This window comes from Antennarius striatus, chromosome 5, assembly GCF_040054535.1.
Source record: "Antennarius striatus isolate MH-2024 chromosome 5, ASM4005453v1, whole genome shotgun sequence".
NCBI lineage: Eukaryota > Metazoa > Chordata > Actinopteri > Lophiiformes > Antennariidae > Antennarius > Antennarius striatus.
In genome coordinates this window covers 13,144,664-13,196,830 of record NC_090780.1, presented here as the reverse complement: position 1 = coordinate 13,196,830, position 52,167 = coordinate 13,144,664, and the positions used below count along the sequence as shown (strand labels likewise).

The 52,167-nt window shown below is 40.8% G+C and overlaps 3 protein-coding genes and 1 long non-coding RNA gene across 5 annotated transcripts; 2 read left to right on the top strand and 2 right to left on the bottom strand.

Moving 5' to 3' along the window:
* Positions 1–11,028: 11,028 nt before the first annotated feature.
* Positions 11,029–25,886, top strand: LOC137595861 (sodium-dependent neutral amino acid transporter SLC6A17-like). The gene is made up of 12 exons (XM_068316215.1): positions 11,029–11,166; positions 13,480–13,912; positions 16,803–16,960; positions 17,646–17,772; positions 18,614–18,795; positions 18,890–19,000; positions 19,085–19,326; positions 19,719–19,911; positions 19,993–20,185; positions 20,392–20,551; positions 20,665–20,827; positions 22,799–25,886. The coding sequence occupies exons 2-12, from the start codon at positions 13,630–13,632 to the stop codon at positions 23,198–23,200; spliced, it is 2,214 nt and encodes a 737-aa protein (XP_068172316.1). The 5' UTR covers positions 11,029–11,166; positions 13,480–13,629; the 3' UTR covers positions 23,201–25,886.
* A 2,740-nt stretch (positions 25,887–28,626) lies between these two features.
* Positions 28,627–36,264, bottom strand: strip1 (striatin interacting protein 1). 2 transcript variants are annotated; one of them, XM_068314441.1, is made up of 20 exons: positions 36,091–36,264; positions 35,052–35,133; positions 34,881–34,955; positions 34,664–34,798; positions 34,412–34,532; positions 34,019–34,194; positions 33,799–33,926; positions 33,525–33,707; positions 32,928–33,148; positions 32,735–32,800; positions 32,575–32,638; positions 32,392–32,463; positions 31,994–32,068; positions 31,635–31,732; positions 31,017–31,143; positions 30,764–30,864; positions 30,600–30,666; positions 30,404–30,508; positions 30,102–30,306; positions 28,627–29,866 (listed from the first exon to the last, which is right to left on the bottom strand). In XM_068314441.1, the coding sequence occupies exons 1-20, from the start codon at positions 36,262–36,264 to the stop codon at positions 29,619–29,621; spliced, it is 2,523 nt and encodes an 840-aa protein (XP_068170542.1). In that variant the 3' UTR covers positions 28,627–29,618. The 2 variants fall into 2 exon arrangements, with proteins under 2 accessions (XP_068170542.1, XP_068170543.1); XM_068314442.1 differs by having other exon boundaries at positions 35,052–35,121.
* Positions 36,145–42,904, top strand: LOC137594866 (uncharacterized). Its single transcript, XR_011035358.1, has 3 exons — positions 36,145–36,283; positions 41,293–41,360; positions 42,640–42,904. It is a non-coding gene; the product is annotated as an uncharacterized lncRNA (long non-coding RNA).
* Positions 37,285–48,928, bottom strand: LOC137594865 (S-adenosylhomocysteine hydrolase-like protein 1). The gene is made up of 17 exons (XM_068314443.1): positions 48,452–48,928; positions 45,851–45,962; positions 45,496–45,639; positions 45,140–45,240; positions 44,707–44,809; positions 43,956–44,050; positions 43,640–43,746; positions 43,419–43,535; positions 42,296–42,359; positions 42,002–42,090; positions 41,690–41,760; positions 41,510–41,604; positions 41,288–41,386; positions 40,784–40,852; positions 40,523–40,601; positions 40,284–40,404; positions 37,285–40,019 (listed from the first exon to the last, which is right to left on the bottom strand). The coding sequence occupies exons 1-17, from the start codon at positions 48,629–48,631 to the stop codon at positions 40,013–40,015; spliced, it is 1,653 nt and encodes a 550-aa protein (XP_068170544.1). The 5' UTR covers positions 48,632–48,928; the 3' UTR covers positions 37,285–40,012.
* Between the last annotated feature and the right edge of the window lie 3,239 nt (positions 48,929–52,167).

Here is a 52,167-nt window from a genome sequence, read left to right as displayed (position 1 = left end):
TGACAAACACATTTTTGCGCCTCTGGCGCATTTGATTATATCTCATCAAGTTTCAGAGATGTGTATCTTACAGTGCACCGTCGTTCCTCGCAGTTCATGCTTTTGAGGAACCACACACAATTAACAAATTCCGCGATAGAGCGACAAATTATTCATCTTATAATTTACGGTAATTTAAACATTAATGAACCCTCCCCATATTGATATTAAACCACCTTCAATCTGTATTACCTTTTCCCACACTCTTATCGACTGTTGAAAGCACTTTTGTGTCTAACGAAGGTCCAATTTAGCCAAAACAGGGCACAAGCCACCGTCTTTTTGTGCAGAGGGTTGTGTCAGGAAGGGCATCCGACGTAAAACTTTTGCTAAATCAAACATGCGAATCAAATCTATGACTTCCATACCGAATCGGTCGAGGCCCGGGTTAACAAGGACTGCCATCGGTGCTGTTCACCTACAGGGTGCCGTTGGAAACTGGACTACTGTTGGTCGAAAAAGGAGAGGAGGAAAGTGTGTTCGTAGGAAGAGAAAGAAGAGGAACACCAAGGGTACAGGACTGAGAATAGGGACGTTGAATGTGACAGGAAGGGGTAGAGAGTTGGTTGACATGATGCAGAGGAGGAAGGTAGACATACTGTGTGTCTAGGAGACCAGGTGGAAAGGTAGCAAGGTTAAAAGTTTAGGAGCAGGGCTCAAGTTGTTCTATCATGGTGTAGATAGGAAGAGAAATGGAGTAGGAGTTATCTCGAAGGGAGAGTTTGTTAGAAATGTCCTGGAGGTGAAAAGAGTGTCAGATAGAGTGATGAGTCTGATGCTAGAAATCGAAGGTGTGATGTTCAATGTTGTTAGCGGGTATGTTCCACAGGTAGGATGTGAGCTGGAGGGGAAGGAGAAAATCTGGTTGGACTTTGATGAAGTGATGCAGAGCATACCTAGAAGTGAGAGAGTTGTCATTGGTGCAGACTTCAATGGACATGTTGGTGCAGGAAACAGGTGATAAGGAGGTGATGGACAGGTTTGGTATCCAGGAGAGGAACACAGAAGGACAGATGGTGGTTGACTTTGCAAAAAGAATGGAAATAGCTATAGTGTGTACTTTCTTCCAGAAGAGGCAGGAACATAGACTGACTTGTAAGAGTGGAGGTAGGAGCACACAGGTAGACTACATCTTGTGTAGACTGTGTAATCTGAAGGAGATCAGTGACTGCAAAGTAGTGATATGTGAGAGTACAGTGTGCCCTTGCACGATCGCGCATCAACGATTGCAACTCCACCTCATCGCAAATTTTTGGTTAACAGTCATGTTATACCGTACACGCATTCTATTGGCTGATGGCATCCGGAAGTACACTCGTTCTATCAGTCTTGGATTTTTGTGAGTATGGTTTCATGCCAAAAAAGACTATTACAGATGCAGTATTTTCTTTGAGGATGTTGATAGAGAAGTACAGAAAAGGCCAGAGGGAGCTGCATTGTGTTTTTGTAGATCTGGACAAAGCTTATGACAGGGTGCCCAGAGAGGAACTGTGGTATTGTATGAGGAAGTCTGGAGTGGCAGAGAAGTATTTTAGATCGGTGCAGGACATGTAGGAGGACTGTAAGACAGTGGTGAGGTGTGCTGTAGGTGTGACAGCGGAGTTCAAGGTGGAGGTGGAACTGCATCAGGGATCAGCTCTGAGCCCCTTCTTGTTCGCTATGGTATTGGACAGGCTGACAGACGAGGTTAGACATGAATCTCCATGGACTATGATGTTTGCAGATGACATTGTGATTTGTAGTGAGAGCAGGGAACAGATGGGGTAGAAGCTAGAGAGGTGGAGGTTTGTCCTGGAAAGGAGAGGAAAAAAGGTTAGTCACAGTAAGACAGAGTACATGTGTGTGAATGAGAGGGACCCAAGTGGAAGAGTGAGGTTACAGGGAGTAGATATAAAGAAGGTGAAGGATTTTAAACACTTGGGGTCAACAGTCCAGAGCAATGGAGAGTGTTGAAAAGAAGTGAAGAAGCGTGTACAGGTAGGATGGAACGCGTGGAGAAAAGTGTCAGTGTGATGTGTGACAGAAGAGTTTCAGCTAAAATGGAAGGTGTACAAAACTGTGGTGAGACCAGCGATGTTGTTTGGTCTAGAGACAGTGTCACTGAGGAAAAGACAGGAGACAGAGCTGGAGGTAGCACAGATGAAGATGCTGAGGTTCTCTTTGAGAGTGACCAGGATGGATAGGATCAGGAACGAGTACATCAGAGGGACAGCACACATTAGAGGTTTTGGAGACAAAGTCAGAGAGGCCAGACTGAGATGGTTTGGACATGTCCAGAGGATAGATAGTGAATATATTGGTAGAAGGATGCTGAGTTTTGAACTGCCAGGCAGGAGGCCTAGAGGAAGACCAAAGAGGAGGTTTATGGATGTATTGAAAGAGGACATGAAGGTAGTTGGTGTGAGAGAAGAGGATGCAGAAGACAGGGTTAGATGGAGGCAACTGATTTGCTGTGGCACCCCGTGAAGGCAAAATTCGAAAGTAGAAAAAGAAGTGTGTCACGGAAATCCGAGATTCACAGAAAGTAGCGCACTTCCGGATGCCGTCAGCCAATACAATGTGCGTACGGTGTCATGTGACTGACTTCCAAAAATCCACAATGAGTACAAAAGTTGAAATTTGACCTTGACCTAGTTTTCTCAAGGTCAAGGTCATTATCTCATTTTCTTATTCCTTTTGCCGCTCGAGTAATGTACTTTTTCTGTCATCTTTCTATCTGAAATGGTTGTAAAGATATTTGGTGGATGAACAGATAGATAGACGGATGGGTAGAGGGACAAACACACTACCACTGACAATTACAATACATCACCACTTCCTGGGATGTAACAAGGAGGTGACCCACATAACACCTGATGCCGGGGGGGATCCACCCTTAACATGCGCAGTTCCGCCTCGGCGGATCACTGCTTTCGGGGAGGCGCACAGGAAACAGAGCGGTTGCGGGCAGCGCACCGTCATACGGCGGGTTCGGTACGGAGGCCGGGTGGATCCGCTAAGCTGATGCCTTGCGAATCTGCATGTCTCAGTCGTTTCAGGGACTAGCACAGGAGCCGAGCTGGTTGCGTGCAGCGTCACCGGGCAGTTGCCGTTGCGTGCAGTGTTGTGGTTTACACACAAGGTGGTGCACTACCGACTTCCTCATCGAAGGAACACAGGTAATTTAGGGAAGGTGCTGTTGATAAGCAGCAGGTGTGTGTTGATCGTATGCGTGAAAATTATCCCACATAGCACACACTGGGGCAGATCTGCCCTTAAAATGGGCAGTTCCGCCTCGGCGGCTCACTCATTCGGGGAAGCGCACAGGAAACGGCCCGGTTGCGGGCAGCACACCGTCATACAGCGGACTCGGTACGGATGCCAGGCGGATCCGCAGAGCGGATGCCCCTACCAAGATAGCACCTGATACCGATGATGATGAGCTGATCGATGATGAGCTCCAACACACCTGATCCTCATTCAAACGATCAGGTGTATTGGAGCAGGGAGACGTCGTCACAGGGTGTGCCCCTGTGACGACAACCGGCTATTTTCTGACGTACAATGGCTCTACGTCGAAGAGGCGTTTATGCTTGACAGTTATAAAGTTTATAAATGTATTATTCATTCACGTTCCTCACCCAAGACGCCGACGCCAGTTCTGTGTCGGACGGGGACATGCAGGGGTTCCGTGATTTGTCAATACATTACAAGCCTGGATGACCACATTACGTACGCACCTTTCTCCCCCACAGACTTCGGATGAGGATGATGCTGAACAAGGTACATTCTGTAAGTATATGACACTCAAATATATCTAATATGTACTTTTGTCTTACTGGCAAAATTATATTCATCATAGATGTTGAGCATAAGTATGTGACGCTCTTATTTTAGTACTTCCTGTTGTGAACGGAAGTAGTTCTGTTGTATGTGTATGTAAATGTGATGGGCTTGACAGGTCTAGTGCGGCATGATTACTGTGCGAGTGTTCAGGTGACGTAGCAGATACATGTCCAATAAAGAAAATATATACTCTGCTCCGTTTATTATTCCTCATGCGCAAGTTGGATATCATAACGATAAAGGCCACCTGTTTCGTTGTTTTCGAAATGTTCAATTATGGTAAATTAGGCTTGCTAACGGTACAGAGCTAGCATCAACGTTAGCTTAAGAGATTCTCAAACTTATTAAGGTAACTAGCTTAAGTTAACTTTGAAATTTTGGAAGATGTTTTTATGTCTGGGAGGTGGGGAGAACTGAACATTAGCTACATGCGTTGTTCAGCGAGTTGAATTCAGTCCTGAAGGACCACATTAGAATAAATTCAGTTCAGGGGCGTGTGGAGCTGTCATGTCAGGATGAGTAAAAGAATTGTAGAAGTCATCCATGAGTTTAGACCAATTTGCAGGTGCATTGATGGTGAGTGTGTTGGTATTGGCTTGTGGCGGGAGGAGTGGCACTATGGGTGTGTCTTCAGAAATTAATAATTAATGCCACTCACCTGAACCCTTTGGACGTACGGTAATGTGAATGCATTTGACATTTTGGTGATCTGTATTATTGTCTCTATTTTAAGGGCACTCATATATGACTAAGTGTCAATTGGTGTGCAGCGATACAATGTTTAGCCCGCGCTGCAGCGGCTGTTTCGTCATTTGGTCATTCATCAGCTGCAACAAGAGAGAATTTGAATAACATGTTTTCAGCGTTTACACTGAGTTAAACCAACAAGTATCTGGTCTGGCCATAGATTTAAATTCCCTCTTCAAACATGAGATTTGCTGAGTTTTGTCAACAATGCAAATGGGGGCTAATGTCAGGCAGCAAAATGTCACTTGATAAGCCAATGGTTATACACATCTTTTTAAAACATTACAACTGGTGTCCGAGTTCATGGAATTTTGTATGAAAATTTGTGTGATTTCAGATGCTGTAAAAGAGACACAGCTGTGTTGGGACTGAAGGAGACTTAATCAGACCTACGGTTTGCTGGTTCAACCTCGCAGCTGACAGGGGGAACTCCAGAGGCGTCCTGGTACTTCAGATGAGGACCCACCAGTTCAAAGTTAAAGCAATATTGTCATGTTTGGTTTTCATGTCTTCCTATCATGATTATCAATCATATTCTTTTGTAATTGATTTCCCAGAGACGTGCCAGTAAAATGCTTTGGATACAATTCATGGATGCGTTTCATTTTTCCATTTACAGTGTTAATAAGGGCAGACAGGTTAAGGGAAGTATTCAAGCTTTTTCAGAACAATGTTGATGTTGGATATTTCTGTTGCTAGTAATGACCAAATGAGCCATTTTGAATAAAGGATGTGGGCCAGATGATTCGCTTCATGAACGGTTCCGGACCAGGGCATCACCAGGTCAACCTCTTCATGAATGGTCCCGGACTGGGTCCGCACCGGGTCAGCCACATCATGAACGGGTCTGCACCCGATCTGGTTTGGGTCTGTGGACCTTGCCCACTCCGGGTCCGTCGCGTTGTGCAAGTGGACTCCGTTCTGGGCCTGGTTCACAGATCCGTGATGGAGCCAGTGGTGGATCTGTGGCGGTTCCGGGGCGGAGTGAAAAGGCTATCTGGGGAAGCATTAGTTTACTGCTGTGTGATCTACTGAGATACATCTCCATTCTGATTCCTATCTGTTTGCTCAGTGACTGTGAATGAAACTGTTCACAAACATCCAGTCATTGTCCCGTCTCTCATTTCAACATTAAAAGTCTATTTCTTCATTCTAGACTTTCATATTTTCATGTGAACTTAGTGATATTCCTTAAAACTAAAAATACACTAGTGATAAAATACTATTTTCCCAGAGTATCCCATAATTCTAGAAAATAATAACCAGCATATATATATATATATATATATATATATATATAGTATGTATATTATTGTTGTTGTTGTTATTATTCATCCATCCATTTTCTTGAAGACGACATGACTGCAATCATCTTGTCTCAACCACTTTAGTGTCTCGAAGGTCACAGGTGTTGCTGGCGCTTATCCCAGTTGGCTACTGGCGAGAGGCAGGGTACACCCCAAATGCATGGCTAGCACATTGAAGGGCCACACAAAAGACGAACAACTACTCATGCACAAATTCATCCTACGACAGTTAAGACTGACCAATTCCCCTAAACTGCATGTTTTAGGTGATGGGAGGAAGTCAAAGAACCTGGAGAAAACCCACACAGACACAGGGAGAACATACGAAACACAAAGAAATTAATCGAACCTGTAAGCTACTGCTGACATTTTCAGCTTCATTTAATTATAAATCCTTCATTAAACATTGTAGTTTCGAGTGAAGTCATTCATTTTCAGTCTCTCCATCATTTTGAATCAGTTTTTTTCTGTTTAACCTACATTCATACATGACTGAAAACAATAATGATGAAACCTTCTTTCATAGACTATTTTAAAAGGATTGTCCCTGAAATGGGACAGAAGCTTTGCCCTCAACCCTCAGAGAGTGACTGGCCCCTCTTTGAGCGACCATCTGGTGAAGTTCCTCTTTATGCTCTCACATGACCAGGAAGGCACTCTGCCACAAAATGGGATTAAAAGTCCATCTATAATAAAAAAACAGCATCAGGGGGGGAATTTGTCCCTGTTTTAAATCTCTTTCCAATATCCAGGTCAGTTGTTTTTCCTTCTCAAATGGAGCAACCAAGCATTCCCCAGGCAGTGAAGTATGTCATCGCAAATGTGTTTTAAATAGAATGCTGGAAAATGTATTGAAAAGAATTATCGTTTTTGTTTTTAAAGCCTTGTTTAAAGGAGTGCAAAGGAGAAAAATGAAGAGGGGTCTGGGTTTGTATCCCACCCTGGGCCCATCTGTGTCTTCCTGTGTGCCCTTGCGCTATATCTTCCCCAAATGTCAAAAAGCAGGTGATACAGATAAATTGGAGATTCCAGGTTGCCTGCTGATGTGAATGTGACCATGAATGGTTGTTTGTCTTTGTATGTGTCAGTAGCCCATCTCCTGTCCAATGGCAGCTGATATACACTCCAAACTCCTGGATTCAGGGATTCAGTGACATATGAAGCCTAGATATACTACAACTTTTGTCAATGAGCTGCAGCGTGTCCAAAAACATCACCTCCCAGTTTCTCGGAATACTTGCAAAACAAAAATGCATACAGTGATGCATTGTGGGAAAGCCAGAGGTGTTAAAATACTATGAGTATTCAAAGTAGTACCTAGAAACAGTTGCATGTGTTTTCACATTTGAAATAAAACAAAAGAAGCATGAATCAAACCTCGCTGTTAATTTAATCATCTGGAATTAAGGGCTGAAGTTCCCAAACAGTTTTGTGTGATTTTTTTCATAATGCAACTTTGTGAAAAAATTATCTTTCCTGAGAAAACAGAAAATTGGAATTCAAACTTTAAACTTTAGTTTGCATTATCAATTTATTCGGTTTCATGCACAGATAGGAAAAGCATAGACATCCATTGTTTATCTCATCCATTCACATCTGTCAACAGTGATCACAATCACCTCCTTTGAGCAGGAATTACTGCGTAAATGTAATTACATTTATTCAAGTGCTTCTAGTGAGAGTGATGGACTAGATAAGCAATGCCACACAGCCCAGTGCAGGCTGAGGCTTTTTTTAGGAGGTGAGAGTGACCCAGACAGTGGAAAACACATGGGGAGGAACAGGTGAGGGGGGGCTGGAGATGGGGAGAAAAGGGATGGGGAGGGAGGAAAATAAATGAGGCAGGAGTGAAGGAAAAGTACTGGGTGGATGTGATGGTGCTGATGCAGAATGCATGAATGCACGTGAGTGGAAGTGGGTGTGGGATAGAACAAAGAGAGCGGATGCTGCAAAGTGTCAGAGGAGAAGATGTGAAGTCAGAGGCGACTGAAGGTGAACAGCGGCAAGGAAGAGAAATATATTTTGAAAAGCTGCTGACGTCAGACACCAAAGACCACAAGATAAAACCTAAATCCCGGAAAAGGAAAGATTCCAGGGAGAAAGTCCTTGTAGACATAGAAATTCTAATCCTGACTGGAAATATTATTAAGTAGCTTTGCTGGTACTATGTTCAAGTTTATGAGATCTTTAGTCTGACTTGTCATTACCATCATCTCACAGAAAAACTCAACATTGTATATTTATGAGTGAATGCTTGGGGTGGATTTTACATTCCCATCAGCTCTGCACTTTGTAGTAACAATTATGAAGGATGACCAATACAGATGTATGGTTTTTTTTACACATTTTGATAGATAATACTGATGGAATTATGTAATTTTATATTTTTTAATCATAAAAAGGAATTCAAAACCTGTGGTTTACATACTGTACATTCAAGAAAAAAAGAGGTTAAAATATGACGGCAAAGACAAATAATTTAATATTCTGTAGCAGTAATCTTTAAAACTTGCTGCTTTTTTATCATAAGTTTTTTACTTGTCACTTCATCATTCTACACAGCCTAACTGAGCTGCTAGCATCGCTGTGTTTTTAAAAAAAACTACAAACACTGCAGTTTATTACAGTGGGATGGAAATTTTAAAACGACAAGACGTATGTATAGCAAAACCAGTTTTTAGCAAAAAAGAGCACGGGTTAAGTGAAGGCAGAACATTGCTTAAGCTCCTCCAGCCTAGATGGGCCGATTCAGTCATTTGCTAATCAGTGAGGGCAGCAGGGTTTGCGGTCCCACGGGTCTGTAGGGCTGCTGCTGCAGTCCAATGAACTTCTAACATGGCATAAGTTATCACCAACAGACACACTGCTGTGTCTTTAGCAGACTGTCTGCAGCACTGCCTCAGTCCAAAGCAGGTCTGTATGTTTTTGTGGAAGAGCGACTTTACAACTTTATTGTTGTGCTACTTGATTTAAATCTATGTTTTAGAATTCCTTTTTGTCAGACTTTATCCTCTTGTAGCCTGCTTTTGTTATCGATGAGGAAAGTTCAGAGACCATAGACCAAACCACGGGAAGAAAATATTGAGGTCATCCTTCTGTGAATTTAAAATCAATTTAGTTACACTTTAACTTCAACTTGAACAAAAAGAAGATTATCAAGGCACTAATGCAGAAAGGAGGGTGCACAGAATAAAAGAGTCTGTCATATGATCCTGAGGTTGCCACAGCAACTGCTCCCAGTCATCAGCTTGAAGAAAGTCCTTCAAAAGCCTCACTGAGCAAAGGACCAAATGTAGGAATAAGACTGGCAGCTCAGAGCCATAGTTTGAAACTGTCTCTACATACTGAAAAACATCACTTCTACATTAAATGAGATATGAGCTGTAATCCACATGTAGTAGTATAGTAGTACTACTACTAGTAGTAGTAATACAGTAGTAGTAGTCGTAGCAGTAGTATATTCTGTTAAAAGTTTACTTAGTTTTGAATAAAATTACTTGGTCAGAGACTGCAACATCCCACGACACCCCTGAACTGAAAATTTTACCTTGACCTGCTGTCATAGGTCAGGGTCATTTAATAGAGGAGCCATGATCCAACATGTAAGTGGTGCATTCTATTTGTCATTCTGCTGTCATACATTTTCAGATATTAAACAACAACCAATACAGTCAGAGACTGCAACATCCCTGAATTCAAAATTTTATCCTGACCTACTTGTGCTCTGACCTACTGTCAGATCTATGGTCTTACTCACACTGGCCTTCTCCCTCATCTTTCTATCTTATCCAGTTCCTGAGTGTACAAAAGTTAAAATTTGACCTTGACCTAGTTTTCTCAAGGTTAAGGTCATCATCTCATTTTCATCCCCTTTGCCGCCCAAGTACAGTAATGTGCTTTTTGTTTCATCTTTCTTCTAGAACGATTGTGAAGATATTTGGTGGACTAACGGACGGACGGACGGACGAACACACAAACACTGACAATTACATCACCGCTTCGCGGGATGTAATTACATTTATCATCCTTGTCAAGGTGTGTCATTAATTTTTAATTATTTCCTGTTTACTGTTCATTACTTTAGTATTTAGTATTTAAGTATTAGTGGTTTAGTGGAGATGTGTGGCAGCCGTTACCCAGGAGACAGAACTGTTTTCCTCTTACTGGGGGTGTTGTTGGTTTGATGTCCAGTCCTTGCTGTCAACATGCTCCATCACGTGTGAGTGTGTGCGTGTGTGTGTGTGTGTGTGTGTGTGTGTGTGTGTGTGTGTGTGTGTGTGTGTGTGTGTGTGTATGTGTGTGTATGTGTGTATATGTGTGTGTGTGTGAATGTCCATTTATCCTGGTGAGCAGGCAGCGGTTTGCTTTACATGGTGGCCTCTGTGTGTTCACTGGTAAACGCTGGTCTGTGCTATACAGTATGTCTGCGTATATAGCCCTTTTGCTTTTTCAGTAGTTTTATTACAGTAATTCTTCAATTATAATTAAATACAGTTTTTATGGTAAACCCAAATACATTCTATGTACGGTAAATGTATAGTATTTTAATATAATATGATTGTGAACAGTATTAAAATACAGTTGTGACACCTGAGAAATTGATGTTTGTTTTTTCTGCTGATTTTGTTCTGGCTATTTACGTTTGTTAATGGTTGAATTAAGAACATCAAAAGCTGATAAGGCATGAATACAAGTTAATTTTAAACGATAGGGGGTATAAACGACACTATCTAAATGTACAGATAAACTGAAGCGTTTTTCCAATCCCGTGGTTGTATGTGTGGCTTCTGGAATGAATAATGTCCATCCTAACACACATTCACCGTCCCGACAGGCCGGTTTTGGGTTTTTTTTTTAATCAATTCACAAAGGAGTGACGAAATCTGCGTCACACACTCACGTCCTCAGGTAGGAATGGGTAACCTTGACAGATGCAGACACATTTACCCTTATTTTCCTGTCCCTCATCCCACGTTCCGTTCACGGTGTTAGTGAAAATCGGACCCCCCCCCCAAGTAACGCGCGTCAGGTAGTGAGTAATTAGCGACGCGTCGTGCGTCACGGTGCGCCCCGGACGCTCCGGGTGTGGGCAGAGCGGCATGTGATCCTCCGTCCTCCAGTGTCCTGTGAACGCTGTCACCACCACACCGACTCACAAGTGCTGCCCATCGGACGGAATTCAAGCTTCACACATTTTATCTGAAACTAATACAACGTGGATGCTGCTGATCGCCGCTGGAGACTGACGGTGAGACGGACTTTGGTTCAAAACATCTCTCCTGGGTCTGTGGAGGGAGAATTGCGATCTGCGCTAGAATTTAGGTTTATCTTTGAAAAAAGTTCATAGACAGAAAGTAAAAAGTTGGAATCGCTCCGTTATGTGTTTTAAATGTGGCGCAAAGCTTGTCGACTGGAGTTGAGGTGAAAATTTTGCATCACGTCCGAGATGAGCTCTAGTTTCCACCAGAGGTCAGGAAACCACGCGGTATGACCTTGGATGTGACGCATCACTGGTGATGGGCAGAAACACGTGCTGTCTGTTGATCACTATCATTGATCTGTGCGAGGTGTTGATCAGTGAAGGTTTTCACCAGCTTTGCATCACCTGCAAATGTTCGGTGCCTCGTTGGTAAGATTTTATAAAGATGGGTTTTATGACATGGAGTTTTTAAAGTTACTATTACTGAAGTTTATTAAACTAAAAGCATTAGATTGTTAATGCCTCAGTGTGACACAGCTGATGAACCAACCAAACCAGCAAGAATATCCAGACTGGGTTTTAGTGTGGCTGGTCACTAATCATTTCATATTTTACACAGTACTGGTTGTACTGGTTACTACCAGCAGGGTTTGTGTTTTTACTTCCTATTAAACTGTGTTACTGATGGATCCTCACCACTTTTTGTTCCACTACAACTGTCACTGGTAACATAGTAGTTAAACTGGTCAGAATGAAACCAGTGTGACAGGTTTTACTTAAATATAATGATTAAATTATTTACTTTAAGGGACAGTAAAGTTAATTTTAAGTGACATCTACTGTATGTTATCCATCATAATATGCTGTTATTTTGAGGCATTTGTTTGTCTTGCAGTTATAGCGGAGATAATTGGTTCATCTATCCACCATCCATCCAGTCATCCATCCATCCATCTAGTCATTGCATATTTAGAGTTGCTAATTCATCTTTTATGCATATGTTGGGGGGGAACTCACACAGAAACAAGTAAAACATGAAAGGTTCCAGATCAGTTTGAACACATCTTCTAACTGAGCTACCTACTAAGTCAACCCAGCACCCATTCCTTTATATTACGTTGCTGAAAATACAGATCTTGTTCCAAAACCATGAGCTTCTCCACAGAGGAGGACTACAGGCGTGATGAAAGTCTTTTCCATGCTGTGATAAACAACTCTGGTACCAAACCGCTGCATGCAGTCAGACTCAGGTCATATGAACTGTGTGTTTTTGGATTATTGCAGACTGAGTTGACGCATTTTCATTTCTCATGATGGCTGGATGATTGATATTATGTGTCTTGTATACTGTGGGATGGGATTGGATGATAAGACAGACAAGCAGCACTGGGGGGCTTTACAGTTAATGCATGATGGATTATGTAGACTTGTGAATGACTGGATTATTGCATCATAGGCTCATCTTGACATGCACAGAGGAGGAAATCTGTTAAAGTGATGAAAAATGCAAAAGCAAGGAAAGCAAATGCAAATTCTGAGCCAGAATTTAGGCATTTTTGTGCGTCTGTGAGCACGTCGAGCGTGTCTGCAATTAGTTTATGCACTTGGTAGTGACAGAGTGAGATTTATGCTGATGTAAGGAGTGCTGTGATGAAGGCTTGTGTGTATCACTGCTATTCCAGTACACTTAAGGTCATTCTCTCTGCTGTTTTCAAACATCTTGCATTCATGGACAGGAATTTGGTGACTTTATCAGCACAGATAGTTTTTACTCATCAGGATTTTCAAAAATCCCATAAGCTTTGCAGTTTTCGGTTACAGTGGAGTTTTTGACTGGAGAGACAATTCACTCAATAATTAATGAGCCTGCACAGGGACTGGTGATGTGGATCAGAACAATATGTGGTGGCTCATCCAAAGCAGTGTGTTCATTCCCTCCATTATGTTTGGATTGAACCAACTGAACCCTTACAGAGGGGTGAGCATGGATGTTGCAGTGAGGCTTCTAAGGATTATGGGGATTTACAGGGGTGGGAAAAAAGCTTCACTAAAGTTAAGCTTTGCAGAACAGGGAAATTAAATATAACAATTTGCAGGATTGAGAATTTTATTTTGACTCAACAAATCGACACAAACAATTTTGATTGGATGGTTTCTGTTCATTCAGAGTAAAGATAGATTAGTTGACAAGCAGGTTTGATGTGTTAGATTTGTTGTCCCTCAAGAGATCATTGACAAGAACACAAATGGGATTCTTTGATTTAAATTTAAACTGATTTTCTAATTGTATTTACATTTTGATGATGTCCCATGAACACAAACATTCTATTTGACTTTTTTTTTTTTTTTTTTCTGATGCAGGACTTGGGACCAGACTAAAAATCACTCCTCAGCATCTTCCTTATAGCTGAATCCATCCTTCTTCTCTCCACTCTGTCTGAAACGCTTCCTCTTTCTACCAGTATCCGTCTCTTTCTCTTTCTCTCTCCACCCCACCCCGTCCTCACCCCGATGCCTAAGAACAGTAAAGTGACGCAGCGCGAGCAGAGCCATGAACACGTCACAGAGTCGGTGGCTGACCTGTTGGCACACGAGGAGCCGCTGGACTACAAAAGCAGTTCCCTGAATGTCAGAGGGGCCTCTGGGAAAACAATCCCGCAAATTGAAGTGCCCGAAAACGACGGACGTCCCGCCTGGAACAGCAAACTTCAGTATATCCTAGCCCAGGTGGGCTTCTCTGTGGGCCTGGGGAATGTATGGCGTTTCCCTTACCTGTGTCAGAAGAATGGAGGAGGTGAGATATTTGTCCCTGCTGCTGTGCTGCCGAAGACAATACCCAAAGAGTTCCCTCACATGATTTTAAAAATTTTAATTAATAAGTCAAGTTTATCCCAGCTGGTGTTGTCTAGGAGTATCAACAGCGTTGCTCACTGCCTCACTGTCTTGCCCTAAATTAATATTCCATAGGATGGTATAATCACATAAAAATGTCAATGAAGTATGTTTTCTAGTAAATGGAGCTTGTAATGATTCCATTTGAATTCATACACAAAACAGATTATGTGTATGAATCATCAGAAAATACAGGTGAAGCATTTAGTCATCAGCTTTTCTGTCTATATGACTCCAGACTCAAATTTGTCACCAAATATCAGATGGATTGCCACGAGAATTACCACATTATTATTCATTTGAAGTTTATCATTTTGGTTACGTCATGTTGACGTTTAATCAAACTAATGCACCTTATGTTATGCTGACTATGTAAATATAAAAGTGGATGTGTTGAACAGCATTCCTATGTCACCTGTTATTCATTTGAAATTTCCAACTAGTCTAGTTTGAATCAAGCAGGATTTATGAATAAAGTTTCATCCCAAGGTAACCACAGAATACATGACTAATTTGGTCTTTGGTTTCATTTACACCTGAAATAAAATCTCTTGAGTCAAAATACAAATCATATTGTGGTTTCTGTAACAAACCTGGTTTAATCTGTGTCAGTTTAGGGTTTGTTGGCTTGGAAAGATTTGAGAACAACAATCCTGACATCCTTTCTTTGCTACCATCAACTTTCAGGCATCATGTGTTTTGTTCGCATGTTATATTATGTTCTATGTTTTACAATGTCTCACAGCACTAGAGGGCTTTGTTCTTGAAAATTATGAGTCATAAATGCAGTCCACGTCTTTTCAATTTGTTTTTCAGGTCTGTTCCTTTTAGAGGCTTGGAAACACACGAGTCTCATAGACTGTGACATTTTCACTCAGTGCACAAGTACAGAAAGCAGCTGTAAACAGCAGGGGCTAAATATAGCTGCTCTATTGATCAGGAGTGCTGGCAGAGCGGGCCACGCTCAACCGATACTGTGGTTGAGATAAAAGGGCTTAAATATAAAAAGAATGTAGCCTCACATGATGAGGAGTTCTTTACGCATACATCTACTGTGTAAGTCTGTGTCCACGTGACGTGTGGATGCCTCTTCATCACATGCTAATAGTTTCATCACTCTTAAATCTAAACGTGTCTGATTCATAGGCAGCATTTATTGCCTATGCGGATAATTTACAGTCAGCAGACTCTTGCAGCGGTGAGTCTATGTGACCCTCTGAGCTGTCATCTATTCTTCAGTGATTTTCATTCAGCCAGTCAATTACAGACACATTGAAGGTTTATTTATCTCTGGGATTCTCTCTTTCTTTCTTGGCACGTCCCCCATCATTTCTCCCTCCATTATTTTATTGTAATTCTTGCGATCCTCTCTACTATCAGGCTCCTGTTTCAATAGGCTGTAAAGCAGTCGGTTATTGGAGGATCCTGGTAATAGCCCACTTTTCCTCACTCCATTTAACCCTGATATCCTCTCTTTTTCAACTTCTTGATTTAGCCTTTGGCCTCCTCATTTGTCTCCACCTCATTACTCCTCACTCTACCAAATGTGTGTGTTCTGCTGTACTTGATTTACTATTTTTTAACCCAGCGACCTTGAAACAATTGGGATATACATTCATGGGAACATCTGGCCAACCAACCGTCCATCCACAATAAGGAATTCTTTCTACAGAGCAAATATATTGTAAATTCTAGGTTCACCAAACATTAATCATACCTGGTGGTCTTTTATCCAGAGCATCTGTCAGGTTGTGCAGTATAGCCTCACTGACCTTCATAAATATATGGAATATTAGGAACTGAGTGCTTTGATTTTCTGAATTTTATGCTAGTTTAAAGGAAACGTGTATGACTGACATTTTTTGTCCAGTGCAGGACATGTAAACTGCTGCGTACGTTCAATCTTTATCCTAAATTTGTACCTGTGAATAAGTGTAGTTGTGTCTTTAAAAAGCGAGATTTTGTTTGTGTCAATAGAACAAACACTTTGTCCCTTTGGGGGGGGGGATGAATGTTTGCACAGAATGAAAGATTTCATCTGGGATTGTTTTTTACAGCCTTAATCAATGATAGATTCGGCGTGTTGAATTTTTTTTTTTCTCTTTATGAAAAAAGAAAAATCAAACATATTTGGTGGTTTGGCATCTTCGTGAACTTTGGTGTGATCCAAATTATTCTTTTGTATGAAATCTTAATTCATTAAGTGGACTGGTGGATCCTGGCAGAGACATTCACTATATTGAGTCAAGCTATAGTTGTATAATGCCTGGTGGGATGGGGGTTGGATGGGGGGGGCATCTTGAGCTGGATGACTTTTGTTGTGTATTAATAGTAATTCATATTTGCTGGATGATGACTCGCCCTCAACACATGAATATGCCTCTTTGGATTAATCTGCAAACGGACACATTCAGACTCCCATCAAACTGGAAAAGAAGTCCAATGAATATTCATGAGGAGCCAAGGTCACTGGATTGGAGAGCTAGGTTAAGGAGGAGGAATCATTGGATGAATAAACCTCACTGAAGCAGAAACTTTACACATTGAAACCTCAGAATTATCTATTTTCATTTATAAAAAAATATTTAAAGTATTTTCAGTGTCGTCTAGTCTGACATAAAGTAGCACAGCCGACGATGAAAACTTTAAGTAAATAAAGGTGAAGTCATCATTTACAGTGAAAATTACTCCAAATAAATCACCAATATACTACGTATATATGTCACATATTGGCCTTGACATACTACTCAAATGTGTGCAGCATAAGCGTAACAAACATCTTTGTCTTCCAGGTGCCTACTTAGTTCCCTACTTCATCCTCCTCCTCATCATCGGCATCCCACTCTTCTTCTTGGAGCTGGCTGTGGGACAGAAGATCCGACGGGGGAGCATCGGAGTCTGGAATTATGTCTGCCCCAGTCTGGGCGGGATCGGGATGTCCAGTCTGATGGTAAAAAGAAAGGCACTGATTATGTTTAATGTGATGTAATGAAGTGATTTGGGGTGCCTTTGAAATCATTTAGACGGGTGTGGTGAAGGGAAAATGGGTCTGTTCTCCATATATGGTTTATAATTATAGCACACATACTACAGCAGGATAAAGTTACACGACTATCTGGAGTCCAATCCTCATGTCGATTGTCTCCCTCTCTTATGGTATTGACGTGTTTAAGAGCAAAAGGTATCCTGTCTTTATAGGGCAGGAATTGCTATAAATAGGAGGTGGGTGTTGAAAAGAGAACACTTTAATTATGCATGTTTCCACAGCCGTATTTAGCTTGTGAATGGATGGCATGAGTCCTCAGAAGGCTGTCAGCAACCTGGGACAGGCAGGAATTATCCTGCCTCATTTAAATAGTTCCATCACTCTGTGACTGTGTGGCTAGAAGATATAACACCTGGTGTTTGTGATCCTATAATGTATGCTGGCTGTTAACGTCACATGACAGACGGACATGTCTGTTAATCAATCAATCAGTCTATCTATCTGTCTGTCTGTCTATCTATCTGTCTGTCTGTCTGTCTGTCTGTCTGTCTGTCTGTCTGTCTGTCTGTCTGTCTGTCTGTCTGTCTGTCTGTCTGTCTGTCTGTCTGTCTGTCTGTCTGTCTGTCTGTCTATCTATCTATCTATCTAGGTCTGTGGTTTCGTTGGGCTCTACTATAACGTGATCATTGGCTGGAGCATCTTCTACTTCTTCCAGTCCTTCCAGTCTCCTCTTCCATGGAGCGACTGTCCCATCAGGAAGAACGGAACACTGGCCAGTGAGTGACGAGTAGATTTACTGTCAGGTGCCTTCAGCTGGTGGATGGATGGATGGATCAATGATTTTTATTGTTTCAGTTTCACTGGGGGTAACATTGAGGCATAATTTCATGACTGTTTTAATCTGTGAAGAGCAGGAGAGTCCCATGTCGACTTTGTCTGAATTAGGATTATTCTTAGAAGAAATAAGAAATATTATTTTGGGCTTATGCTGTTTATTCCTGATCAGTGTGTCTATTTTTAAATCAGTCTGTTGACTCATTACATTTCAGTGGATAAATGTTTTAATCCAAAATCCAGAGTACCTCATATCCGGTTTTATCTTATGACTGGAGCAGCATCCATTCTTGCTGTGCTATGGTCAGTCAGTATTATTATGTAAGTGGTTCTCAGAGTTATTCCTCATTGTCCAACCTGTATCCAACCAATACTTAATTCAATTTGAGCCTGTAAAGACACACCTATAAACAGATCAGACCAACAAGTTTCAGTCACAGCTTCACAGGCTTGACCCACATCCCCTCTAGTGTACAATTAGAGGTGATAACAGCACAAACAGGGCAGCCGAGAAACACTGAGCATGAAGATGAGTCAGCCTGACTGCTGGCAGACAGACAGTCAGCAGAGATTCATCCTGTCAGACTGAAGGACAGTGAAGGACAGCAGCAGAGTGTGTGAAGCGTCTCGCTATCACCACACACACTGCATGTGTTCTCACACATCTGCGTCCAGCATGACGTGTTTCGAACCGGTCACCATATCGACTTCGTTCAAACCTTGACACTTTAGCGCTCCATCATCACTCAAAGCTCCATCTCCTTCTGTCTGTAAAACACACAGTTGTGGAGCCGGAGTGTGAGAAGAGCTCGGCCACAACCTACTTCTGGTACCGTCAGACTCTCAACACCACCAGCACCATCGCAGAGAGCGGCGGCCTGAACATCAAAATGACTCTGTCTCTGCTGGTGGCTTGGATCATCGTCTGCCTCGCTGTCATCAAAGGAATTGCTTCCTCTGGGAAGGTAGCGGACGTGGACGGAGGAGACGATGAGGGAGACGGCTGGTTTCACTTCACTTCATTTACGTTTTTATGTTTTCTGATTTCCATTCATACAGGTGATGTACTTCAGCTCTCTGTTTCCCTACGTGGTGCTGTTCTGTTTCCTGGTCAGGGGTCTAATGCTCAAGGGATCAGTGGACGGGATTGCTCACATGTTCACACCAAAGGTCAGACTGACATAACGGCGTCACACCTGTAGTGTTAATCGCACATTAAACACGCTCAGTAATCCAATTGATTCTCTGTCGCAGCTGGAGAAGATGCTGGAGCCCCAGGTGTGGAGGGAGGCAGCGACACAGGTCTTCTTTGCACTGGGTCTGGGCTTTGGAGGAGTCATAGCCTTCTCCAGCTATAATAAGATCGATAACAACTGTCACTTTGACGCCGTGCTCGTCTCCGTCATCAACTTCCTCACCTCCATTCTGGCCACACTGGTCGTATTTGCTGTGCTGGGCTTCAAGGCCAATATCATGAATGAGAAGTGTGTCATAGAGTGAGTTTGCATCCGCAAAGTTACATTTATACAGACACAATGTGTAGCTTTAAATAAAAGCACTCCACACAAATCTTCCTTAGCTTTGAAATAACACATATTTTATTAAAATCGAATAGAAATATTGTGCTTGACATGTGAATACAGTATTGTCTTGTCTTCGTGATGCTTGTGTCTGAGTGGACAGTATATCACACATATGTTCTTAGTATATGCAAATAAGCTGCCCCGAGTTACTTCAATCTTTATCCTGTCATAGTATATAGCATACACTAGTTCACATATAATCTGCCATTTATTTAGTTTAACATCCTTGTTGAGCTGCAGGTCTTAGTTAAATTTTGTGCATCCTCAACTAATGCAGTTCATCATTTTGCTCTTTATCTTTGCAGAAATGCACAGAAGATCCTGGGATACCTCAACTCCAACACCCTGAGCCACGATCTTATCCCTCCACACGTGAACTTCTCTCATCTCACCACTTCAGACTACGCTGAGATGTACGAGGTCATCAAGACGGTGAGAGAGGGGAGCTTTGCTCAGCTCGGTCTGGAGCCTTGTGTCCTGGAGGATGAGCTCAATAAGGTCAGTCTCTGGGTCAGTGCTTCCAAAGTCAGATCCTCACGTCTGTTGCCTGGTTTCACTCCTCTGACCGTCTCTCTGCAGGCGGTCCAGGGTACAGGTTTGGCCTTCATTGCCTTCACAGAAGCCATGACACATTTCCCAGCTTCTCCCTTCTGGTCGGTCATGTTCTTCTTCATGCTCATCAACCTGGGACTGGGTAGCATGATCGGAACCATGACTGGCATCACCACACCCGTCTTAGACACCTATAAGGTCCAAAAGGAGCTTTTCACAGGTAAACGTCACTTCTATGACTCAACTAATCACACAGCAGAAGGTTCTGGGAACAGGAAACATGAGAGTTGATGATTGTTCTGAAAACAAAAGAGATCACTGTAATTGAAACCATTTTATTTTTCCACTTCATCAACTGTTGTAGGACTTTTGTCATCGTTCCCCCTGAATAAGTGGTACTTGTCCTTTTGTCTGGGTGTCTTTAAGTGGGCTGCTGCATTGTGGCCTTCCTCTGTGGCCTATTGTTTGTTCAGCGCTCAGGAAATTACTTTGTCACCATGTTTGATGATTATTCTGCTGGACTGCCTCTGACCGTAGTGGTTATACTGGAAAATCTGTCTGTCGCCTGGATTTATGGCACTAAAAGGTATGACTGCAGTCTGCCGTTTACCTCGCTCAAATCTGAAATATCATAAAGCATCCATTGCACTGAAGGAGGGACTTCATCGTTATTCCTTTTTATTTTTCTTTCTCCCACAGGTTCATGCAGGATCTGGAGGACATGTTGGGGTTCCGACCTTGTAAGATCTACTTTTACCTGTGGAAGTACGTCTCCCCTCTGTGTCTCATTGTGCTCATCTCTGCCACCGTCATTGAGATGACCATCAGTCCACCGGGCTACAACGCCTGGATCCAAGAGCTGGTGAGTCTGTGTGTGTGTCTGTTGAGTAGGTTGTCTTCACTTTTGTCGGTAGGTTTGTTTTTGTGGATCCTAGTTTTTGTTCTTTGACTGAACAAAATCCAGCTGGTTTACCTTCAGTCATAATATTTCATTGACTTAATTATAAATGTGATTTTTCTTTTCCCTCACCAAGTATTGTTTTCGACATACATTATTCATGTATACTACAGTATACATGTCCTAAAATTATTGAACCTATTTTTATACCTTTTACAGGGCTCGAAATTGCGCCCATTTTGGGCGCATATGCGCCCAAATTTTTATCAGTGCGACTATTAAATATATTTGGGAGCACCGGTGCGACTAGGGGAAAAAATCTGGTGCGCCTTTTTTTGTGAGACCGCGCTCCTGCGGTCCTGCCAGGAACCAATGAGAGCGCAGCTGCGGCTGCTCTCCTGGGCGAAGGAGAGAGGAGGAATGGAGATGGACGGAGCGTCTCTATCGCTCCGTCACTGCCTTGCTTTTGGGTAGGTGCTCCTAAAGTCTTTGCGGATGCTACTAACTTCTAAATTCGGGAGCACCAGTGCTACCAAGACAAAAATTTAATTTCAAGCCCTGCTTTTAGTATCTCAACAACAACAACAAAAAAGGCAGTCAGAGACTGCAACATCCCACGACACCACTGAGTTCAAATCTTACCCTGACCTACATAATTTTGTTCCTCTGGAATCCTGAAAATGTTGCTTTTGTTTTGTGATTATATCTCATCAGGTTTCAGAGAGGTGTACCTAAAAAGGTATATGGTGCGTCATCGTTCCTGGTAGTTAATGCATTCCGGGAACCACACGTGGTTAACGAATTCCGCGATAGAGCGACAAACTATTTATCTTATTATTTACGGTAATTTAAACGTTTATGAACCCTCCCCATGCTAACATTAAACCACCTTCTATCTGTATTACCTTTTCCCACACTCTGATCGACTGTTTAAAGCACTTTTGTACTTTTGTGTCTCACGGAAGTCCGAGACTCACAGAACGTAGCGCACTTCCGGATGCCGTCAGCCAATAGAATGGGCGTCCGGTATCACGTGACTGCCTACCAAAAATCCGCAATGACTTCAAAAGTTGAAATTTGATCTTCAGATTACCGCTATATCCGCAGCAGCGGGTCACGGGGAGCCGGAGCCTGTCTCGGCGGCATAGGGCGTGAGGTGGGGGACACTCCGGGCACGACACCAGTGCACTGCGGAGCCACACACAAAGACATTAAACCGTGCACACACACACTCATTCCTCCGGGCAATTTGGAACGGCCAATCAACCTGAAGCACATTCTTTTGGAGGTGGGAGGAAGCCGGAGAACCCGGAGAGAACCCACGCAGACACGGGGAGAGCATGCAAACTTCACACAGAGCAGGACTCGAACCCGGACCTGCCATGTAATGAGGCGGCAGCGCTAACCACTGCGCCACAGTTCCACCCTGAAATTTGATCCACCCTGAAATTTGATCTTCACCTAGTATTCTCAATGTTAAGGTCATCATTTCATTTTTATCCCTTTTGCAGTACTTTTTCTTTCATTTTTCTATCTGCAACGGTTGTGAAGATATTTGTTGGACGGATGGACAGACGAATGGACAGACAGACAAACACACTAACACTGACAATTACAATACATCACCACTTCGCGGGATGTAAATAGCAGGTTTATCAGTAAAGGCTGATAAAAAAACCTGTTAATGACAATATTTTATCATGTTAACAATGTCTAACAAGCTGATTTGATTGAGCAGATACACAAAATTCCTTATTTTATAATCTTAGCTTAGCATCTCAACATGCTAATTCTTGTGACTTATCCATCTTGCGGGTCACGGGTCAACTGGACCCTATTCCAGTCGGCTACAGGCAAAATATTGTGCTCTTCTCCTTTAGGGCAACATTTTTCTATTTGAATTAAAGATAAACACCACATCCTCTGTGTCTTCAGGCTGAGGAGCAATTCCAGAGCTATCCTCCATGGGCTCTGGCCATGTGCTTTGCTCTCATCATAGTCGCCATGCTTCCTCTGCCAGTCGTCTTCATCGCTCGTCGCTTCAACCTGATATCAGATGGCTCCAACAAGTTGTCTGTGGCCTACCGTAAAACCATGATGAAGGACATGTCCAACCTGGAGGAGCAGAATGAAGCCAGATTCATTCTCGGCGGCAAGCCTGGCGAGGCTCCATCTTTGGCACATAAAGCCTACCTGACTCCAGGACGGACCAAACCTCTGGACCCCAACTCTTTGTCTCCAAATAGTTGCTATGGCACTAGCTACCAGAACGCTGCCATTAGCCCGACCACACCAACAACGCCAATCACACCAACCACACCAGAGTCTGACTCCTGACTGCTATCCAGAAAGCCTTCTGACACCCTGTCTTGTAGCACAGTTTCCCTCCCAGCCACCAGGGGGCACTGCAGCACAGAGAATCCCCACCACAGCACAAAACCGAATCCTCTGGATGTAGGCATCACAAAATAGCAACAAATCACCTACAACAGAAGGAAGAGTCCCTCTTTAACATTATGTCTTACAAACATAAGGGTGAGGTTGGTACGGATGTTCCCTGTATTTGTATAAATTCTGCAGCATTAAGCTTTCAGGTGAACATCTGTGACCTCCTTTTCTTTGCTTTAGTACAATTATCCTCAGCAGACATTGCCCTCTCACCCCACCCCTACTGCCCCAAACCCCTGGATAGTTTAATGCCCATCCTTAAGTCCAAAGTTCAGATGGCCTGAAAGAATGAATGTAGAGGCACCAGTTCGGTCCTAAACTCAGAGTTTGATTAAAGGCTGTCAGTGTTTGTGTTTCCCTTCATGTCGGTACTGTGTATGAACACGAACCAAATTATTTTCTATTAGATGTCACGCAGCGACTTTACTGATGTCAGTATTTCTGATGTGCACCTCTGTGCTAAAACTATGTGAACTATGCTTAATGCTGCTCCAAGACATCCATTAATGTTTGATCCTCCTCTATTCCCTCTGCTGTGTCGCTTCTGTAGCCAGGATTGTTCCCATTCATGTGCAGTATAGTGACATAATCTAATATTTTTGCTTTAAGACATTGTCATCTGCTACACCATAGCCACACCATTCTCGCCTATTTTATTTAAAAAGTGAACAAACACATTCTGTCAAATACAGGGAGAAAAAACAGTTTTTTTTAATTAATTTGATTTATATTCCCACAAAAGCACAAAAATTTAATGCAATCATTATGCCTAAGTGGCAAACCAACCCTGCTGGTTACAACTGTGGCTGCTGTAAAAATTTGTCATAGAAAGATTTAATAATATAATGTAATTATCAAGTCCAAACAATTCATTTTCAATATGGACCAAAAAGTTCATTATCAAAAAAAGAAAAAAGAATAATGCATTGTAATATGCACACAAGTTCAAATTATGTATTAAAAAGAAATTCAGGACACCATCATACAAATGAAATGTACAAGCACACACATCTGCTGGAACACAAACACACACACTGTGTTGTGTTTCTGAAGCTCATTGTCAACTCCTGGTTGGAGTGATGTTAAACCATCCTGTTTCATTTCATATACACTGATGTGTGTTAATGCAACACCACAAATGTGAAATGATCATTTATCATCATATTATCTACCACAATAGTCAAAGCCATAGTGCTACGAGTTAAATAGACTATATTTATATTCCTGTATATTAGTGGTGTATGTAGGTGTGACAAAGTTTTATCTTTTGAAAGTGATTATATATGATGTATATTTTCATTTTGTGTGATACTGTTTAATGTGATGCTGTGAAAAGGCTGCTGGGCGTACACACACATGTGACGTGTAACCTGTAGTTGTTTGTAGACGGCTGGTTGGTGTGTTCTTTTGACGGGTGTTAGGATCGTCACTGTGAGATGATTTTATGCTGTCACTACGTGATGCAGTGTAACGTGATGCAGTGTAACATGATGCAGTGTAATATGATGCACAGACATGAGTGAACAGTTGTTTCTCTGTCCATTGGTCTATCTATGATCAGGGTTTACCCTTTTGCCTCATGTCAGCTGGGATGGGCTCCAGTCTCTCTAACACACCTCCGAGGATGACAGGATGGGCCTGCATCACCTGATTGTAGCCACACTAGCACAACTTAACCCTGCATCCAGGATGAATCCCTTAACCTGTTATTTGAGCACACCTGCTGCTCCAATCTCCTCTTGTCCTGCACTTACAATAGTTCCTTTCTCAGCTGTAATTGAGAGGAGTATGCTAATCCCTAATCATAAACTTAAACCTAACCCTAACCCAAACCCTAACCTTAAACCTGTCCCTAACCTAACCGCTAGCCCCTAAACCCTAACTCAACCCCTAAAGCCTAAGCTAAACCTTAACCTCTGACCTTAACCCCTAACCCCTGACTCTAACCCTAAACTCTGACCCTAACCCTCAAACAACGGTTTAACATAAAATAAACCCATCTCTTGCTTTGATAGGTCTAAAAGAGAGGAAATCAAATCATTTTTCCTCCATTCAACATGTTGTTTCTTGCAGGACTGCTGGTGTGTGTGTGATCCAGGCACCACTGCATCATGTAGATGTACCTTTGAACATATTACTGTTGTCCAGTTCTCCTTTAGATAGATTTTAGCCTGTCAGTGTCTTAGACGTAAGTTTTACCTGTAAACATTATATTAATAATAATGAATGTGATTAATGCACTTTTTCACTGGGACACGAAAATGTTAGCCTTTGTTTTACTGACTTCATAGAAGTAATTTTAAGACGTATATGAAAGCAATATTACATTATTAAATTTAAGAGCAACGTAGGCTTAGGGAAGCTTCTCATGTTGGTGTAAATAACAAATACAGGAACCCTGTGTATGCACGTGTGTGTGTGTGTGTGCGTGTGTGTGTGTGTGTGTGTGTGTGTGTGTGTGTGTGTGTGTGTGTGTACTATATGTGCAGGGCCATAGCTCGTTTTCTACAGGAGACACATGTACACATGTCCCTTTACAACTTCTCTCTGTTCCCTCGTCCATATTATGATTGTATGTTGCTGACAAAGTGTTGTCAAAATTATGAACATTAATAAAATCTTAATTAATAGTGAACAGGCTGATGTCAGATTTCTGGATTTCTTTTCTGCATAAAAACTGGGGGAAAAAATTCCATTGTAAAAACTTTCATGTTCACAGTAGGTGTACATTGTGTAGAAATGTGATTATAAAATACAGTTGGACGCAAATTAATTAAATTCTCTTTGTACTAGCGGGAACCTGTGGAAATTCCACAATAAAACAATAATATCAGACTTGATACCAAACATATGAAAACAAATGTATTGGTATTGTAAACCAATACATTTGACTACACACCCAGTGTAGTCAAAAATCAACTTGGCGACGTAACGACTTTGTGTTGGCAAATCATTGATTGCGCTGGGCGGGCATTGAGAAGCCATAGATGAATGTTGGCAGGCTAACTGGACAAAGAAAGATAACTAAAGGAGCTAAGGTTAAAGGAAAAGACACCTGTCAAAAGAGCAAGTGGAAAAAAATTTTAGAGAAGTGATAGTTCTGTTAGCTGACTACATGAACAGGACTGTATGTAGTCACTTAAAGAGCGTTTTTTTCAGATGCCCGAGGAGCATTTTGGATACTACATCGATTGTCCCATTCCAAACGGAAACCATAGCTGGACAAACTGTTGGTGTTAGCCAGCTGGTTTCACGCAGAATTCATTGCCGTTCTCTGTGTCGTTCCTGCTGTTTGGACTTTCTGCTCAAAAACATGAAAATTATTGGAACAGATACGACAGTCTAAAATTATAACTGGGAAGTCCATGTATAGTTAGTGATGGGCAGATGAAGCCCCATGAAGCATTGAAGCTTTTCATCCAAATCGGTTGTGTGTGTGTGTGTGTATGATGATGAGTAATGCTTAAAAAATACACCCACTCAAATGATGATGCATGTTGCCCACCAACCTGGTCTGTTGTTTTACTGCTGAGACAAAGAAATACTGTACTGATAAAAAAAAAAGTGATTTATAAAATCACCAGTTATAGTCTGTAGCTGTGGCCGACATGACCACTTTTTCCACATTCCACCTGACACTTGATAATACTTATGTTTGGGATTAAGAGTAATAATTATGTATGTAAATATTAATAATAAAATTTGCAGGTAGTTTGGTAGTTTCGCTCTCTTTTCCTTCAATCTGGGATTATTATTATTATTCTCCTCTCAAGATTTATATCATAGGGCCCACTTGTAGCTTATTTTCCTTGCTACATGTTGAAAATATATCTTTGGCATTAATTAGTAAATCACTTAGCTTCAATGAAGAATTTCTCCCCTGACGATGAAAATATTCAGGGTGTTTTGCAAGGTGATAGAACTGCTTTAATCCACAGATGGGGTTGACAACTCTAAACAAGAGTAGAGAGAGTAGAGTAGGACTTTAGAGTAGAGTAGGACTATTCGTCCCTTCAGGAGGTTCCATCAGGGAAATTAATTTCTCCGTCACACTGCACACAGAACAGTGAGAACACAAAAAGAAAATACACACAGAAAGTAATGCCAACACCAAATAGAGTAATAAATAACCCACCAAATAAAAAGAATATACAAATACAGAGACATAAATGGGTTTAGGAATAAGAGGGCATGAATAAATAAACCTGGATAGGCATGGGTAGTGTGTATATTGTTAACATTGTTTGGTGCATTGTTTGTGTCATCCCTCTGCTCTCGCGTGGACTCTTTTTCTTCATCTCCCCCAGAGAGGAGGTGAGCAGTTTAATCGCTCGGTGGAGCGAGGTATAACTACAAGGTATACCTACTAACTTCACGTCTGTTTAGTAGTGATTTCACATCCCTGCAGCATGCTGTCCTCCTCTGTCTCTGCTTCTGACTACTAATGCTCCATCAGCTGCATTGAATAAATCATGGTTTCCTTCATCTTAAAAGCAACTGTATAATTTTCAGAAGCAAACAGACATGGACACATTAAGTGATTGGTTTCATTTCCTGTTCTAATAGTTGAACAGTCTTGAGTTTGCTGTAAGTGGTTTCCTGACAGAGCATCATTTCAAAAGAGGGTAAGAAAAGTTGACGGCAGGAGTGTGTGCTTTGGAACATAATGTCAATTATACCTGTATTTTCCTATATCTTAGTAAAGATGTGTGTTCTTTTTGATCTTCAATTGACTCAGCTGGCTCTATTGTCAGTCTTCATACTCCTGCCAGGATCTGATGACGTCAGAAATCTCTTGAAGGTGTTAATCTGGGCCACAGACCAGAGAAATATTTCTCTGGTTTGAAGCTGTGTATTTCGTCAGTCCTGTCTCTTTACCTGCCTCCTTTGCTACTGGCTGTCGTTTGGTTTTTTATTTTAGGATTTAGCCGTTTTATCACATCAGAATTATATCAGAACAAGGCAGTCAGAGACTGTAACATCCCGTGACACCCCTGAATTTAAAATCTTACCCTGACCTACACATTTTTGCGCGTCTGGCTTCCTGAAAATGTTGCGTTTTGTTTTGCGATCGTATCTCAACAGGTTTCAGAGACGTGTACCTAAAAAGGTATAAAAGTGAAAATGTGACCTTGACCTAGTTTTCTCAAGGTCATCATCTCATTTTCAACCCTGACAATTACATCACCCCTTCGCGGGATGTAATGAGTGATTACAACCACGACACTAATTTAAGAGACTGGACATCTTCCAATTCTCTTGTGTGTTTGCTACAACTGAGCAAAGCTTGATTTCAGAAAAACAGTACAACATGCCAACATTATAATCTTTATTCCAGTATCTGAGTCAACATTAAACAAATACTAAGTCGATAAATAAAATTCCCAATTTACATGTATTCTTATTTCCTTAAATCTCTTTCTATTTTAAAGTAGAAAAAGAAATATGATGGTTCTTTAACTGGCAATTAAATTATGAGCTTTAGCTCAGCTGTGATGAGGAACCACTGACCTCTTCCACATCATTAAACCACATTCAGCAAAGCCAAAACGATACTAATGCCTTTTTTAAGTTAAAAAAAAAAGGCTGCTCTTTTCTTCGACTCGGTCAGATTTGGTCTGAATGGTTTCCTCCTTGGTCCCAGAGCAACAGTTTGTGGGCAGTATCTGGATGCTAAACACATTAATACAAATAATCCCTAAATCATCTGAAAAAGTATCAGAAGAACAGAGGGTGTGTCAGCTGAGCAGACGTTTATCCCCCTCAGATGACTATTAACAGGTAACAGTGTAAATTAGACATAAGTCTCCACAAAAGAAGACGTTTCTGGATTGTTCATGAACACTGTGGGAATGCTGAGCATTTCCTCAACAAAAAACAAAGATCAACTAATGAATAAAACTTATTCCTAATAATTTTTGTAAAGTCTAAGTGAACATACTGTCATGTAGTGCTGCAGGGTCAAACCCACTGACCTTCTGTAGCAAGTTAGAGGCACCATACTAGAACATGTATATGTAAGTTCATGTGTAAGGACCTTCACTAATGAAATCCCTAGTGGATATTTAAAAACAAAAAAAACTTAGGATAGTATTAGTGCAGGAAAGCTCTCAAAAGCTCATCACAAAAAGCATTTGGTTGGTTTAATGAGTGAGAGTTTATACTGGATGACTTTTGAGATTTAAATCCATCAGTCTGCATGGAATATGTAACCATGTATTGATCTGTGATCGATCAGTGATAGCGCTGTTGAACTCCTGATTGGAACCTTTATGTCACATGAGAACATGATGGCCACTGTTGATTATCATTGGAGCAGTTCTTCCCACGAAATTGGTTTGGAGAAAACCTCCCGCTCTAGCCAGAGGTCATAGTTCATTTGGAAATCCTCGGGCAGGTCCACACGCTGTCCCAGAACGCTTTGCAGGCAGTTGTCCACAGGCAGGAAGTCCGGGTTACTGTGGCTTTTGTCGTAGCGGCGACTGTTGAAGCGTTCAATGTTGGCCCGCAGGGCACACTCCTCAGCCTGGAAATCCCAGGGGCGAGCGTCCAGATCTGCTCCGGGAAAAAACAGGAGGTATATAAAATGTATATATGCTAGATAAAAGATGGCCAACCTTCAGAATCACCTTAAAATCTTCTTTTCATGGACAATCAGGACGAAAGACACTTCAGTGAAAACAACTAGACATCACTGATGAATGTATACAGTAAATATCGTAAACTGTATATATGAGCTAATTATTCATCAGACAATATACAAACGCTGCTCGTGTGTGTTTCTGCTCACCGTTTCCGTACGCCCAGTCATCATTGAGCCGATGTCGGACCTTTTGGTAGATGGCAGACATGGTCTTCATGTTGCTCTTCCTCCACTGCCGTCCCAAGTATTTGGTCTGCACTTTGAGCAGCTTCAGGACGTACAGCTGCATCATGGCTTGCTTGACCTTCAGCGCCCTCTTCAGGATGGGAGCAGACTTAAAAACCACAAGCATCTAGTGGGGAAATGGCAGGATAAGGACTCAAACATAATCCCTGAGTCATAACTCATTGGTGATTTGTCACAGTGAACACTGCTTTATGAGATCTCACCATTGTTCTGGAGTGCTTCCACTTGGTCAGTTTGTTGAGGATCCTCAGCAGATTAATACAAGAAAACAAATTCCTCCAGCAAAACTGATTGTTGTCTCCTGCTTCCTGTAAATGATAAAATATAATGTTCAAAACAACATCGGAACAGTGCTGTAAGCAAACCTAATACACAACTTTAAATCTCCACAGCACTCACCAAACTCTCGGCTGTTAACTCAGGAAGCTCGTTCACCACACAATAAGGAAAATCGAGGACTGAGATGCTGTTAGGAAGGAACACAAGACAAAAGATCAAGTTCACTGATATTTACTGGAAATAGGAGCCAAGATTTAAACTATTCAAAGAGGAGCATACCGTACCTGTTTTTAGCTGTGATGTAGGACATTATGTTCTGGTTAAAGAACTTCAAAATAAGTGGGATGCAGTTGGCAAACACCAGATGTTGGGCCATGTATTCAAACTATAAGGACAATAATAAGATATTAGCTTTAATTTAACCATTTCCTTCATTTGAAGAAATGTAAATAAAAGTGCAATAATACACTAAAGTATTTATACAAAAATTAAATGAATTCACATTTTATCCTGGTGTGAGGTGTGTGACAATCATACTTGATAGATGTGGTTAAGCTTGAAGTGTTTCAGCAGGAGCAGCAGGATGGCAGAGATGGCCTTCACGATGATCTCCTTGTGTCGATTGACATCGACACCGAGTTTCATGCTTTGCAGCACTGTGGTCCTGCAGAGTCAGACATGATCAATCAATCACCCATCAGAGGTCAGTTATAACTACCACACATCTACTGCAGGGGCTCCCAAAATTTGCGCCCCAAGCATGGTATCCCTATCCTTGACTATACAATCTTTAATTGCTCCTTGATTAAGTTGAAAAACACAATAAGAGTAGAATATGTGGATTTGTGTGTGCAGTTTGCAAAATATACTCCAGACAAAAAAACTGATTATCAACTGAGAGACATAGTGATGACTCATTTTATGGTGGGCAGAAAAAAATATAGAAAATAGTAAAGCAACCAAAACGCTCGTGTTTGAAGAACACTCCAGTAATGATACACAAATTAATACATTTTAAAATAAAGTAGTTGCCAGTAATTATTTTCTACTTCAGTCATAAATCTATTGTGAAGTTTTTTTTCTGTAATTAAAGTTGTGATATTTTCCCTGTTCAGATAAACACAACGATGCACCGGAAACATCATCATCACTTACGGCATCTCCTCTGGCAGCACATCTGCCAGGATGTTGATGGAGTCCGTTTTGGCTTTGGATGTGGGAGCAGCAGCCAACAGGATTTTCAGCAGAGCAATCTGATATTCAATTAAACACAAACCAAAGTTTGTCTGCTGCTGAACGGCTGCTTGAGCAGTCAGATGAACAGAGATGACTGATGTTTGGGCTGAACAGATACGATCAACAAAGAATTCAAAAGAAGGCTACGTTACAGAGAAAACTTGGATAATACCTCTAATATTTAGCTAGAAAAAGCATAAAATGTATAAATAATGAATGCTGTAAATGCTGTGTCTATAGCACCAAAGTGTGGACTAAATGTAAAATGAGTAACTAACCATATATTGAGGCAAACTGGGCAGAATTCCCTGGTAGAGCAGCTCAGTGGAGGACATCTCCACCTCTTCTTCACCCTGATGAAGAGGCGAGAAAACAACAAACATAAAATAACTTTGTCTTTGTGTTTATAAAAATATATCAATACATCAACTCCTCTGAATTGATCAGGTGTTGTTGTTTAAGTAGCTGATGTGTAAAGTCATTAAAAAATCATGCATCATAAGCCTTGGTATTTAATTTATACAGCAGTAACTATATATAAGCTAAATTTTAGCCTAGGACTTGAAGGAAAATATTTCTTTTAGCTGTTTAATTCCATTCACTCAGAGCAAGGAAGGGATATAAAACCAATTAAAAAGCTCCTATATGTGATTAATTCATATAAACAGTTACTAACCCCAGACAGAGGTGTTTTCTGGAACTCCTCCTCCTTTGCAATCTGTATCTCAGCGATGGAGATGTACTTGTGCTGCAAAAAAGATGAAAATTTATGTGAAATCTATTAGTACCAGTTTAGAGTTCATAATGCTGTTTCAATAATAACAGATTGAATGATAAACAGTTAACAGCAACACGGTACCTGCTTTAGTGTCTTTATGCTCTCATGAATTGGCCTGGGCAAGCCAACCACTGTATCTGTATCACTGCAAAACATGAATAACAATGATTTACTGCATGTGCGATATTGTATTTAAATCAATACAATCAAAAAGTCATTTTCTGTGAGGAAGAAAACTTACTTTCCGAGTGTGTACCCAATAAATTTACTTCTACTTGATTCAAGGAAGTTTTCAATGTCCTTCTCTCTGTAGGAGGAACAACAATAATGTCAAGCTGACCACAATCTAACCATCTTTGATTACATGACAGTTACTCCGATTGTGTCGTCACACACATCACACACATTTAGCACACAGTCAGACTGAGCAGTACCTGACTTTAGGAGCCCAGGGCAGTCCTTTAGGAAAAGAGATCCTCTCTGAAGGCGGGTGAGGAATCGGGGGAGGCATCACCTCGTCCCTCTCTAGAGGGAACGTCTCTGGCTCTATGGAGTTGTCATTGTCATCGTTGTCATCCTCATCTTCACGAGAGTCATCGGCTTTGTAAGGATCCTTTTCATTGAAGGCATCAAGGTTGTCCTGTTTGATCAACGCCTGGATGAAGACAATGGGACAAGGTGAGTGAAACTGACCTAGAAAATATAACACAACACTACATGTGGACCTAAATGAAGAAATAAAACAAGTTATTACACTTAAAAATACATAATCACTAATATCGGTAGCAGTAATGGTTTGCATAAACAAAATTTAATGACTAAGACCTGAAATTGAGCTGCAGACATGTGTCTTTGAGCAAATATCAACGTAGAAACAAATATCCTGTGGATTGAGATATTAAGGACTCAATAAAATATCCTCACTGTTCATGACTGGCAGACAGTTAGGGAGTGATTCATCTTTCATTTGCAGCCAGACAGATGTGACATTATGGTTTGTTGTGAGAGCGAAAACAAACAGAAATGTCCACCTTGTGTTCGCGGCGCGCTCGTTTCTGCTGCTGCTCGATGAGGTCGGATGCAGATGCAGGAGGAGACGCAGCCCTCATGCTCCGAATGACTCGAATGCTGTCTTCTGGGAGCGGGTGGAGGCCCAGGTCCTCACGCTTATGAACCTTAATGCTCTGGAGTTGTTCAAACCCTCCAAGTGTGAACTGAAAAGATCAACAGGTGTGTGTGTGTGTTCAGACGTTTCTTATCTGTCGTCACATTGTGTGTGTTAACAGATATTTCTCTCTCTCTCACCAGTATACTCTTCCATAACAGTAGTAACACTTTCTTCATGGGAAAGTGAGGAGCGTGGCCGCTGCAGAACTTGGTAACCATACTGAAGAGCATGACAGAGATGGGCTCACTGTTGACCAGAGGAGATCCTGGACAGAAGAGAGGGAGTGGAAATCATTAGTCAGCAACATTTTCTTTATATCCATGTCTTCCCTGCAGCTTTTGACATCAACAACCTTACCCAGTTCTGCTCTGAATGTTTCTCTGATGATTTTCCATTCGGGTTTGTCAGCTGGGTCGTCCTGCTGTATCGTTTCCACCATCAGGTACATAATGTTCAGCAGCACTCTGAGATCGGTGCTGTCAGCCAGGGAGATGGCTGGTTTTCTGACTGCACTACTACACGCAGCGCTGTTACTGAACAGGACAAAATAATAGTCACATACGACTCTTACAACAGAAACTTTTACAGAAGAAAAATGCACTAACTAGTAGATCCATGAAGCCAAACTGCACATGTTAGCTTCAATCTCGTTTTTCTCACTATGTTTTATGTGACTCAATCACCCACCCCTAACTGTACGTGACTTAGGTTGGCATTAGTGTGAATATAAACTTGTAATTGAGAACATACTCAATCTCCATGTTGAGAAGCTCCACCAGAGCGGAAAATGTCCCAACATCCAGCAGCAGAAAGATGTTATATCTCATCCAGTACTGCACCTCCACCTCAGAGCTACACTCTGCAAATGTTCCTGAAGGGAAACAAAACATGCCACTCAGAGAGACTTAGAGAATAAACCAAGAATAAAATACCCTAATTGAGCATTAACTCTCTTATTATGATTCATTCTCATCAGAATCAATCAAAGTAACATGAACTTACCCTGAGCCATGTAAAGAATAGCTCTAGCAACCTTCAGTCTCTTTTCCCGGCCAATCACCTCCAGACTGTACAGCAGGCGCATGGCATAAGCTCTGTGCTGAGCTGCATCCAGCTCCGTCCACTTCTTATCAGAAACTACACACACAGTGGAGGTGGACATGAGATGGATCGCCTCTTCATTCTAAGTGAAACAAACTGTTAACAACCAACTGCTTACCATAGGTTCCAAACTCCACCTCAAAGCACTTCCTGTTGAGCGCAAACTCTGGTCCTTCAGTGTAACTGTAAAGCTCTGAAACACGTAAACAAAATGAAAATATTCTGAGCGCACAAAGTCTGAAAATGGTCCAGAGATCCAGGGTAACAGAAATGATATAAGAAAACACACCTGACAGCTCTGCAGTCCATTTGTCAGTATCAGCATATTCAAACTCCAGGTCTGGAGACTCAGACAGGCCCTGTGTGCAACACTGAATGAGTCAAGACACAGTTCAAGGGTTATAATCCAAATGTTTATCAAAATGTCTGTGAACACACACCTTTTCTGATCATCTAATCACAGAAGTTGTTGAGGTATACAGAAATACAAAACTCTATCTACATAACCAAAATATCATTTCTTGAACATTACTAGTCAAAATTTGCCACAAATGAGGCCACAAAAATTAGTTCAAAAGGATGAAGATCTCAATTATTGTCAGAGATCAATGTTAGAAGTTAATTATATTCAGTCAAGCACAGCACAGAAGCACAATTTTAAAAATAAAAATATGAGACAATAAAAAAAAAAGATTAGACAATAAAGTTAAAACTGGTTCATTCTAATACCCCATGGCTGCTTCTATTATTGAAACTAAGCAAAATTATAATTTGCTGTATTTATGTATGATGTCAGACACTGCAGAAGGAAATTTGTTAAGCATTGGAGTTCTAAATTTGATTAATCCTAAACTATTATTACCGATGACCTAGTCTAGTCTGTGTGTTACTAACACGAACTCTCTGGTTTGTTGTGAATTTACAAAACAAAGACAGAAACCACCGAACCAGTGCACAATATAAAAACACCTGTTGGCTGGCAGAATGTTGACAATTCCAAGCTGGATTCCTGACATGTAGCAGTCTCTAGGCTAGCCTGAGGCTGATGTTAGCCAGCTAGCCCCTGCTTCATTACATCGATAATCCGCCCTGATCAAACAGGACAACGAATCGAATGCTGCACATAAAACGTCAGGTTCATGACCGGAAGAAGTGTCTCGAGCCTCGGCAGCGGCCGTCAGCGCGAGCCGCCGGGTGGGTAGAGAAGAAGCCCCTCCACTGGCTGACGGAGCTAACGCTAGCTAGCGCCGTGCGGACAAGGCAAAGCCTGCTTCGGTTAGAGAATACCAGCAGACATGAATCACCGAGCTCCCGTCACGGGACGTTACCTCTGAGTCCTTTCTGGGGTTACGGGTAAACTCGCCCCGGCTTTTGTTCGGTATCATTGCTCTCTGTTTGTTGTTTAGCGGAAGACCAGCTCCATTTCCGAAGACGTCCATAATTTTTTTTTTAGCTCTGCATCCTCTCGCGAGATCTGGACGCGTTATGCCCGATGACGTCATCCTGTCGGTGTACAGTACGGTAAACTCATTTTATCAGCTGTGTGTGTGTGTGTGTGTGTGTGTGTGTGTGTGTGTGTGTGTGTGTGTGTGTGTGTGTGTGTGTGTGTGTACGAGACTCATACGACCAAACTATGTACCGTATTTGTTCAGAACTTTGTCCAAACAATCGAATCCAGGTGTTCTAGCATCTGGTTACTTCCATACCTATAAAATCAAGCATGAAGCGTTCAGATTACGTTTACAAACGTTTGTAAATTTGTCATCGGATGCTGAGGCGCACAGGTTGTCAACTTTCTGCAGCGTTAGCAGCTCCAAACCTACAAACTTCATGTCAATCACAGATTAGAAAAAGTCCCATAAACACACTCCTAATCCCAGACCCGTCGAAAGCCTTCCTGAAAGAGCTGGGGCTGTTAAACCTGCAAAAAGTGGACCGACATTATATTAAATGTCCTATGGTTTAATTTGACTCGAATACATGCGTGTGAAGACACGCAAACACTTCTGGTAATATTGTATGCTTATTCATACATGCATTTTAGATAAGTACTGAGTTGGCAGAATGTCTGAAATGATGCATCTGAGACATTTTCAAATTCATACAGTAGTTTATTAAAGAGAGCTGTGCAAAGAAATGTTATAGAGTGTATACTGTTAAAATACACTTCAACTAAATCAAAGGGTTAAAAACACGGGAAAATTTCATAACTATTATTAAAAAAAATTATCAGAACTCTGTCTTCATGTTAAAAATTTGAAATAATGAAAAAGTGAACAGTTGTCAAATCACAGTGGTATTCTCATCTATTCCCATTTGAGGGGCTGTACACTCAAGTAATCAACACATTCATTTGGCTCTATTATCAAGTTTAGATTCTGGTAAAATTTCTTATGAGTGAAAGCTGAAGGAAATCTTTATAAAAAAGCTATTAAGTGCTAATAAGACAAGCACAGAGTAAGTACTGTTTAAAGTAACTGGGATGCAGCATATACTAGAAATTAATATGAACACACTTGAACTAAAATACATGTTCTTTATTTCTAAATGATCAGTAGTCTTACAGCAATGCATTTAACTCTTCACCACCGCAGAAGAAAAATACTTTTGACACAAGGAAATTTACTTTTACTGCATAGCTCTAAGAGTACATCCTGGAATGAGCAGGATTGTGGGGTGTCGCTATATGTGGAGTAGAACATAGTTATATCTGGCAGTATGAATTACTAAGTGAGTCCCAAGGCACTGTCAACTAACCAGAATGGTAACTGCCCTCATCTGGCTGACAGGTATGTCCCCACTGAATATCTATGGCTATAATGTCCTTAAAGCTGTTAGTGTAAAGGTAAAAGCACTTCATAGTAGCATAAAGTAGCTTATTATAGGATTAAACAGCAAAATGAGAAAAAAATCTTAATGACATTAAATTACTGCAAAAATTATATACAGGAATTTTCTGTAAGTCTGTGTATGTTCAGGGTTTTGTAAATGGTGAAGCCAAAGGATATCAAGTAAATAAATGAATACATCAATAAGGTTAGAAAGTGGCAAAGACCTAATGGGGACAGTTAATACATTTGTTTGGAGAAGAATCACCTCACAGACCACAAGCAGGAAATACAGCATGTTAAAATAGAACAGCTTTAAATCGAGCTACATCTATTCTATACACAATATCACACATCTATTAAATGCACAAGACATAGTGTAAATAAAAAAAGAAACCCAACTAATTCATTTAATGCAACCATAAATTTTAAAAGTATTACAAGTGAAAATTCAGAATTAGTATCTTAAGTTGGTGAATTTATCTGAAAACAGTGCTTAAGCTTTTTATTTAAACAATGAAAAAAATAAAATAGATTAACTGTAATAATTCAATACTACAACGTAACACAGAAAGTGAAGCTAAAAGTCATCTATGTAAATTAATTGTCAACAACGCTTACTCACGTTTAGGACAAGAGCATTTGGATATTTAAGATTACATTTTGTTGATAAAATCTTCAATAGAAAGGCATCATTTATTTAACACAACATATAATTCCTGTGATGATATAAAAACAAAGTCAATTTTTATCTTTATCAAGTATCTCTATGTCATCAGCTTGGCAGCTTCATCATAGCTGCAGAGTATCAAATTCTCTAAAACTAGTGCATTTTACAGTTTGACTGTAAATAATGACTTCATAAGAACGACAGATTGTGGACACTGGGGTCAGTGAGTGCTGATCTAATAAAATACATTTACAGGCAAATCTAAATAATGACCCATTCTAATTTTACATGTCTGTTTCTTCTGTACATTATGGATGGAATGTGTGAAGGAATGGTGTCACAAAGCAGATACTAAACTTTAAAGCTATTTTGACCACAGGCAGAAACAAACAATCTGGGCTTACAATCACATATTAAATCGTTATGGCTCATTTGTAAGAAAGAAATTGCATACTTCAACATCCAGCATTCAAACCAGAACATTTAATTGTCCCTTTCTGGTGACCTGATTAATTTATTTTCAAATATTCATTTGCCTTTTATGTCCAATTTGGTCTGGCTTCTAATGGGAAACACGTCTGGAGATTCACTTTCTTCACCAGGATTCGTTGGCTCTTTTCATTTTAAATAAGGTCAGGCTTCTTTAAAATCGGTGGCACAAACAGGAAGTTAATTAGTTGGCTAAATGAGCTAATGAAGCCCTCAGATGACAACAGGCCAATTTAATAAAAATCTTCACAGTCAGAGGAGTAATCTGTTCTGTAACCTCAGTTGTTTCTGATGTTTAGCACAGACCACCTGTTAATGTACAGCTTTAAAACCCACTCATGCTAAGTGACTCACTTGAGCTGCACCAATAACTGAGAAACTGTTCAATAACTAAGATTTAAAATCTCCATGTACAGTGCATCAGTGCTTTCCCAACACCATTGAGAGACCTCCAAAAGTGCTTTCTGCACCACCCTGTAATCCTGTAAGTGTATGATGTTGTTTTGATGAGTAAATTCATTGTTTTACAACTACTCATCCACAATGGACGGTAAGAGCCTAGAAGGAGCTTAAATCAGGAGTCTGCTCCCTTATTAGCCTTGACTGTAAAGAAAGTCCAAATGCACTGGGTACAGTGATTTTTTGCAAAGTGCTCTGTCATTCATTTTTATACCATTTGTGTCTTTACTGTCTGTCGTACTCGGACACTAACCAGCTGAGGATTCAAAACTCATGACACTAACAAGGCTAAAAAAGCATGGAAGTCAGAGTTTTAACAGTTTGGAATCTAAAGAGAGTCCATGCTCTGTGTGAAGCCTTTGAATACAATTCTTAAATCCACACTATTGCTTAATGCAAGTTTAACCAGTCACACAAATGACCATTAACGTTTCACAGCTATAACCCTTCGCTGTCACAGTTATTTGGCACGATGTACTGATTCGTTACTGAAAATCCCCCACAAGCTTATAATACTCAAAGAGCCAGACCGTTTAGAAGCAGATCGAGGCAGAAAACACAAACGAGTGGAGTGTGGTTACGCTTTACCGTCACAGCTCGCTGGGTGCCGTGTTTATTTCTGTGGGAAGCAGCCGGAGAGTGAAATTGCTGCTGCCAGTAAAATAAATACCTAAATATAAGCTGAGCATCCTGTGAATTAAAAAAGGATTAAATACAATACACACAAATCTCTTCTGTCTCATGGATGGATGACGCTGGGTTTCATTGACATTCATGTGTGCCAAGATGTGGTTCCCCTGCAGACTAATACCTGTGATTAAAACAAAGTTTAGTTGGCTGATAAACATACATACACAAATATGATGATTTACTATCAAATATTTGTTAAGTTGGGAATTCAAGACTTGTTTGGTGATACAACAGTCAAATGCACTCTATTCTAGGCCATCACTTTTTATATTTTATAACCTAAAAAAAATATGATCAAATTAAATAAATCAAAATCAATAAGTCTTTTAATTTAATAATTTTAATAGTCTGTGGTATTCTGTAAACAAAAATTGTGCCACTGTACCTGTAGTAGTTTGGTTTAAAAGGGCCATTCTTATTCAAGCCCAGGTATTTGGCCTGCTCATCAGTAAGTTCTGTCAGGTGAGCCTCAAAGGTGGCCAAATGCAGGCTGGCAACGTATTCATCTGAAATATATTCAAATGTTGACACACACAAAAATCAACACACGTTATGAGGTCATAGCCAGTCAGCATAAACACAAGGTTATGAGGAATGTTATTTGAAACATCTACAGATTCTCACCCATCTTCTTTGGAAGTAAATAAACATCCTGCTTGTACCGTCCCTCTGGAGCGTTGTACAACTCGATCAGGGCTAGTGCCTGAACACAAACATGGTGAATCAGACTAGTGAAACAAGATGCACATATTAAATTTAATGATGAGCAATAAATGTACTGAACTGCAGATTACGGAGCGATATTAACAGACCATTGGAGACAAAGGAGTTGCTGTAAGAGTCCCAAGTCTTAAAAAGTTGCATAACTTCTGACAGGCTGGTTACCTGAGTGGTGGCTGTGATGGACAGGACAAAGGTAGGAACAGTAGAGCAGCTGAGGTTAAGGAGACGTCCCTGAGGAGAAAAACAATCTGTTATCAAGAAGGCAGGTAGTTAGCAGCATGCTTCAGTCCTGCTACTACAATATAATTACACCTTGTATACCGATAAAATGCTGTTCCTCAAGAGACAGTGTAAGAATGTTTATCACTTTACATTCACCGTTACTGCTTGGTCCCATCCTGTTTTTTATAAATTGTTTTTACCAAATATCATATGATTAATAAAAGGAAGTAAAAGCAGTACTGTATATAAGGAGAACTCCATTCTGGGTTGCTGTATGTTGCATCCAGTAGGAGTTCTGTTTATGTCCTACGCTGTGCACCATATGCCTAAAGTTTATGTAACTTTGTTATTATTATTTATTTTATGCAAATTTGATTCAAACTTTGATAAGGAAGTTTAACCAGAAGTCACTTTTAAAGCATGTCTCCTGTTTGTATTTGTTACCTCAGCCAGAAGGATGACCCTCTTGCCATCAGGCCAAATGACGTGATCAACCTGAGAACGGACTCTCTCCCAGGTCAGCTCAGGGGTGCGAAGGCTTGCCTGTGGGGGGGTGAGAATATCACGTTCTTATAACTGATATTATTAGTGTTGGTTCATGCACACTGGTCTCCATACATCAGCTCAGTGCATAAGACATTCTGTCCAATGGAAGCACTAACTTACCACGTCAATCTCAGTGTTGGAATGGCCCATGTTGCAAACAATGGAGCCATTTTTCATCCGATCAAGTTGATCTCTGGTCACCACATTCTTGTTCCCTGCAAAAAGACAAGTTTACACCTTCATTTAGACTGGATCCCTCATCTGTGCTTCCCTATTATGACTGGTTTTAAGGGGGGTTACCAGTGCATGTTATGATGACATCAACCTGGCGAATGACCTCATTCAGTTTGACCACCCTGAATCCATCCATACTGTTTGTGTCACACAAAAGAAAAGATAAATGTCCAGCATTAAGCTTCTGCAAGAACAGCGTCAAAGAAAGTGTTTCCTATTTACCAACAAGCAGTTTAAAATAACTGAAGGGCTGGCCTTACGCTGTACTAATGAACTTAGTCTGAGTTCAACCATCTTCCAATATGTTTGTTGAACAATTAAGTAAATTTGCTTTGCTATTGGTCTCCTGCAATCTATTCCAGTCCATGTTTTCCTCACCAGGCCTGCAGCCCACAGATGGGATCGATCTCTGTTACATAGACGATGGCTCCCAGAGCTTTCAGAGCAGCAGCACAACCTTTCCCAACCTGCAAAGACATGACGATGCACAGGATGAACATATGGAAATTATCCTCCCATTTATTAATGCAAAAGACAATTTTCACAGAAACCTTCTTAATTTAAATTCTCAAGGACCTAAGTATTGACCATAGAAGGTCTACTAATCTCAATACCCTGAAAACGTAACTTTATGATCCAGATAAGTGTGGCAGGTTAACAAAAATGTCTCACCTCACCATACCCACATACGACCACTTGTTTGCCTCCAAACATGACATCTGTTGTCCTCTTCAAGCTGGAAAGATTTGACACAAAAATTAGCACATTTTGTGTTGGTAAAGCCAAACAGTCTGGATCATTCTGACAGAATCTGGCAACTTCACTCTGATACACTATAAGGGCCTATCTTACTGTTTGTCTCAAATGTTTGCCTGCATGAAAAAGACCTGTCTTAAGCAGCAAGCTGTGTATTTTCTGTGACAGATTGCAACAACTTTATAGAGTTCTCAGTAATATGGAGAGTTTCCATTCCATCAATCCATTCATTTTCTGGACCGTTGCCTCTGTTTTCGCAGGTCACAGGGGTTGCTGCAGCCTATCCCAGCAGAATTATGGGCACGAGAAGGGGGGACACTCTGGACACGTTGTCTGTCTGGTGCACATCGACGCACCAGACAGAAGAAGAACAATATGGAAAGTTTGTGGAATAATGTATAATAAAGTTGAACTTTCCACTACACAGATCAATTTCACTTCATATCCCAGCACCATAGATCTTTTAGTCACCGCATTGCATGAAAAGAAGGGTAATAATCATAAATGGTGAGCATGGAAAGTGTAAATAGTGTGAAGAGTGTCGGCTCCAGGCAGAGGTGAGTTGACTTTAAGGGTAACAGACCCTACATATGCTGCAGTGGTAATTGACAGGGTAATAAACCCAGCATGTTCATGTTCTCAGCTGTTTGCTGTTTATCTTCGTAGTGTGTGTGTGTGTGTGTGTGTGTGTGTGTGTGTGTGTGTACAGTATGGGAGCAGTTCAAAGGAAACGGCTGTCAAAAAAACCATTGAGGTAATTTGTGATATGGACCAAGTGTCCTGAGATAGCAGTTGCTCCTGAATTTAACATCACTGCAAAAGCTACACGGGACAGAAAAAGGAAAAGCTACAGTATTCTAAATTCATTTAAATTGTAATTGTAGGATTGGTTTGAGATTACAAGAAAGTGCCTCTCGTGTTTCCTTCTCAACTGGTAGACAACCATGTGACAAACAAACTCTGTAGTGCTTCAACAACTGATGGACTCTGATTGTGCAGCCTACCGACAACGAATCAGATTAAACTGAATCTTACTCACCCGTCCAAGATTGACTCTCTGCAGCAGTACAGGTTGTCGAACTTCTGCTTGGTCACAGAGTCGTTCACATTCATAGCAGGCACACACAGTTTTCCAGCTTTTGAAAGCTGATACAACCTGAAAAGAAGAAGAAAGGAGATAGACGGGTTCACTTCAGGCCTTCAGGTGTGAACAGAATGTTTTACAGATAGTGTACAGTATATCTAGTAGGAAGTAACTACCTGTGAACCCCGGTGACGCTCTCCTCCACGATGCCCCTGATCTTCTTGAATACGTTGGGGTATTTCTTGTACATCCAGTGTGTCAAGTCTCCTCCATCATCAAGGATCTCACAGACAGAACCATTATTATTTACATTATGAACATGAAAGTTTTAAAGCTTGACATCTCCCACTTCACAAAACGAATTAACTTAAGGTATATATTTTATTTGTGCAGATATTTTAACTGCACATGGGTTTGTCTTGGTAACAACTCACTGTCTGATATTACACCCATGAACCCCACACAGTTAGAAGTGGACATGTTTCTCCATACCATGTTGGGCTGCCAGCCCTCAGTGTTGACACAGCGATCGATACACCACCAGAAGTCATCCTCAGACTCCCCTTTCCAGGCAAACACAGCCACTCCTGAAACACAGCAGATGACAACAACTTGAAGAACATCATATCAACAATCGTGTTTGTGTAACATCCAATGTGGTGCACAATTCATGGCTCTAAAATAATTCTATATCACATATTTGTCAGTCATTCAGCGCAATGCCAAACTGATAATGTGAAGATGCTTACAGAGAGAAAGAACCCGACGGAGAGCAACTCTAAAGCGCTCCTTAATTCAGTGTAAATCTTTTGCAAAAGATTAAACATCTCAGCCTCTAAAGGACTATGCTCAGTAATAACTCACTGTAGAGTAGACGTGAAGTCCCTATCCCCACTGAACAACTCCTAAATCTATGCCGACCCCCCTCAGCTCATCTCATCATGAAAGGCCAACTGTGGACATTTAGAGTATACTTTAACCTTCTCCTAGAAACAAGATTAAAGGCTCAAGTGGTGCCTCTACCAAACTGAAAGTCATATTTTACATCTTAACATTTCCTCCAAAGGGCTGAGTTTTCATTAGTTTATGTAATATTTCCAAGCAGGATCCCTCATTGTAAAAGACACAAGATGCTCACATGGTAGAGTACGCCCACATGGCAACATGTGCGATTTTACCAATCAGTGTTCTGCCTGGACTCATCTTCCAAAACAAAATGTTCTCTGCCGTCTCTACTGCTTACCGGCCTCTGACAGAGCAGCAGCCACTTCATTCTGAGTGGAGTAAATGTTACAGGCAGTCCAGCGGCACTGGGCCCCCAGGGCCACAAGGGTCTCAATCAGCACCTGCAAACACACCAGCAAGCAGGAGAGGTAAGACAGAGGGACCGCAGACACAGTGCAATAAAATCCATCCAAGTGTATTCAGTAACACAATTCAGTTCTGCTGCGTGTTGATGAATAACCTTTGAAAGACAGCTAGTTGTTTGTTTAATGGAAAAAAAAAGTTTCTCAACACTTGATCCATTTAATAGTCTGATGTAAAGAAATTAAAAGGTCCTGTTTTCGAATGAGTCACTTGTGTAGAAATTATGACTGACACTGTGATTAAGACACATTATCTCACTGTAGTCTTTGCTTCGAGTGTTGACGATGAAATTCAGGAAGAAATCTTACTGCAGTCTGGGCAGTGATATGAGTGCAGCCCACAATTTTGGCACCCGCCAATGGTTTCTCACTTTGTGCTCGCTTTCTGAGTGAGATAAGTGCTGTCATATCTGAGAAACATGAGAACATGAAAATGGGTGGATGAGAAAACACATCAACACAGACAAGGAAAAGAAATCTCACAAAACAGAAATTATCTACTTCTAACCAGCAAATTAGTAAAAAAAAAAATACAAAAAAACAGGAAGATCAAATATTTTAGAACCTATAAATTTATGTTTGATTTAAACGTAGCAAAGCACAGTAGGTCTATTTTTACATTAATCATTCAAATGAAAAAGGGACATTGTTCTTGAGGGTCTAACCTTGTTCTGCAATCTCAACCTCCCGTCGTCCAAATTCAGCCTGCTTGATGTTCTTGACACAGAAATCGGTGCTGCCCTTAGAGTTGACCTGAGTTTTGTCTCGTGGTGACGTTTCATCATCAGAGCTGTCCGTGTAGGATGCAGCTGTAAAAAAAAAAAAAATTTTCAAAAGCTCAGCAAATTAAAGAAACCACTGAGGAAACTGATGACACAAAGGCTAAATGAGCATTTAAATGTCTCCAGCTAGTGTTGGCAAATACTGAAGAAAGAGAGAATGACAGATAGACAGACAGAGAGACAGACAGACAGACAGAGAGATAAGACAGACAGATAAACATCTGTCTAACCATCCTACCAGAGCTGTAGCTGTCTGTGGACGACTGAGAGATGGAGCGGGACAGGGAGCGGCGACCAGCTTTTGTGGGGAACCTACTGAACTCCTGCTTGTCTTCCACAAACTGGATTTGCTGTTTGAAAGAAGACATTATGTCACACACTGCACATGGAATAGTTTCATAGATGGTTTAACCTGAAAGTCAGTGTCACGGGGCAGACCGTTTCTAATATTATGGTTCAGCTGTGAGCAGGAAACAGTCAAAAAAAAAAAAACCCTCTTACTTCTCTAAGTAGAAATTGGGTCAGCCTAGTCTTTCTTTTTGATTGCTGGGCTTCAGCGTGTACCTGATATGGATGGAGTAACCTGATTGTGTTCTGATGGGGGTTTTTCATGCACTGAAGCAACACAAGCTGATGTGAATAAAAACCTTCCTGTAAGTGCTGCAACATAATCTTAGATATAGATGGAAACCTATTTACCACAGCAGCTTCTGAAGCGCATAGGTTTTAATTGTCTTTACTTAATGGTGAGACTGTGCTCTCTAAATTCTAAGGTTAAAGGTACAGTATATAGAAGTGAATACATCTGCCTGTATACTACAATGTAAGCATGACTGCATTCTATCATCTAATGTAACTTTGTGTCATTCTTTTCAACCTACATGGTAAGGTTCTTCAGTCTAACGCAGTCTCTAGTTTCTAATTCTCATACTTGAAACCCTCCAAATACCAGTGAGAATAATGCAATAAAAAGAACAATGTGAACGCTGTATTCCACAGATTAAAGGAGACAAGACACCACATAGTTTCCCTCTAGATGGGATCAGATTAGGTGGGCTGCAGGGTCCCAAGGCTTGATTAATTTCAGTCAGTCAGTATCAGTCTTAGCTTTAAAAGGCCTGTAAGTGAGATGAATGACACATGAATGATTTAAGGAGCACAACTGCTAAAAAGTTTCATTTAAAAGAAACACACACACCGAACTCAATTCACGACCATGATCTCCTCACTTATGTCCAAATAAGCTGAGTTTGCAACTTTCCTCAACCATCAAGACCTAAATATTAACCACCAGACATAATCATTGAAATGAACACGTGTAACATAGCAGCTTAACGTGAGCTAATAATTTCTGTGTTAGAATAAACATTGTACACTGGGCTTTGACTCCTGAGAACATGACCATGATTGGAGCAAAACTCCTCTGCTCTACCCCAAAAACTGTACATTAATATCAGATGAAGCACAAAAGTAGTGGCATCTCTCATGTCTCACAAACATGACCACGACTGAACTTAGATAGTTGGTGAATATTCTGATCTCACTAAGACAAAATAAATCATTAACATGTGAATTATGTCGCCTGTATTACCATTACCTAGTTTCTGTTTAACTATTTGCCAGTGAAAGCTACAGCATCTGTTCTTAGCCACACCTTGTGTTTCCTAATAGCAGGTCTAATCTACCCAGTAAGGATGACCGATATCATTCCAAGATCAAAAAAAACATTTGTTTGAGATTACAAAAATGAAATATAATATTTGGTGAAAATTACATTCTTCCCAAGAAGACAATGAGGACGTGAAACAACTATAAGGGGGCTCACACACGGCTGCCGTACAAATGTACTGAGTCAACAGATTTACTGCTGACGTACAAGACTGCCAGAATAGTATTTATAGCAAACTAAATTTTTTAAGGTATCCTGCAATAATTCTACAGTCATGAACGGTATAATGTTCAGGGGGATTGTTTCTCAAAAGAGGTGTTGATTCTCATTTAGGTTGGAATATGCCAACAAGAGTTAAGACGTTTTGTAATCACCTTCAGCTTGCATTGTGTGTCTGGATTTTTTTTATGTCAGTATGGAAAATCATAAACAAGTTAATGTTTTCAAATGATAGCAATACACTTACAGTAATAGAAATATATATAGCATTACTTAATTAGGAATGAAGTAGATCATAATAAAGAGCCATAGTTTCATTAAGTTAACATCACCACAGTCTGTGGTGTACAATAATACATTTAATAATCTTCTTTACATTTTCACAGAACCCGGAAGCTTTTTCTGACTGTACAGGTTCTAGTAACAATAGTGTGTGACTGAGGTGCTGGGTGCTATATAGTTTAGAGGATGTAGTTTGTGGGTCATTACAATGTAATGAATGGTGTCTCTATTATTTGTTGATCCAAAAATAGTTTAGAATGTGCATTGTGTCTTGAACTGGTATTCACTTGTCCATCTTAAATGAAGTGTGTGTTGTGCAACTGTCCATTGCAAAGAAATTCAAGATGCAACTCTTCCTTGTTCCTGGAAAAGATGTTTCTTATTTTTGTTATTTCCTCTATTGAATATTGGGAAATTGGGGCAATCTAATATTGTGATTTGCACTGATAACAGATTGTTTGATTATCTTTTTGTGCTCAAAGGGATTTACCTAACGCGTGTAAATTCTATTAAATCCATCTATTACATGCTTTCTGAAGGCGGATGTAATGCATTTTTAATCCCGTTTCCTTCTCCGTGCAGCAGACACAAGTCAAAGAGGAAACTCTACCCAGGCTGCAGTCTTGGACTAAATAAAGACTGAAACATGCAGCGGCTGCGGACTCTTACCTTTTTAACGGGCTTGTGAGTGGGCACCGCGCTAAAGGCGGACGACAACTCTCCCATGTTCATTTCGCTGTTCTTGCTGACAGTCATAGCAGAATATTTTTCCGCTACGTTTTCGCTCTCTTTCACCTCTTTGCTGGCCTGTTTCAGCTCCAACTTTGTCTCTCCGGCCGGGTCTGACATGTTAACTGTGCTCGTCTAACGTTACCTACTCAGAAACAGTGGAGCTCTTTGCTGGTAGTAGCGTCACACGTTAGTAGTGATACCCCCCGAGCTGCTAGCAGATCACTCTGTACCCGAGTGACACAGAGGCTTTCAGATTAAACGGCTGTAAAAGAAACAAACTGAAGGCTAAAACAACGAGCAGTTGTCTTTTATGGTCCACTTGGTTTTGTCGTTTATCGCTCTGCGGTCTATCTAGTAGTATTGGAGATACCGCGCTGATAGCCTCCTGGCTCAGCTGTCACCTGGCTGAGCAGCTTTGTGGGCGGTAACTAACAGACTGAAGGGGCGTGTCATTTATTCAAGCTGCATTCACTGACCGTGGGATAAAAAAACAAACACTCAGGTCTCATCTAGGGTTCGGGCCGTTTGTAAAGTTATAGTACCGCGGCTTGATTCCTCGTTTCGATTATTGAAGCGAGTCACGAACGCATCTTTTGTAAAAAAAAAAAAAACAACAACTACATTTTATATACTGGCCTGATTCCCGAAGGGAAATTAAGAGCACACTGTAGTTAGTGAATACTGCAAACGCATGCATACATGTTACTTTGTACAGGTCCCTGTAGCACGCACACACACACACACACAAACTCACACACACACACACACACACACACACACACACACACACACACACACACACACACACACACACACACACACACACACACACACACACACACACACACAAGGGGGCCGTAGGCATGCAGGTGGAGGTAAAGTGGTGGGCAGCCCCTTTGTGGAGCTCCCCAAATGAGCAACTTGTGAAGGGGCACGGCGCCTTGCTCAAGGGCGCAGCAGTGCTCCGGAGGGGAGCTGACACCTCCTGATGTCAGCTCACACTCTGGGTGTTTTTTTGGGCGGGAGCTGGAATCGAACTGCTCTACCGCCCACTCTACCACTGAGCCACTGCCGCCCCAAGTATTAATTAACTATTTTAATAACTGAAAAGTAGACTAAAATAATTTAGTTTTGAATAATCCTATTTTATGTGCTAATTTCATTCGGGATCAATATAGTGTCTGCTTGTCTTTCTGTCTGTCTGTCTACCTATCATTCAAAAAAGAATTTCATCGAGAGTCACATTTTCCAGTTACAAAACATCTAAATTGCTTGTTTTCATCACCGTCAATTCGACACACATAGAGTATACCACAAACTTGGTTGATTCACAATGTCATAGAGGCCACACAGACTGGACTCAGTCAGTCCCCTCAGCTAAGGCTGACTATTATCTGGCGAGATCGCAAAATACAATTAAAATCACTCACTTTCCTGAAGTGTTGGTTCGATTTTCTTTCTGTTGCTGAATTACCTCAGTTGTCCTTGTATGTGCCTGTCAGTTCTAAACTATTAGTTACAGGTCATTGCAGTTACAATTTATATATCTATGATGTTTTTCCCATATTAATCTTGTTTTGAATGGCAATTGCACGTGCACTGACTGACTGCCTAGTAGCAATGCATTCTTCTACTCATATCTTTATAGACCTTGAAAGAAGAGGAGATAACAGTTATCAGCCAATAATATGTATAACACCTTACTGAACCATATATTAAATGTTGGAAAAGGCTTCAGATCACAAGGACAGAATTAGCTGTAGAGAATAGTCAATTAATCCAAACTATATGAAATGAAGGTGTTAACATGCTGATGTAACTGAACTGAGAAACATCACAATTGCTTGAAGTGTCTGAGTAAATATTTACTACTTTCAGGGTAACAAATCTCTCAGAAGTCTTCTATTTTAATGGTACATGAAGTATTCAAATTATCAGGGTGAAGATTTATGGTAACTGAAGTTTTTGTTCCATGTGGTGATTGTTCCAGTGGTCCAAATAGAGTTCCTGTCATCATACATTGATAAAGTTGTGTTATTGCACAGTAAAAGTGCTTGATAGCTTTCTTACTTGATGTGTATCAACGTGCAACACCTGCCCTTTGTACAGTTGCAAAGAGCAAATACTGTATAAGTGTACCCATGTGGTCTTTGATCCATTTCACATCCAAAGCAAATATAGAGGTGATCTGAAATGTCCGGGCTTAGTTGCGATATTAAAAGAATTTCTTTGCAGAATGAATCCCATGTCTAACATGCCCAAGCTAATTTTAATTGTGAAAATTTACACTCGGTTTTTTTGTTTTGCATTTTAGCAAAGCAATCACCTGTGTCTGACTCAATATACTCAACCTTTTTACACAATATTTCAGTTCCATTGTTCTTTAGAGTGATAATCTAGGTCGTGTAACCAACATAGTTAGACTGTAACCAACATAGTTAGACATAGTTAGACTGACTGTCAATATTTTAAGAGACTGCAAAAATGTGCAATCACTCCGAATTAAGCAATGCACAAGATATGTTCAAACAAAAATTAAACTGAAACAGAGGAAAGTACTGGCTGCATCTATGCTTGGTTCCAACTCCTGTCCAGTAACTTGAACTCTGTTGTTATAGCTGTATTATGGATGGATTTAATCCTAAAAATCCTTGAACAGAAACATAATTTTGTGGTCAAATTATGCAAAATGCACAAAATTATTTGAGCAAAAAATCAATTACTAGCAAAAATAAGCTTTTTCATCATTTATTTTTAACCTGGATACAACTTCTTACCTTTCGCTGATGCCGGAATGTAATTTTTGTTAATCTTGGAAGCAACGTTTTATTATCAGTGGGTATTACAGCTTGTTAAATAAAGGAAACAGATAGATTTGTGTCATCCATTTAATGACTCTGATTCTGCATTATTCCTCCCCAGGGCCATTTGGCAGAGAACATGGTTCAGCCACCATCCTCATGGAGTCTATTTCCCATTCCATCACCTTGCAGGCATTTTTGACCAGCATTGCACATTGCATTGATTATACTAATGATGATTACGATGTTGTCAGTACTTACTTCATGCACCACTGGATGCAGTAGATCTTTTTCCATTGCTTACCTACTGCAAAAGATTAAAATGTCCCCCATCATTCAGGCATTATTCACTGCAGACAACACACAGGACATATGGGTGAGGAATTTATCAAACAGATAACACACCCAACCAGAGAAGGACTTCCTCCTAAAGGATTGAACTTTGCCATCACCCCACAGCACTTACTGGTTGTGGACCCCATTACATCCACAGAGTAAGCCATCAAGGACCCTTCCTCAACAGAAGCAGAAACGCTAAAGGTAACAGCAACCCTATCTGAAGCTGAGGTCACCCCTTCAAATCCTTCCATCCAAGAAAGAAAGGCGGTGATGACACAGAGTAAGGACCAGATTATCACCGTCCTTCCACCAGATAAAGGAAGATGCATAGTGATCCTGAACACAACGGCTTACCACAGCAAGAGAATGTCTTTACTCAGTGACAGAATAGCTTGTGAGAACCTGTGACCCAACAAGCAGCTACAAAAAGAAGGTTGTGGATTTCTTACAGAAGGAAAAAACTATAAACCACTTGCAATACCATCATCGGGACCCTGGGGAAGCCGTTTCATG

Bases quoted from the DNA above. Each gene is read 5' to 3' on its own strand.
- LOC137595861 (XM_068316215.1), top strand. From the start codon at position 13,630: ATGCCTAAGAACAGTAAAGTGACGCAGCGCGAGCAGAGCCATGAACAC. The intron at 17,773-18,613 runs GTGAGTGACGAG...TAAAACACACAG, and splicing joins GAAGAACGGAACACTGGCCA to TTGTGGAGCCGGAGTGTGAG. The intron at 20,552-20,664 runs GTATGACTGCAG...TTTCTCCCACAG, and splicing joins TGGATTTATGGCACTAAAAG to GTTCATGCAGGATCTGGAGG.
- LOC137594865 (XM_068314443.1), bottom strand. From the start codon at position 48,631: ATGTCAGACCCGGCCGGAGAGACAAAGTTGGAGCTGAAACAGGCCAGC. The intron at 45,640-45,850 runs GTAGGATGGTTA...TTTTTTTTACAG, and splicing joins CACAGACAGCTACAGCTCTG to CTGCATCCTACACGGACAGC. The intron at 45,241-45,495 runs GTTAGACCCTCA...CATGTTTCTCAG, and splicing joins GGTTGAGATTGCAGAACAAG to ATATGACAGCACTTATCTCA.
- strip1 (XM_068314441.1), bottom strand. From the start codon at position 36,264: ATGACGTCATCGGGCATAACGCGTCCAGATCTCGCGAGAGGATGCAGA. The intron at 34,799-34,880 runs GTAAGCAGTTGG...CTGTGTGTGTAG, and splicing joins GGTGGAGTTTGGAACCTATG to TTTCTGATAAGAAGTGGACG. The intron at 33,927-34,018 runs GTAAGGTTGTTG...TCTTCTGTCCAG, and splicing joins AACATTCAGAGCAGAACTGG to GATCTCCTCTGGTCAACAGT.